The 70,784-nt window shown below is 51.7% G+C and overlaps 1 protein-coding gene across 3 annotated transcripts; it reads left to right on the top strand.

Annotated features, from left to right (window-relative positions):
- Positions 1-22,111: 22,111 nt before the first annotated feature.
- Positions 22,112-51,024, top strand: LOC144274705 (butyrophilin subfamily 1 member A1-like). 3 transcript variants are annotated; one of them, XM_077833746.1, is made up of 8 exons: positions 22,113-22,294; positions 23,677-23,793; positions 29,478-29,825; positions 30,671-30,952; positions 36,539-36,655; positions 42,703-42,723; positions 42,828-42,854; positions 49,272-51,024. In XM_077833746.1, exons 2-8 carry the CDS (start codon positions 23,688-23,690, stop codon positions 49,829-49,831), a joined length of 1,461 nt encoding a protein of 486 aa, XP_077689872.1. In that variant the 5' UTR covers positions 22,113-22,294; positions 23,677-23,687; the 3' UTR covers positions 49,832-51,024. The 3 variants fall into 3 exon arrangements, with proteins under 3 accessions (XP_077689873.1, XP_077689872.1, XP_077689874.1); XM_077833747.1 differs by lacking the exon at positions 36,539-36,655 and having other exon boundaries at positions 22,112-22,294; XM_077833748.1 differs by lacking the exons at positions 22,113-22,294; positions 23,677-23,793 and adding an exon at positions 25,800-26,247.
- The last annotated feature ends 19,760 nt before the right edge of the window (positions 51,025-70,784 follow it).

Raw genomic sequence — 70,784 nt, forward strand, 5'->3', positions numbered from 1 at the left:
CTGGCTGACACGCAGCAGGGGGTCGTGGATGGCCAGCAATGCTGTCTGTACGAAGGATCTTCTCTGCCCAATGGAGAAGAATTTTTCAAAGACCTAAAACCAAGAGGACACGAGGCTCGAGTAGATTGCCCAGAGCCAGCCTCCAAGTCCTGGCGGTACAATGGCGTCTAGTGCCCCAAAGGGCGGGGAAGAGAGCTGCTGTGGCCGAGGCAGTTCATTCCCCAGGAGGCTTTCAGGGTCCCAGGGCTCAGGGAAGCCCCTTTATTAAATGGTCGCAGATGCTTAGGGACCAAAGCCTCCAGTGGCTCTTTCGGGAAGGCAATTTATGGCAGGGGCCAGGATGGGCTGGAAATGGATCTCTAATGCGTGTGAGCAGGCCCACTCTGCTGTGCAGGGCACAGAGACGACAGGGGACTCTGTCTTGCTTCCAGCAGAGAGATCTCCTGCACCTCAGCGGCTAGAGGAGTGTGTGTGTGTTGTTGAGGGGAGGAGGGGGTTGGAGCTGACAGACCAAAGGTCTCTTCCCCCAGCTAAGTGATTTCTCTAGTTGCTGGCTATGGCCTCTGCAGCTCCTTGGTTTCTTCAAGGGGGATCCAACCTGCAGCCTGACAAGGACAAGGAGACTCCTGGCCCAGTCCTAGTGTGGGACCTTTAGCACCAGCGTGTCCCACTGGTTGCTGGATGAGGAACTCTGAGCTGGAAATAAGGAGCGGGCTCTTTTCCTGTCTCCAGGAGGCATCCACTGCAGGGAGCCAGCCAGCCCCACTCCCTGAGCTGTGTCATGCCCTGGCACAGTGCCCTTACCTCCCCCACTCTGGCTGTGTTCTTGTAGCCCAACAGCCTGCTGTCCTGGTGCCAGTCATAGCACCAGAGATCCTCCACGTCATGTATGGTCAGGCCTGGAAGAGAGAGAGAGAGAGAGAGAGACTTTTCTCCTCATTCTGGTTGCAGTTTCTGTGTCCTTCCAGTCCCATTGGTGGCTGCACAGTGGAGTGGAGAAGAACAGAGGCAGAGAGAGACTTGTCCTCCGGCTGGGGTCAGTCTGAGAGAAATGGTCTAGGGTCCCATTTTCAACCTGTGGTCACTCTCAGTCCCCTATTGGGTTCTGTGTCCCAGCTGGGTTCCTTACCCCTCTGTTGGAGCAGCAGTTGGTAGAGCCGGTAAGTCCCCTCCCTGGCCTGCCGGCTGATGTCCTTGTCTGGATCGCTGACAAATAGAGCCAGCTGGGCCACATGGCGACCCATCTGAGGGAACTCGGCTGAGATCTAATGGAAGGGAGAGCAGAGGGGACTCCATCAGCATTTTCCTCTCAGCTCCCTGTCCCCCCTGGGCCAGAGGGCTCCTTCCTCTTAGCCCCTCTGCAGAAGATGCTGGGGGAGAGGAGCTTGACATTGACCCTTCATTTGCTCTGCTGCCAAGGGAGCCTGCAGCTGCTTTGGGATGCCAAGCAGGGGCTGGAGCATGGTCTCCTTAAAGGCCCAGGGACAACACTGAACCAGGACAAGAAGAACTTGACTCAAGCCGAGCTCAGTTCTGCTCTGAATCTGCCTCCCCATGAAGAACCCTCCTAAGCCACAGCCCCGGCAGCAGCAGCAGCAGATCCTGCAGCCCACTGGAGCCAGCCCGCTTGCGCCTGGAGCCAGCAAGCTGGGCTCGGAGCTCACTTACGTCAAACTCAGGGAGGGTGACTGTGTATCTCAGCAGGGCTGTGCTGCTCCTGATAGCCCTGGCTCGCTCCTGCGACACCCTGGACACGACCCAGAGGTTGACATGCTGTGGGGAAAGGAGGCAGGTCAGATTCAGTGGCCAGCTGCTCCTGCTTTGCAAATGAGCCCCATGCCCCCAGCCCCAGGGGCCTGAGACATTCTGCGCAGGGGGGAATAGCGGAGTCATTGATGGCAGAGCTTTAGAAGGGGATTCTTTCCCCCAGGACGCAGCTTGTACCCTGCAGGTCACAACTTCTCAGCGTCTCTCTAGATTGGGACAATGTTCAGGGTCGGGGCTGGTCCCATCCTCCCAGAACTCCTGATTCCTGAACAGTTCACCAGAAAGAAGACCGAACCCTCGGCCCTTCCCTGCTACGCAACTCCTTGGGGGGATGTAGGGAGTGACTGAGAGCACAATCCCCCCAGGAATTTCAGAGCACATCAGAGGGAAGGGCTGATTCCCTGGGCTCCTCCTCTTTCTCTAGGAAGGAGCATGTGCCTCTTCTCTGAGAACCATCTCCCCAATCTCATGGGCTCTGTGTGTTGGAGGGGTGGGGGAAGGGTGGATTTTCAGACTCTCACTCCCCAAGACAGCCAGGAGCCCTGTGCTTCGTGCTCAGCAGAACCAGGCAGAGCTCTGGCTTGAAGTCCCAGCTCCTTCCTCTGGCCCTCAAGAAGGAAGGACCTGACACTACATTGCACTGACCTCCCCAACCAAGGACGGCCCACTGGGGACCCAGCTAGGAGGACAGAGTAGAAAATGCATCTTCCAGTCTCTCCTTACCAGTCTCCCAAAGAGTTCAGGTCAAATGGGGCTCACCTCCAAGATGAAGTGGAGCCTGTCTGTGTCTGGGGACTCTGCCAGCAGGTTCCCCAGCATGGCATCCAGGACCTCTGGGATGACTTTGTGCAGAGCCTGCAAAGCATGGGTCAGAGTTAGGGAATCTGGGCCTACACCTGCCACAGGATGGGAAGAGGGCTCTCTGGGAAGCACTGGGGAGCCTCCAAAACACATCTCCTGGCCTTTCTCCTTCACATCCCACTGCAGGCAATTTGCAAGAATTGATGACCCCTGGACCTTTAATCCATGAGTTTAGCAGGTCTCTGCAGAGGGCCTTGTAGGCAGAAGAGTATGAAACAGCCAAGTTGCTATGGATGGAAGCTGGGCTTCTGGGCAAAACACAGCTTATGAAAGAAAGAAAGAAAGAAAGAAAGAAAGAAAGAAAGAAAGAAAGAAAGAAAGAAAGAAAGAAAGAAAGAAAGAAAGAAAGAAAGAAAGAAAGCAATCCCCCAGGGAGGGGTAATCTCTTCCCTGCTGGAAGGAAGGATCCAACCCTGCAGCTTGTTCCATCTCCGCTACCCCACCCCTAAATCTGGAGCTCCAGCGAATCAAGGGAGCAGGGACCAAGGACTACTCTGGAAGAGGAAGAGGATGGTGGAGGAGGAGGTACCTGGATGCCGGTGGTGTCCTTCTCCGTGCCCAGGGTGAAGACGGAGTGAAGGGCAGCTCGCAAGAGGTGGGTCTCTAGGGCTGGCTCCAGGGCAGGTTTCATGGTGCTGGCAAGAGAGAGGAGCTGGTATTAGACTGTGCAGTACAGGGGTGGGACTGTCGCCAAGACGGACACCAAGCCACAGGGATAGAGGCACAGGCTGGCGAGAACGGAAACTGAGGCACTTAGCTAGGGAATGGCAAGGCCAAGGCGTCACAGACAGACAGTGGCAGGACAGGAATAGCTCCTGTTCCTTGGAGCCAGCTGCCACTCCTGTATCGGAGCCTGGGAGTGAGCCCCTCCCCAGGGCCCCTGTCATGTTATGGGAGTGAAAAGAAGAGCCCCGCCAGGAGAGAGTGACCCTTCCCACCCCACCACTCTTGGGAGGTGACCTGGGAGGGACAGTGACGGTGACTCCCAGCCTTGGGCCTGAGCAGCACTGGGGTGAGGGGAGCCGGTGGGGTGGGGGGTGGGGCTGTCTCGGTACCAGAGGTAGCCCACTGCAGCCAGGGAGTGGGCGAGGACGGCGCTGGGTGACGAGTCATCGGGAAGCTCCTCGATGAGCTCCTGTGAGACACGAAAGAGACAAAGAAGCATGTGAGATTCAGGCCCGACTGACACCTCCCAGTGAGGAGATGACACAGCCTGTGCCCCACATGGCCAGCAGGATCCCCCACCACCTCCCGCTCCTCCCATTCCTTTCTGCCCATCAGACTTGTCCCCCTTCCCAGATTCCTGCCCAGCTCACTCCCAATCCCCTTCTTTCCTCCTCCCTGTCAAAACTGCCCCCATTTAGCCCCATCCCGATGACCGAGCTGGGACCATGTGATTCCTTGGCCCCCACTCTCAGCTGCCCTCCAGCATCACAATTCCCCCCCTGCCCACTACTGACCAATCTCACAATTTCTCCCTTCTCTTCTCCCCAGTCTTCAGCCCCAGCAATCCTTGTCCTCTGCTGCCCCCTCCAACACCACCCAGCCCCCACCCATGAGCCCGGACATACCCCTGCCAATCCCATGTCTCTCTCCTCCCTCCAGCTGCCGTATGGCGTGTCTCACTCACCACAATCCTCTTCACCACAGCCGCCTTGCAGCAGCGCGGCTCCAGCGTGTCCTCCCCTCTCTCCCGTGCAGCCAGACATGCGGGGTAGATGGCCTGAAGGAACAGGAGCTGCTGCCCCTCATCCTGGACCCACCGGGAGTGGGGTATAGCGAGAGAGAACCTGTTAGCTAGGGACCTTCCTGCACCACCCAAACCAGCTCCAGGGCTCAGGCCTCAATGGGGGATTGTGGGGACCCGCCTAGTGTCCAAATCCCCCACCACTCCTACACAAGCAGGATCAGGAACTGGGACAGTGCCTGTGGGGGGAGATGACTTCAGCTGTTGTGGGAAAAACACCCCCATCTTGGGGGTCCACATCATGGATGTAAAAGGGCCCCATTAGGGGTGGTGGATCATGAGGGACAAGACCCTTGGCAGGGGGTGGGGATGCTGGGAAGGGACAGGGCAATCTTGGTTCCAGCCCAGGTGGGGAACATTTGTACCTTATCTCTGCACTGGAGCTGCTCTCGGATGACCGTGAGAGCAGCTTCATCTTTGGCCATGTCCACCCCTTCCTCCTGCTCTGAATCCAGGGGGGTCCCTGCACCAGGGAGGGAAGGACAGGGGCGTGGTGGGCAGAGCAGGATTCAAGACCCCCCTTCCCACCTCAGGCACCCAGGGCAGATCGGGCCCCAAACCTCCCTCTCAGGGATGCCTTCAGCCCCCAACAGCTTCAGAAGCCCAGAGCAGAGCCCCCCTCCACTGACCAGGACTCCAGGGGAGGTGCCGATTCCCCCGGCCCCGGAGCAGCAAGGACCAAAGTGGCAGCAGCTCTTCACACCCCCACCCCCAGTTCCCTGTGCAGAAGGGGCAGCTGTGTGACGGCTGCTGCTGTCAGTGGGGTTCGCGGGGCTCATGCCAGATACTTGGGCTGGGGACCCCCCCACATATCACTGGGAGAGCGTCTGGGCCCAGGGTGTTCACATCCCGTCCTCACCCCTCCCGGAGCCCAGCCTGGCTCCTCACCTGGAACAAAGCAGTGGCCTCCATCGGCCTGGCTGCTGCCAGAGGCCCAGGTGCTGCCGCTGTCCCAGGCTGAGCTGCCGGTGCTGGGACAGGGACCTTCCACCTCCTGGCCTGCGGGGGCTGGAAGGTCCTCAGAGACCGGGCAGGGCGATGCCTCCTGATGGGAAGGAGGGCTGGGCTCCTGGGGCCGCTGCTGCCCACACAACAAGCCCCAGAGCCACCCTGCCCGGCGCCCCTCCTGGGCTGGGTCCTGTCTGCCAAACCGCAGCCTGGGCCAGCTCCACTGGGGCCTGGTCGGGGCCTCTCCCAGCTCGGCGCCTGCGCCGGGAGCCGGGGTCCTTTTCCAGAAGGCCGGGCACTTCCGCCGTCTGGCCTGGACGGGACCTGCTTCCCCGCCAGCAGGGACGCAGGGCTTGCTCTGCCCCTTGGGAAGATGGCAGCTGCTTCCCTCAGGCTCTGGGGCCACCTGCAGAGCCTTCCTCCGCAACATCCGCAGGAGCCTGGCCATCCTGGAACCGAGCGGGGAGCAGGGGTGAGTCTGGGCTCAAGGCAGCCTTTCACTCATGGGCCTTTTCTGTCCCTCCTCCTCCCTGCTCCAACCACAGCCGCCCCCTCTGCCCCCACAGGAGTTCAGGGAATGCCATCTACACACACGAGCAGGAGTTCATTGCATGATCTGCTCCCAACATTCCCCCTCGTAATCCCTGCTGCTGCAATATCCAGGAACTCTCATCCTTTTCCAGCAATGGGGTCAGTCCCAAAGACCATCGGTTCCTCTGGACAAGCAGCCCCCTCCTGTCGTCCCAGGCCACTCTCCCACCCATGCAAGAGAAGGAACAGAACCCAGGAGTCCGGACTTCTCCTGGGAAACCATTCCCCACGTCAAAGTCACAAAGAGCCTAGGCACAGGAAGACCAGGGCCCTCCTTGTTCCCCATTGATTTCCAGACTCAGCAGCTCACAGGGTCTGGCCCAGCTCCGAGACTCTCAGCCTGGGGAACAGTGTCCCACAAGGGAAGGGCTGGGAGCCCCATTACTGGAACCTTTCCAAACACACTGGAGATGGCTCTGGAGAAGCCCCTGCCTGGCCTAAGAGGGAGGGGCTCTTGGGGCTGTTTGCAAAGGAAATCCCCCTTTGGAGACAGTCTCTCCCCGTTTCTGCCTCTCCCCAGACAGACAGAGGAAGCCACCGAGGAACCCGAATGCCACTCACTTGCTCTCAGTGATGGGATGATGGATGGCGGATGTTCAGGGTCAGCAGACGTCCCACGCCCTCCTCCTCACTCTCCAAGCCCAAGGCAGGCTGGAGAGGGTGGTGACCTCAGGAGTTACCCTGCCCAGCCAGCAGGCAGGGTGATGACACGAGGGCGATCGACTGGCTGTGAAAAGAAGAGTCTGTCTTATTGCCAAGGGATGGAGAAACTCAGCCAGCAGCAGGGGGGTGCAGAACACTGCCCTAGGGCGGAGGTGACAACGCCTCCAGGATCCTGACATCCCAGCACTTCACACACCTTCCTGGAGCCTCCCAAACCCACTGGGCTGTAGCCATAGGACCCCAACCCTACTGATGGCAAACGGGCCTCAGCTACAAGCACAGGGTCACACTGAGTGTCAGAGCCATGGATGGACCCCTTCACTAACCACTGCCGCACACTCCCTCCCACAGCTGGCAATTGCAACCAGGCCCTAATGTCTGGTCCCCCTGCCTTTGAGAGAGAGTGTCACTCCTGCTTCCATTGCTGCTTATTGATCTGTGGGACTTTGGGCAAGTTGCTCCCCCTCTCTATGGCTCTCTGGGACTCACATTCCTGAATGGGCTTTAAAAAAAACAATGGTTCAAGTTTGGCTCCAACTAGTTCTTGTTTCTCGAGACTAGCCATTTCAGCAAAGTTTAGAATTCTTGACATTCATCACCTGGAAACATCCCTTTCTCCTTCGCAAACGGCCTTAACATCCGTTATCTCACCCAGGCTCCCTGCTGCCTGGACTTAGAGAATTGACCCTATTCCCATTGGACCTACCCAAGGTGTCACACAGCAAAGCGGTGACGGAGCCAGAAAGAGAAGACAACAGTCCTGACTCCTGTTCTGACTAACAGACAACAACCCCCCGGAGGCAGGGATAAAGCCCAGGAAATAAGGTGTGAACATTTTCATGGAAACCATTTTCTGTCAGAAAATCGATTCAGACAAAACCACTTTGTTTCTTGAAATCATAAGAAGTAGGATGAAAATTCTTTGCAAAAATATTTGTTTGCAAAACAAGAGCATCTGCTGTTTGTCACAGTGCATTCAACTGTCTCGTCGTACACAAAGGGGAGACACTATGATCTAGCAAAAAGTAAAAGGAGTACTTGTGGCACCTTAGAGACTAACGAATTTATTTGAGCATTAGCTTTCGTGAGCTCCAGCTCACTTCATTGGATGCATCTGTAGCTCACGACAGCTGTAGCTCACGAAAGCTTCTGCTCAAATAAATTGGTTAGTCTCTAAGGTGCCACAAGTCCTCCTGTTCTTTTTGCAAATACAGACTAACATGGCTGCTACTCTGAAACCAACTATGATCTAGAAAATTGGATGAGATGCTTCAGTCTGAGCTAAGTAGTTGCTGCTCTTCACAATTTCAAAAGAATAAAATACAAATAAAAGAGAATATTAGGTCATAATCGGATATGGCTCAGTGTGATAGGACACCGCCTAGTCTGCACTGCTCCGAGTGACACTCTTCAGTGGATCCCCAGCATCCACCCATGGTGAGGTAGGTGGGAGAGGATTGTTCTTCGTACTTGACAGAAGGAGAAACGAAGGCTGAGAAAGGAGCAGGGAATTGTCTTAGCTGATGCAGCCAGTCAGTAGCAGAATTGCTCTCAAATGAGCTACAGACCAGCAATTGTTCCTAGTAATTATGCAGCAAGCATTTGAGAAGAATTGGAATGTTCGAGAGGATCATGAACTGCTCCGAGACAATGAATGGAGAGCAGCATCCACATTGGTCAGACATATAACTGGTTGTGACTTATTTGCTTGGTCATAAAAGAGAACAACAAAGACCAGAGTTTCCTCCCTGTCAATAGCCCCCTCCTCAGCCAATCAGGGTTGAGACTTTGAGGGGTGGGAGGCTAAGGGTTCTCATCAAATAGCCCAAAGAATGGCCCTGATCACCACCAAGGCGATCACTCTCGGAGCCCTATTCCAGTCTCCTCTCTGTGAGGGCCTCCCACAACCCCCCGGCCCCCGCTCCACACACAGAGCTCCTGGTGATGTGAGGAGAGCAGAGGAAAAGGACAAAGGAAGCAAGAAGAGAAAGGTAGGAGGGACAGAGGAAAGGGGAAAACAAAAAGGAGAAACCCCAATGTCCCCAGTGATTCTAAGGGACAAAGTCCTAGGTCAGAAATAAAATGCTGCCCCCACAATTGAGTCTTTTCGTTTCCTAAAAATCAGCCTGCAGCTGATAGATCACACTGGTCAGGTTCCAAACCTCTCCGAGGCTCTTACCTTCTATATAGGGACGTCTGTTTTTGAGCAAAACCACTACAAGAAAAGGAGAAAACTCCAAAGAGGGTCCTCCTTGCGCTCACGAATGTGAAAGTGAATGCTCTCTCAGTCCTCCAGGAGAGACCTCGAGAAGGAGACGTGCTGAAGCAAAGCCACAGGGATCTCCGAGGTGGCCCCTGTCCTGCACCCCTGTCCTGCCTGGCTGATGTCAAGATCTCTCTGTGAGGTCATCGCCTCCCCACCACCTTTGTCCAATAGGCTGAGGTCCTGCCAAAGGGCCTTGTGATGTCACTGCCACACCCACCCCTCCCCTGCAGTGCTGATGTCCTACCCCTGTCCAGCCACATTGGATGTTTCAGCTGCTTCCCCTGGATCAGCCCACGCAATGAGCGTTCATTGTGGGCTCAAGTCGAACAAAGTAAAACATCAGAGGCTTCTCCCCGTGCTATGCTCAGTTTTTCATAAATTAGCAGACTTTATGGACAGAAGAGACAATTAGAGCATGTCATCTGAACCCCTGCCTATCACATGCTTTCTGGAGAGCATAGTAGCTAGTTTTTGACTACACACGTTCCAGAAAGGCATCTAGTCTTCATTAGAAGAGATCAAGAGGTGGGGTATTCCCACCACTTCCCTTTCTAGTTTCTTCCTTTGGTGATTCATCCTCACGGTTGAATATGTGTACCCTCTTTCTAATATGAATTGGTCTCTTTTGAGTTTCCAGCCACTGGGTCTTGTTATTCTTTTCTCTGCTAGATTAATGAGCCCTTTCATACCCGATATTTTCTCTCCATGAAGTCACTTCGACACTTCAATGACGTTACCTCCCAATCTTTTTTATCATCTAAACAGGCTGAGCTCTTTCAATAGCTCATGAGCAGGCATTTTTCTCCAGCCCTCAAAATGTTTCATTGCTTTTTGCTGCCCCATCTCCAATATTTCCAAATCTTTTTTCAAAGGTGGACACCAAAACTGGATGCAGGATTCCATGATCAGTCTTCCTCATGGTGTGTCACCCATAACTATTTCACATTTGGGGACAATGTATAGCTTCAAACCAGCGGCACTGCTTTGGGTACCCGCATGGCCTCACAGTATGCCCATATTTTTATGGCTGACTTAGAATAACGCTTCCTCAGTTCTCGTCCCCTAATGCCCCTACTCTACTTGTGCTACATTGATGACACCTTCATCATCTGGACCCATGGAAAAGAAGCCCTTGAGGAATTCCACCATGATTTCAACAATTTCCATCCCACCATCATCCTTAGCCTGGACCAGTCCACACAAGAGATTCACTTCCTGGACACTACGGTGCTAATAAGCGATGGTCACATAAACACCACCCTATACTGGAAACCTATTGACCGCTATACTTACCTACATGCCTCCAGCTTCCATCCAGGACACACCACACGATCCATTGTCTACAGCCAAACTCTACGATACAACCGCATTTGCTCCAACCCCTCAGACAGAGACAAATATCTACAAGATCTCTACCAAGCATTCTTACAACCACAATACACACCTGCTGAAGTGAAGAAACAGACTGACAGAGCCAAAAGAGTACCCAGAAGTTACCTACTACAGGACAGGCCCAACAAAGAAGATAACAAAACGCCACTAGCCATCACCTTCAGTCCCCAACTAAAACCTCTCCAATGCATCATCAAGGATCTACAACCTATCCTGAAGGACACCCCATCACTCTCACAGATCTTGGGAGACAGGCCAGTCCTTGCCTACAGACAGCCCCCCAACCTGAAGCAAATACTCACCAGCAACCACACACCACACAACAGAACCACTAACCCAGGATCCTATCCTTGCAACAAAGCCCGTTGCCAACTGTGTCCACATATCTATTCAGGGGACACCATCACAGGGCCTAATCACATCAGCCACACTATCAGAGGCTCGTTCACCTGCACATCTACCAATGTGATATATGCCATCATGTGCCAGCAATGCCCCTCTGCCATGTACATTGGCCAAACTGGACAGTCTCTACGTAAAAGAATAAATGGACACAAGTATTATAACATTCAAAAAGCAGTCGGAGAACACTTCAATCTCTCTGGTCACTCGAACTCAGACCTAAAAGTGGCAATTCTTCAACAACAATAAACTTCAAAAACAGACTCCAAGGAGAGACTGCTGAATTGGAATTAATTTGCAAACTGGATACAATTAATTTAGGCTTGAATAAAGACTGGGAGGGGATGTGTCATTGCACAAAGTAAATCTATTTCCCCTTATTTCCCCCCCTACTGTTCTTGTCAGCTGCTGGAAATGGCCCACCTTGATTATCACTACAAAAGGTTTTCTTCACCCCTCGCCCCCTCCCCCCCCCAGCCCCCGCTCTCCTGCTGGTAATAGCTCACCTTTCCTGATCACTCTTGTTACAGTCTGTATGGTAACACCCATTTTTTCATGTTCTCTATGTATATAAAATCTCCACGCTGTATTTTCCACTGCATGCATCCGATGAAGTGAGCTGTAGCTCATGAAAGCTTACGCTCAAATAAATTTGTTAGTCTCTAAGGTGCCACAAGTCCTCCTTTTCTTTTTGCAGATACAGACTAACACGGCTGCTACTCTTCCATGCCTCCACCCACTTTAACCCAAAACAAACTCAGGTTTTGGGTCAAAGGGGGTAGAGGCATGGAAGAGAGTATACAGTGAACAAAAGATTGATTTTAAAAGTGTCAGAACAATATTGTGAAACCAGGAAATTCCTACCATCTTGACAATCTTTCCTGAAAAACCCTTGCATTCCAAAAATAGTCACTTTTCTACAGACAATCCTTCCTTTGGAAAAGATTTTCAACCGTGTCTAGAAATCGCTCCCAGGTCAGTGTCTCTCTGAGTGTGGGGTGCACTCATTTGCCCTCCCCTTCCCCTGGGGATGTGTATGAAGCACTAGTTAGAGGGTTACAGAAGAGGTATAAATAAAGATGATTAGGTCTTGACGAATACACATGTGGAGGGTGTGGGGGGAGAGAGACATGACTGATTGTATTGCCCTGAAGCAGTGCACAGCTTCCGAAGGTTTGGTGAATGCTTCTGTGGGGGTCTGATTCTGCAAACCAACTTCCAGGAGCATCAGATGTGCATCTGACAAGGCCCTGCTCCCTCCTCATGTCCAGGCCTCCTGGCCAGTGGCTTGGCATGAGCAACTCTAAGGCTGGACTGCCATTTTCCTACCCCTGCCTCTATGGGCATTGTGAGCAGCTGCACTGCAGCACATCCAAGTGGCTAAAGAACAATCAACAGGCTTCACTCTTCTTCACTCTCTCATGTCTGTAATCGCGTGACCAAAGTTGCAATTTTACAACAGAAAAACTTCAGAAACAGACTCCAACGAGAGACTGCTGAATTGGAATTCATTTGCAAATTGGATACAATTAACTTAGGCTTGAATAGAGACTGGGAGTGGTTGAGTCATTATACAAGGTAACCTATTTCCCCTTGTTTATTCCTCCCCCTGGTTCCTCAGACATTCTTGTTAAACCCTGGATTTGTGCTGGAAATGGCCCACCTTGATTATCATACACAGTGTAAGGAGAGGTTTCAGAGTAACAGCCGTGTTAGTCTGTATTCGCAAAAAGAAAAGGAGGACTTGTGGCACCTTAGAGACTAACCAATTTATTTGAGCATGAGCTTTCGTGAGCTACAGCTCACTTCATCAGATGCATACCGTGGAAACTGCAGCAGACTTTATATATACACAGAGAATATGAAACAATACCTCCTCCCACCCCACTGTCCTGCTGGTAATAGCTTATCTAAAGTAATCATCAGGTTAGGCCATTTCCAGCACAAATCCAGGTTTTCTCACCCTCCACCCCCCCACACAAATTCACTCTCCTGCTGGTGATAGCCCATCCAAAGTGACAACTCCAAAGTGTAAGGAGAGTGATCACTTTAGATAAGCTATTACCAGCAGGAGAGTGGGGTAGGGGGAGAGAAAACCTTTTGAAGTGATAAAACACCCATTTTTTCATGGTCTCTGTGTATAAAAACATCCTCACTGTATTTTCCACGTTATGCATCCGATGAAATGAGCTGTAGCTCATGAAAGCTTATGCTCAAATAAATTGGTTAGTCTCTAGGTGCCACAAGTCCTCCTTTTCTTTTTGCGAATACAGACGAACAAGGCTGCTACTCTGAAACCTGACTACACAGAGTGCTGTCAATTGCACAAAGATAAAATGGAGAAATGTTGTGTGTGTTTAATCTCTTTCAGTCAGTGGGCTCTTAAATGTTGCAAATAATTTCTAGCTCAACCAGAAGTTAGGGGCTTGAGGTAGGAGTCTCCCAGGCATGGTCTTCACTGCAAAAGTGTGTTTATTCATTTCAACAGCGGATGTAGTTAAGGCTCTGGTGCCTTGTCCAATCCAGGATCAGGATGCTAATAGAGTATATGGCCACGCCCCTGTGTGTATTGCAGTCCCCTTGCAGCGGGCTTTTTTCCCGGGTTTTTCCTTGCCCTAGCAATGGGGGAAGACATGATGTGTGTGAAGAGGGGAGTTCGGGCTCCCCCCTCAGCTAATGCACAGAGAGGGGGAGATGGAGCAGGGACCTGACCCGCAAGGAGTGCTGCAGCCATGAAGTCCCTGGACGAGGTAAGCTGTGATCTTCCTACATAGCAGTGGCTTGTGAAACTGACTCCCAACCCCCTGCTCTGCAAAGGGGGACACGGGCTTGGGTGGAGATCAGAGGTTATTTGGGAGACCCTGATATTGCAGCAGCCCTATTGTTGCTTTTACAGCCCCCAAAGGTGGGCTAACGGGCCTCCCAGGACACATGAATGATGTACTATTATTTGCAGATTTAATAATTTTATTAAGATGATGTTGAAGTAAAAAGAAAACGGTACAGAATTTAAGCATAGAAGTTTCTGGTTATCAGGGAATAAGGTACAGATTCTCAAGGGGTGCGAAATTCGGTTTAGGAACAGATGGCGTAAGGAATACATAATCTGCAATCTCCCCGATTGGGGGTAAAAGTTTAACGGGTCAAAGTACAGACATTGAGATATGGGGTCATGTTGTTCATATAATGGCTATGTTCAGGTGTGGAGTATAATGAGTGGATATGATGATGAGGATGGATTTACCCTCATTTGGTGAGATTTAATGTTCAGTGATGTGTGGCTCCCACAGAACAGAATCCCATTGTGCTCGGTGCTGTATCTGTGTGTAGTAAGAGACTGTCTCTGCCCTGAAGAGCTGTGCTAGGTGCTGTAGAGACACTTAGTTAGAACTGCATGGTCTCTATCCTGAAGTTGGTATGATCCAGTTTCACGTGTCACCAGGAAAGGGATGAACAAAATACCTGAAAGGAGGATAGGTGTGTTACTGCCTCAGTTTCCATAGATACAGGTTTTTTAGGTCTACTTCTGAGTCTTCAGCTTGCCTAATCCCTATGGTATATCACAGCCCCAGTGCATGAAATGCAGCCACCTCTGGGTTGGGGCAGCTGGCAATAGCCATGCAGCAAGGTTGCCCAGGGATTGTGTAGGCATATTCTTAATATTTGTGATTCTGTTCATAATAAATTGTAAGCCTGCAATATTGATTTATAGTATTTGTAAATCTGCATTTATAACATTTATAATTCTTCCATTTGACATAATTGTAAATCTGCAATATTGATTTACAATTCTGTATTAAAGCTTGCAAACCGTACCTTGCAAACCGCTCAATTGGCTCTGCTTTCTCTGAAGTGATACTTTCTCTCACTGGTTATTAAGATTCACGCTTGTAAAACTAAACTGCTCAATTGATTCTGCTTTCGATGTATTGTGACAGGTTTCAGAGTAACAGAGTAACGTTAGTCGACGTTAGTCTCTAAGGTGCCACAAGTACTCCTTTTCTTTCTCTGTATTGACACTTTCCCTTGATTGTAATTGAGATTGACGCTTATAAATGTAAACCAATCAAATTAACGTGACTTTCTTAAATGGTTATGTTCAATTGGCTCTACTTTGCAAACCGATACTTTGTGATGGAGATTGGCATGCTTTTTTGTAACGCCTGCGAAGAGCCGAAAATCGGAGAGGCGCTCATAGAAATGTCAGATAGAGACTCCCACCCTCTATAGTTTGGATCAGGAATGTTAAAAAACGGGGAGTCTCAAATAAATAACACCTTTGTATGATAAAAGAAAGTCAATACCGAAGGAATGTTAAGAGACAGGGAATCTCAAATAAAATAACAATGCTCAGTGCAATGAGAAATGTGTTTTTATTAAAGTAAGGAATGTATGTGAATGAATGGTGGGTTTTGAATAATCAGGGAAGTGCCAGCCTAGGAATTTAACATCAATTGGCCGAAGAAGACGCCAGGTGGAGACAACCAGAGAACCCCACCGGAGGGCAAACTGGGATCCATCCGACCAATTCAAAGGATGAAGAAAGCTGATGAGCACCTGACAGCCGTCCTGGAGCCGTCATGACTAACAATATGACAAAGCAAATTCCACGGACTGGCACAGGAAGAAATTCCTATGAAAATGGACACTAAGGACTGAGAACTTTGAGTCTCCAGTTCTGCCACTACCCTTCAGGAGCATCGGATGCGCATCTGACACGGACTCGGCTCCACTCTCGTGTACAGGTTACCTGGCCAGTACTCTGTCACCAGCAACTTCTAGGCTGGTAACTAGAACTCCTATGCAGAACTGGTATGAATGAATGAATGAATGAACGAACGAATATATATATATATAGTTAAGTAAGGAATAAGTAACAATACGACAGTGTGAATTTCTTTTTATTATATTTACAATAAATGTGGCATTTTGCCTTGTCCCTTTAATAAGATCCTGCTGGTTTTTATTTTATTGGTACGACACTTGCCCAGGGGTAGCAGATGGTGGGGGATGGGGGTCATTCACTCCTGTCAAAATTTCGACCCCTGTGAAATCTCAATGTAAACTATGGAGAGGACAAAATAAAAAGAGATCTTGTTCTAATTTAGAAAATGTGATGATCTAAGGTGTAAATATCAGAATATTTTAATTTACATTTTAACAGTATTTCAAAAAAAAGCATCTAGACATACTTTAAGAAGTAGAATTATTTACATTTATTTTGTGATTCTTCCCTGAAATCTCCATTCAAGTTGAACTTCTGTAACTAGCATCATTTATATTTCAACTGCGTCATTTCAAGAAATTCAAAATAGTTATGCTAACAAAATAATTATTAAACTGTCAGACTGGTTTGCTCAGTTACAATGTACAACATGTGTCATAAACATCACAACTACACAACACACATGTGCAGCTGCTCTCTCTCCTCATTGTCTGGGCTGGTTCCCTCTGGAAGGCAGGGCACATGCACCCACCTCCCACAGGACTGGCACTGCACATTTGAAAAGTAACAGGTGAAAAAAAAAATGGTGCCACAGAATTAAGCAAAATATTTCAGTTAACGCTCACCAGGTTCTACAACAACGTTCCTGTTCATTGACGTTATTTTTAACATTCTGGCTACATACAGTCGGTAATCAAGTTATGACCCTCCCTTTCTTCTTCTCACATCAATTAACAAAACAAGGTCCCCAACCCCAAATGCTATTTTCCTATATAGAGAAATCTCTTCTACCATATTGTTTTTTGTTTGATTTTTTTTAGAAATATTATTTGCAACGAACATGCTGTCAATGTCCACTGTTGATTTCAATGTACTGCAGGGCTCTTTGTGTTCTTTGTTATAAAGACACAACAAATTTAGTCTGGTAAAGAAATAGAGAAGGGATTGTGTTCCTTAACTGAATAATTACAAATTAACTTAATTGTATTAAAGACTCTGGTACTTCCAAAGACACTTGCAATTCCGTGAAAGTTCATTGGGAAACCTTTCTTCTCAGCCATACATCAGTCCAAAGGGTGTTATTTCTGTTGTCATGTGAGTTTTAGAGTACAAAAAAACCAAAGTTGTTCCAGGAAATTCATCACAATTCCTCTGGGTTCTGTCCACCACCTTCTGGAATGCTCTGTAAGAATAGTGATTGATTGGTCTAATTCCTTGAAATTAGTGATTTCGCCTAACTTCTTGAAGAGAGAGTTGAGCAAAGTATGAGAGGAGGCACATCACATGGCATTGCCAGGACTACTGTTTGTTTTAAATGTGATGTCATATGAACATTTTCAAAGTAACAATTTAATTTTGAAGATTATTCGTTATATGCAATTTATGGCAGAGCGCCCTCTCCTTACTTTGATTATTTGAAAATAAACACCCTTAAATTATCTTGTGATGGAGTCATTTGGCTTTTCATCCAGTCTGCTGATTTCTAGGTGGCCTGAGCCGGTGAATCTACATATTATCCCCAGTTTTTCACACAGGGAAAGGTTAAAATGAAAATACACGATTTTTCCATAAAAATTCCTTCAGAAATACCTGTGTTCTTTTCCCTATTTCCCACTGAAATTATGGGTAATTACTGGGGTTTTTGATCCAATCGTATTGTGTTATTACATGGGAAAATATGTCTGTAAGCAGGTTAATGTACAAAACAATTGTTAGTATCTGAGGAGCCATAATAATGTGTTGTCACTAACAATTTACAGCACAAACTATCCCGACGACAATGGTGGTCATGTTCATTGGTAAATATCTGACTGTGAATGGGCTCCTCCTTCAGCTCCTGGAGCCCGTGGCTGGCAGGCCTCTTTGGGAATTAAGCAGCCTGCACAGACCACCACCAAGCTACTTGCACCAAGGGTCTTTATTACTGCAGAACTACTAACTGTGGTTTATAACCTATTATTTAAATCAGCTTCTGTACCAAATGACTGGAGCATACCTAACGTGATGCCAATTTTTAAATAGGGCTCCAGAGGTGATCCCAGCAATTACAGGCCAGTAAGCCTGATTTCAGTACCAGGCAAACCATATTAAAAAACAGAATTATCAGACACATAGATAAACATCATTTGTTGGGGAAGAATCAACATGGATTTTGTAAATGGAAATCATGTCTCACCAATTTACCAGAATTCTTTGAGGGGGTGTCACCGTGCCTCCATGGGTCACAATTGAGGATACCAAATTCAGGACAAACTACTGAAAAATAGGGCAGATACACCCAAAAACTGGTGGTTATTCTCCCATAAGATATACCAAACCAGCGACAAAAGCAAACTTCTGTTTCACCACACTGGCTAACAATTCAGAAAAGCAGTTTCCTTAGGTATTCTAGTCCTTGTGTCACCACCCAAAAAAAAAAAAAAAAAAAATAGATTTAAAGATGAGTGGGTCTTTAAAACCAATTTAATCAAATAAAAGGTTCTTCTGGTCCCAAAGAGCCAGCCATACACACAGGTTAATATACAACACATATCTTACCCAATAATCACACTGTTGCCAATTCTTTAGTAACTAAAATCTAAAGGTTTATTTATAAAAAGAAAGAAAGGTGTCAGTTAAAATTGATTAAAGGAATAAAATACACACAATAATTGCAAAGTTCTTGGTTCAGGCTTGTAGCAGTGATGGAATAAACTGCTGGCTTGTTAAGTCTCTGGTTGCTTCCAAATCATGGGAAGGTCCTCAGTCCTTTGGTTAGAATGCTTCCATTCGAATCATAGGACTGGAAGGGACCTCAAGAGGTCATCTAGTCCAGTCCCCTACACTTATGGCAGAACTAAGTATTATCTAGACCATTCCTGACAGGTGTTTGTCTAACCTGCTGTCAAGGTTTCTTCCCCACTCTGAACTCTAGGGTACAGATGTGGGGACCTGCATGAAAACCTCCTAAGCTTACTTTTGCCAGCTTAGGTTAAAACTTCCCCAAGGTACAAACTATTTTACCTTTTGCCCTTGGACTTTATCACTGCCACCACCAAACGTCTAACAGGGATATAATTGGGAAAGAGTCCGTTTGGAAACGTCTTTCCCCCCAAAATCCTCCCAAACATTACACCCCCTTTCCTGGGGAAGGGTTGATAAAAATCCTCACCAATTTGCATAGATGAACACAGACCCAAACCCTGGGATCTTAAGAACAATTAAAAAAGCATTCAGATTCTTAAACGAAGAATTTTAATAGAAGAAAAAGTAAAAAGAATCACCTCTGTAAAATCAGGATGGTAAATACCTTACAGGGTAATTAGATTCAAAACACAGAGAATCCCTCTAGGCAAAACCTTAAGTTACAAGAAGACACAAAAACAGGAATCTCCATTCCATTCAGCACAGCTTCTTTTCTCAGCCATTTAAACAAAACAGAATCTAACGCATATCTAACTAAGTAGATTGCTTATTAGCCCTTTACAGGAGTTCTGACCTGCATTCCTGCTCTGGTCCCGGCAAAAGCAACACACAAACAGAGACCCTTTGTTTTCACCCCCTCCCCGCGCTTTGAAAGTATCTTGTCTCCTCATTGGTCATTTTGGTCAGGTGCCAGCGAGGTTATCCTAGCTTCTTCATCCTTTACAGGTGAAAGGGTTTTTCCTCTGGCCAGGAGGGATTTAAAGGTGGTTTGCCTTCCCTTTCTATTTATGACAGTAGCAGAATAAGGAAAATGGACTCTGAAAGCAGACTTTAACAAACGCAGAGAACTAGCAGCTAAGGTCCCATGCAGGGGTGAAAGTAGGCAGGTACAGGCCGGTACAGGCCGGTATGGCATACCGATAAAAAGTGGCCGTCGGTACCGGCCCATATGCAGCTGACATTAAAGCACAGCTGCTGCAGCGCTTTAAGGAACCTGCTTAAAGCGCTTTAACGTTGTTGCCCCTTTGGCCACCGCCCCCTCCCCCCCCAGCCACCATTGTGTGTGGGGAGGAAGGGGCAGCTGCTCCAGGGCCAGCGATTTAAAAGGGCCCGGAGCTCCCAACCACCACTGCAGTGTCAGTGACCGGAGCTCTGGGCCCTTTAAATCGCTGCCGGAACCCTAGGCAGCACGGGCCAGGCCAGGATGACCCCCCAGTCCTGCCCCTTCTGCCTGAGGCCCCGCCCCTTCCAGGGGCCCAGAACCAGGGCCCTGTACTGCTAAGTGCTTAATGTTACTTTCACCCTGGTCCCATGGGAAGAAAATCTAGAGGAAAAAGGAGCTCAGGAGAGCTGGCAGTTTGTCAAAGAGAGTCTACTAAAGGTGCAACAGCAAGCTATCCTGATGCGAAGGAAAGATTGGAAGAACAGTAAGAGGCCAATCTGGCTCCATCAGGAGCTTTTTAATGACCTGAAAATCAAAAGAGAATCCAGGAAAAAGTGGAAACATGGACAAGTTGCTAAGAATGAGTACAGGAGACTAGCACAGGCATCTAGGGACAAAGTGAGAAAGGCCAAGTCAGAAGCCAAGTCCTACCTAGCTAGCTAGGGACAAAAAAGGCAGTAAGAAGAGGTTCTCTAAATATGTTAGGAGCAAGAGAAAGATGAAGGAAAGTGTAGGCCCCCCTACTTAGCAAAAAAGGAGAGCTAATAACTGACAACCTCAAGACAGCTGAGTATCAGGAATCAGAGCCTGCAGCAGAACCAGTCTCTGGGCAACCTAATAAGTGCAGCTGGTCTGGACTAGGCTGCTTGATAGGCTACAGCACCTGATTGGTTGCAAAATTCAGCAGACCGGCTCTTAAGCCCAGCTGCAGTTCAGAGGCTGCTCAAAGTATAGCCCATGATTGTGATAGCTTCTGCCCTGTCCGTTTTGCTTTGTTCTAGCTAACCCAAGTCTGACCCCTTGACTCAGATTCCTGACGTCTGACCTCAGCTCTAATGCCTAGCTCTGGCATCAAGCCCCTGACTCATGTTTTGACCCTGGGCTCTGACTCCTGGCTACTGACTCCTGCTCTGACCACTAGGCATAATTGCCCATGTCCTAGTCACTGACATTGAGGTGGATCATGCCTATTTTGCTTCATTCTTCACTGAAAAGTTTAACTGTGACCAGATACTCAACATAATTAATATTAACAGCAAGGGGGGAGGAATGCCAGCCCAAATAGGGAAAGAACTGGTTAAAGAATATTTAGATAAGCTAGGTGTATTCAAGTTGGTGGTGCCTGATGAAATTCACCTGTGGGCACTTAAGGAACTGGCTGAAGCAATCTCAGAACTATTAATAAAAAGAAGGAGGAGTACTTGTGGCACCTTCGAGACTAACTAAGATCTGCTGGTCTGTCTCTGAGCAGATGGGCTGAATTGGGCCCCGAAGGGAAGATAAAAGCAGAGGAGCACCTACGTTCCCCAGGTTCATGAGTGTTAGGGAGTGGGTAGGACACAGCTGTGCGGGTGCCTTGTGGGAGGCAACAGGGCAGGTGTCTATAGGCAGTTAGAGGACTGCTACTGCAAACCAAGTGAGTTTAGCTTTTTGCTACTAGTAGCAAATTCCGATGTGAAGCAGTTCCTGACGTGCTGACCAGCTTCAGCTGCCTGGATCTCAGCCCCTTCCCGACCTGGGCTTCAGGGCTGGAGTCTCCCCCTCCCCCAGACCCCCTTCCTGGATCCCTCCTCCTGCTGTATGGAACAGGGAGCAATAATATAGGAGTAAGCCAACAAGGGCCCGATCCTGCAAACGCTCCCCTTTGACCCATCAGGTTGGAGTCACGGGGTGCTGCTGTGACTCAGGGCTGCTGGGGAGATGAGGGGCTGCAGGGGGTGTCAGTGGCTGGAGGCATCTGCGTTGAACAGCAAGGAGACGGCCCCGGATCTGGGCTCTGCTCCCCCTCCCCCCGCTCTTGTTTGGGAAGGGGCGGGGCTGGGGGGAGGGGCACTCCGGTGATTTATGAGAATCCAGCTCGTGGCTCAGAGCCCAGGAAGCCCCCGGGACTCCGCCTCTCCGGGCTGCTGGTGACCGCGGAACAGCGACGGGACCCCCCCGCTGCCTCCTCCCAGCCTCCTCCTTCTGCACCAGCCCCGCCCCCGAGATTTCCCTGGAGCTCAGACTGGCCATTAAAACTCCCTCCAGGGAGGGACCAGCTGCAGCCGGGCAGGTCCCGAGTCCCCTTCAGTCCGATCTGACCCCCCCACGCCCCCCCATTGATCCGCTCCTGCTTCCCACCCCGGTCCCACTCAGTCACTCCGGATTTCAGCTCCCCTCCCCCCGCAGCATCCCCCGTCCTCATTCTGCCTCTACCCAGGGCGGGGGGGGGGTGACCTGGCTGGTGCTTTTTGCTGCTGCTGCTTCGTTTCCACCCCCCCCCCCGACAGGGCTGTGGGGACGGGGCTGGGCGGGGGAATTACTGAGAGCCCAGCGATCCCTGGGGGGCAGGAACAGGAGCCGGGGGGGGGCATTGACACCCCGACACTGGCTCCCCCGGCGAACTGCCCCCGCTAGCCCCAACCCCGCCAGCTCCGAGCCCCTGGGGGGGGTGGGGCTGGGACTTTCAGAGCAATTTGCTCCGCCCCACCCAGCCCGGGCCAGGGACCGTTACTTTAAGTTTCCGCTACTTTGGTACTTTCAGTTTTGAAGCGGGGGCTCGGCCCCGTCAATTCAGCTACAAATTCACACAAATAAGGATGGCGGGGCCGGTCTCCAGCCCTCCGGCTCCGTGACCCCGTGTGCGGAACCGGGGCTGCAGCCTCGGTGAGTGACCTGGGGCCTTATGGCGCAAGCTCCCCGCAGGGAATGGCCGGGTTCCCCCCCCCCCACTTTGTTATTTCCAGACTCGGTGAATCCCTCCCAGCCCCCCCCCAGCCTGCAGGGCCATCGCCCCGGGGGAGGGCAGGTGCTGTTACCGCCGCTGCCCATATTACAGGTGTCTGCCAGGGCAGGGGGAGCTTCTCCGCCCCCCAGAGCTCTGTCAGTGGGCGTCACTGGGGGGAGGCCGCGAGTCTGAGCCCTGGAGCCCTGGTCAGGCCCCTTCCTGGCCAGTGCTGGCCGCTCTGTGGGCAACACTGGCCCCGGCGGCTGTCCCAGCGTAGGGGAAGTTACAGGCACAGCCTGGTTCCCTGGGAGGGTTTTACACCACTGCCCAGCCTGGCCGGGGCCGCACGGCTGGGTGCGGCGTGAGCCTAAAGCTCTTTGTCTCTGAGGGTACGTCCACACTGCGGCTGGGAGGTGCGATTCCCACCATAGACAGACAGACAGACACGTGCTCCCTCTGCTCAAGCTAGTGCAATGAAAGTAGTGGTGTAGCTGAGGGTAGCATGGGCGGGGGCTTGAGCTAGCCACCCAAGTACGTACCTGGGGGGGGTGGTCCAGGCGGGTTTGTTTTCAGGCACGTCACCCGAGCTGCTGGCTCCGCTACCCCAGCTAGTGCTACGTGCTAGTTTAGGTGTGTTAGCACCAGGAGAGCTATCACATGTCTGTCTATCCCCCCGCACCGGGGGAAGCTCGCTCCCAGTTGCAGTGTAAATGTCCCCTGAGACAGGTTTCAATGTTACAGGTCCCAGGGGGCACAAAGCTGGGGTGACCCTGGTCAGAATTCATCCCTGACATTTGCACCCAGGCCGGAGGCAATGAGGGTGGGTCACTGACATGTAAAATCACCAGGGCTGGGGACTGATCTGGGAGATCCCCAGAGAGCCCTGACCTGGGACAGGTGTGGTCAGGCGATGGAGCCCCTTTACCACAGCAATCAGTGGCCATTTATGCCACGCTGGCTTGTTTTCCTTAATATGTCCCATTCCACAGCAGTGTCTGAATGCCCCAACTGAGATGGGGATCCCTTTGTGCTGGGTGCTGGATACACCAATAGTGAGGGACCGTCCCTGCTCTCGAGAGTGTATTACAATCTAAATATGAGGTGCAGCCATGGTGTGAGCTATGGACCGGTTGCTGGCACAGTGACATCTAACCCTGCTCAGAGCCAGGGCAGACAAGGACTGTGGGGGAAATCCCTTCTCTTCGGGTGCATTGTAGGCAGCTGTGAGGCTTGTTACCTCCTCCCCACTGCCCCGTGGCACTGTCCTGTCGCTGCATCACACTCACTCACCATCTGGTTTGTTATTTCTGCTGTTCCCCAGACCAAGGTACGATGACGGGGAAGGTTCCCTCGTTCTCCCCCGGCTCCACAGTGAGCTCCGCTCTGCCGGGCTACGTCGCTCTCTGCCTCGCTCTACAGGTTCACTGGCTGGCGTCAGGTAGGAGCTCCGGCCTCCTCGCTGGGTTTGCTGCTGTTGCTATTGTTGGTCATCGTCCATCTCACATCACTGCCTTGTCTTATAAGCCACGTCTGCTCAACCTGCTCACAACCAGCCACATGGAGAAACCACAGGGGACGTCTGGGTCCCCAGTAGCCATGTTTGCTACCTAGACACAATCTTGTCAGGTCTAGCTACACACACGCTGCTGCAGTGACTGGAGGCTTCTAAGACAAAGAACACGGTGAGCGCCATTACAGGGCTCACAAACTCTTTAAAGGGACACTACCAAATTCCTATCTACCGCACTGACAGACTGACTGAAAGTCACAGATCAGACTCTTCAGGCACAAACAGATCATGAATCCCCGACTCTCTCTGGTTATGAAATGAAAACCCACAAGTCATTCATACTGCACTAGACACATCTGACTCAGGCTGAGAGGGAGACCTCCTCTTACAATGAGGATGGGAGGATATTTGCTGGCTTCTTCATTCTGTACCCTTGGTGAAGGCCTTGTAGGCCTGGTCTACACTGCGGGGGATCGATCTAAGTTACGCAACTTCAGCTACGTGAATAAAAGCTGAAGTCGACGTACTTAGATTGACTTACCGCGGCATCTTCACTGCGGTGAGTCGACTGCTGCCGCTCCCCCGTTGCCTCTCACGGCGCAGGAGTACGGGAGTCGATGGGAGAGCGCTTGGGGACAGATTTATCCCGTCTGGACTAGACGTGATAAATTGATCCCCGCCGATCCGGCGGGTAGTGAAGACATACCCCTAGTGACCCACTCCACCCCTGGGGCTGCCTGCACAGCTTCTTGGGCATTTTGGTTCCCTCCTGCTGGGGTTTCTGTAATGATCTTGGGGCTCATTAAACAACAACTCAGTGAAAGGGAAAGGAATAAACCTTTTAATAAAACAAACTCGACAGCTTTTGTGGTGAAGAGCTGAACACAGCTACACTGAATTCTCAGCCTCAGATTCCAGGGCACATCTCTAAATTCTGATGCTCATAATACTGTCCCTCATGAGGGAGCATCTCGAAGGGCATAGCTACACTTGCAGATGTAGAGCACTTTGAGTTAAACCAGCCTTTGGAGAGTGCACTAGGGAAAGCGCCGCAGTCTGTCCACACTGACAGCTCCAAGCGCACTGGGCATGGCCACATTTGCGGCACTTGCAGCGGCATTGGGAGCGGTGCCTTATGGGCAGCTTTCCCAGCATGCAAGTGACTGCAAGGTGCTTTTCAAATGGGGGGGGGGAGTGTGACCGGGAGTGTGTTGTGTGTATGTGGGGAGAGAGAGAGAGAGAGTGGTTTTTGGGGGAGGCTGAGAGCATGTCAGCAGGCTGTCTTGTAAGTTCAGACAGCAGCAGACCCCCCTTCCCCCCCCCACCTCTCTCTCTCTCACATAGCACTCCACACTGATGTTTGCTTTGTCTCGGAGCAGAGAAGTAGCCGGTTGTCAGAAACGGAGCTTTGAAAGGGCACATCCGCATTCCTGCAGTGATTCAAAAACAATGAGAAGAGTGGCCACGTGACTTAAGGGGATTATGGGACGTTTCCGGAGGCCGATCAGAGCGCAGTAATGCAACACCTCGTCCACACTGACGCCTGGGCCTTGTAGCCAAGGCGCAGCAAACGTTATTCCACTCGCCGAGGTGGAGTACCAGGAGCGCTCTAGCTGCGGAGTCAGAGCGCTTTACATGCCTTGCCAGTGTGGACGGGGAGTGAGCTCGGGCGCCCGGGGCTGCTTTAATGCACGCTAACTCGCAAGTGTAGCCAAGCCTTTAGTTATAATCTTCCACAAACGTATCTCTATATCTTCCCTCTTAAAAAAAACAATTAGCTGTTTCTATATATGTATATAAGAGTTAACAACTACCCAATAGCACATGCATTAAATTCTCAACCCATCTAGTCTATTTCCATAAATCACCTCATAAATTACCTAGAGAGGTGAGGTTACCAGGACATCTCTCTGGAGTGAGTCTTTACCACTCATTTTCCTCAAATTTCTCTTCTCCAGGCAGGTTAGCAAGTCTCTATGGGCCTTTCAGGACATTTAATCTCCCTCTCTGATCTTCTCATTGGAGTCTGAGTTGTTCTCCTTTGCCTGTTGATGATAAAGGGATCAATCAGTTGGGAAATGCCAGAGTCCACGTCGACTGTCAATGTATTGGAACTTTCTGGGATTATACATAGATCCCTTTGATTGCATCAAAATGTGTCCCCTTGATTTGTCTGGACTACAATCCATGGCAAATTGCCTAAAATCTGCAATGGAAAATTGCAGCCCATTATCGCTAAAGACTTCATCTGGAATTCCATGTCTGGAGAGGATTCCCTTCATGTCATCTATCACTGACTTACCACTAGTACTGTGCAGTGTGCAAATTTCTGGATACAGAGAATAATCCTCTGTGACTATGAAATAATCCTTTGATTGCCAGGTAAATACATCAGTACCTGCCTTCTCAGAAGGTCTTTGTGGAACTGGATGAGGTCACAGTGGCTCTGCTTGTTCCCTTGTTGGCTTGTATTTCAAGCATGAACAGCAGTTTCCTACCACTTTAGTGATGATGTGATTGATCCGTGGTCAATACAGCACCTCTCATGCTCGTTGTTTGCACTTCTCAATTCCTTTTTGGCATGTAATGTTCCTCCAATTTAGTCAGTATTTTACTTAACTTCATGCTTTCACCTTCTTCAAACGCAAAGCTGTTCTAAATATCCAATGCTTCCGCCTCAACAACAGGCAAAAAGATTGATCATTTTACTTGATCATTTTTCTCTTCTGCCCCTCTGGCTACTAAATACAAGTCAAATCTCTTTCTGAATTTTTTCCAGTTCTCTGCAACATTGCCTGACAATTGCAGACTGAATGGAAGTTGCGACACATCCATTTTTGGCTTTTTTCCCCATTTTAAGCTATTTGAGCTACTATTTTGCTCACAAAAAAAAAGCCTTTGTTCTTCTCTGTTTGCTGCTGCATGTACTCCCCTTGCCTCCGCTTTCAGTTGCAAACACAGGAGTTAACTTCAAAATGACTGCAGTCTCCTTCTCGTTCAGCACTTCTGACACCATGTAATGATCTTGGGGTTCAATAAACAACAAACCAGTTTGTTAGGAATAAAACTTTTAATAAAACAAAGCAGAAAGTTTCTGTAGTGAATTGCTGAACACGGCTACACTGTGTTCTCAACCACAGCTTCCAGGGCACATCTCTAAATTCTTGAATTTCACAGGTGCCAACTTTCAGCTTTCCCCGGTGGGGTGTTCCACCGTGGCTCTGCCCCTTTCCCCAAGGCCCCACCCTCGCTCCACCTCTTCCAGCCCCTGCTCTGCCCCCTTCCCCAAGGCTACACCCCCACCCTGCCTCTCCCGCCCCAGTTCAGCCCCCTCCCCCAAGCACGCCCTGCCCTTCCTCTGCCTCTTCCTGCCCCTGCTCCTCCCCTCCACCCCAGAACCCCTTGCCTGCCGCTGATCAGCTGCAGGTAGGAGGTGCTGTGGGGGAGGAGCTGATCTGCAGGGCCCTCTGAACACCTGATCGGCGGGTGGCTGGTGGGTGCTGAGCACCCACTATTTTTTTCCGTGGGTGCTCCAGTCTGAAAATTATAATTATACACATCTCTGCATGCCCCAGCTGCAGTCACTGTGTTAGGTGCAGCTGGGTTGACTGGTGGAGACATTGGCTGGAGCAGCTTGGTAGAGCTGTGCTTGTGATTTGAGGAGATCCAGATCTGAGTCCCGTCCCCCCGCCCAGGCATGTGATGAAAGGAGAGAGGTGCAGGTGTACCTTGAGGGATCCTGCATCCCTTAGTTCAGCCCTGTGCTGTGTAGTTGTCAGTAGCAGGGCTCAGGGGCCTGCTTGCCACGGGGATTGTCTGTGTGTTTGACAATGGGGAAGGGGACATATAGTGCTAGATAGAATCCTGGGAGTGTGGGTGGAGGGGCTGTTAAAGGGGGTGAAGGTTTGTAAAATGTAAGAAATGTGGGGCTGTTTCTGGGCAGTCGCTCAATGTTGAGGGCAGAACGGGGTGGGTTGCTCCTGTACAGCGCAGCTCACCTAAAACAAATGTTCCCTTAGCAAGGAGAAGGTGTTTGTGCTGCAGTTGTCATGTGCCCTGATCCCTGAGGGACGTGCTCTATCTGCACAGGCAGGGTGTGGGCCTGTGCCCCAGCGTTTGTTAGGTCATTGCTCAAACAGGGCAGAGTTAAGGTCGCTTCGGCTTGTACCTTAATTCTGCATTTGCTGGTTTTCAGAGGCCTGAGTTTTGCTGAACTCAATTTTCTGGAAGGACGTGAGATACCGCTGGGAACTTTAACTCTGCATTAGCAAAGATTTTGTCAGTGACTTTCCTTCCTAGTTTCTTGAACAGAAAGAGGACTCTTTGTAGTAGACAGTAGTGGCCATTTAGGAGGTTGTAGTTCTCACTTAGGTTTGCAGCTGATACACGACTGTGGCTCGATAATAACAAAAAGCCCTAGCTTTTATATAATGTTTTTCATCAATAGAGCTCAAGGAACTTTATTCATTATTCCCATTTTACAGATGGGGAAACTGAGGCACAGAGCAGTGAAAAGACTTGCTCAAGGTCACCCAGCAGGCCAGTGGCAGAGCCAGAAATAGTCCGAGTTCAGTGGTCTCTCCGCTAGGCCACATGGTTGCTATGCTGTTCCTCAGCACTCCTTGCCCCGTCGACACTTTTTGTTACAGTGCAGTGGGGATAATGGGGTTGTGTTTTGAAGGGTTTACAGTGTGTAGTTGCTAACAGGGCTGGTGAGAGAAATCTGAGACACAGTCTGTATCCCAGTTTCATGACAGTTCTTACAGTGATTGTAAGTGTGAGATAAAACTGCTGAGTCTGTCTCCTTCTCCATCCCCTGCCCCACCATCCCTCACAACATGTAGCTCCCCCTTCCCCCTCCAACATTCCAGCTCTCCCTCCCCTTCCCACACCGTTAAGCCATTAGTTAGCACTGTCGAAGCCTTTAAATATGTAAGATGTTGCTCCTCGCTGTCTCCAGATGGGATAGACATACCTGCGCTAGTTCTGATCAAGCTATCGTGCTATAAATGGCAGAGTAGACACAGTGGCATGAGCAGCCTCCCTGAATATGTACCTAGGGTCCTGGGCAGGATCATACCTGGAGAGCTAACCCATCCGCCCGCTCACACCACCACGGCTACGCTTTCTCACACTAGCTCAATCAGAACTAGTGGGTGCATGTCTGCCCACACTGGAAATTATACCTCCAGCTCAAGGTGGAGACGTCCCCTCAGTGTTACCAGCTCGCAGAATTTTATCACAAGTCTCATGATATTTGATGTGTTTCTTTAAGCCACAAGTCCTGCAGGCCTGTGATTAGGTGAGAATCTCAGCTTTCAGTTTGCTTTAAAGTAAGTGTCTGTCTGTCCCTTGTGGTTGCAGATAAATGCTTGGAAATGTGACCCCAGTCAACTTTAAAGGTTCAGAAATCAGAAGGCCAAGAACAAGCCCAATTTTATGATTTTTAAAAAAATCTCTATTTTTATGCCAATCCCATGATTTTTCAGGGGGTTGACTCCTGATTTTTGAACACTTCAAAGATGGCAATAAGCACCCAGCTGCACTTACATTTCTGCCTGTCTTGGTTCCTCTCCTATTTAATTTTTCTTTCCCCTCGATACATTTCACAGCACAGTTCACAGTGACAGGACCTGACCATCCGATCACTGCCTCCCTAGGCGGGGAGGCCGTCATGCCCTGCCACCTCTCCCCCAGGATGAGCGCTGAGGACATGGAGCTGAGGTGGTTCCGATCCCAGTTCTCTGCAGTTGTGCACCGGTATAAGGATGGACGGGATCAGTATGGAGAGCAGATGCCGGGATATCAGGGAAGGACAGAGCTGCTGAAACATAATATCACCAGTGGGAGTGTTTCCCTGAGAATACGCAATGTCCAACTTTCTGACCATGGACAGTACACGTGTTTCTTTCAGTCCAGTGTCTCGTATGAAGAAGCCTCACTGGAACTGCAGGTGGCAGGTCTGTAGCTTGTTTTACCTCACTAGCAGCATAATAAACGGGGCAGGAGAGCTCATTGTGGGAGGACTCTGGATGCTTCTCATTCACACATTGATACCCAGAATCCCCTTTCAGACTCTAGTTACTGAGCAGCAGCTGCTCTCTGAGAATGAACTGGAGGAATTTCACATCTGTGCTCTGCACTCTGCATATTTTTCTAAACCTGGCTTTGTTTTAACTAGAATGGAATAGAGTTCAAACATTCCTCAGCCATTAAAACAGCCCCACCATTCCCATGTCCCAGGCTCTATTTCTATCAGGTGACTTTCCCAAGTTTGCTTATTTAAATACACCGTGTGTTCTGTACAGCATTCCCAAGATGTTTCCATTTTATGAACCAGAGTTGGGTTGGTGCCGAGTGTCTGAGCTGCTCAGCATTTCTCAGGAGCTGGCCACGTATTTATTTATTAACTTGCAGTTTTCTCTGTTCGCTTTCTATTGGAATTGCCTTATTATTTTCCATCGAGGATACACTCAGGATCTCACGAAAGCTTATGGTCAAATAAATTGGTTAGTCTCTAAGGTGCCACAAGTACTCCTTTTCTTTTTGCGAATACAGACTAACACGACTGCTACTCTGAAACCACTCAGGATCTAATTTCCACAGATAGAAATCAGTATCAGGAAATTATAGAGGAGGGAAAAGATCTCCCAACCCTCAGATAAACACTTGCCGTGTATGCTTACATAGTTTCCAGTGACCCTGGGTTCTGTGCATGCAGAGGGAGAATTAATTCATTCTTCCTCCTCTTGTTCTCTTTGCTAAATGCATAGAATTAACACAGGTTTATTCCATTCGTCTCTAGTTTCAGGCTCTGACCCCCACATATCTGTTGCTGGTCACCAGGACGGAGGGATCCGGGTTGTGTGTCGATCGGCAGGCTGGCACCCAGAACCTGAGGCTCAGTGGAGAGATCACCGTGGGCAGTTGCTACCATCTGCCTCTGAAAAAACATCTAAGGAGGCCAGTGACCTGTTTCAAAGCCAGATTTCTATTGTTATAACAGAACATTCCAACCAGGACTTGTCCTGTTCTGTCAGGAACCCGCTCCTCAATCAAGAGAAAATATCAACAGTTTCCATAGCAGGTCAGTGCCCGCCCACACTGCGCCGGGGATAGAATGGATGTGGCAGATGTCAGTGGGGTGTTGTATGATTGTGTGTTTATATATATTTTTTTCTAGCTATTCTCCTAGGAAGGCTTCATGTAGTACATGCCAAAAAACTAAATCAGTGTAATAGAACCACCAGGGACCCAGGCCTGCAGTCCAGATCCAGGCAACTCTCCCACAGACAGAGCTCTCAGCTAAGCCAGAGTAAAGACCTAGGGACCAGACTATCACTATTATATTTGTGACCCGAGGTGCCTAGGGTAGCCCACACTGAAAATGCTAAGATCAAGGTAGGCTGTAAAAAGGAGAGCAGATTCTCCCAGAGAGCCAGCCACATTACCAGATCAATACAAGTTTGGATCTTACCCAAAATACCACACTGCCAGCCAATCCTTCAGTAACTAAAACTAAAGGTTTGTCATAACAGGAAAAAAACAAGAAGAGAGTTATTAAAAGGTCAAAGCAATCAGACACGTACATATGACTTTGGAGACCATATAACAGGTTCTTAGCAGCACTGGTGATTTTTTCTGGGTTGTAAAGTCCCTCTGGAACACACCAGAGCTTGGATGGGTCTATCAGTCCTTTGTTCAAAGCTTCAGGTTGTAGAGAAGTTACTCCAGAGGTGAGAAGTCGGAATGAAGACAAAACGGAGAAGATGCAGCTGCCTTTCTATATGGCGTGTACACTCTTTGTCCCAAACACAAGCTCACAGCACGTGAGCATTAGAAAAGCTCTTGGAGTCCCCTGTTCACAGGCATGTCCCTACATGTTCTGCTAACTCATAGGTGTAGCCCCTGGCTTCTCTCAGTGGGTTCATTGTACAGCTGATTGCCCTTGATGGGCCATCAAACACGCTAGATAGTGCTGATGCCAGTCCATCTGGGGGTGTCACCCAGATACACAGCACAAGTTTGAGATATCAATATGTCACATATATTTATAACTCATGATACAAAGATGATACATACGTATAAATAAGCTTATCATATTTAGCAAATCATAACTTTTCCACTGATCCCTTACATGGTGTATCTTGTAAGAGCCATTGCAATTTTGTAATATTGGTACCAACAATACTATAAATGTTCACCTACATTCTGTAGAGTGTCACAATATTAAATTTCATAAAAGTGAGGGAATTCAGAGTGAGAATCTGCATGGCCCCATTGACCCTGATCTCCCCTGAGCATGTACTTTCTGATGGTGTGTTACACAATCACACAATGGGCCCAGTTCTTCACACACAAATCAGTGGGAGATCTAGACACAGAAGGGTCAGACCCCAAATCAGCAGATATGAAATATTACGTAGGTGTATCCTGAGTTATAGAGCGGGAAGTGCAGGGAGCCTTTATATTATTCACTGCCAGCTGTCATGATATTTTAGTGAGTCTCCTGATAGTGCCTGTTTCAATTAAAGCCCTGGCCACTAGAATTGAGTGTTTTTATATCAGAATCTCAGCTTTACTTAAAAAAACATTTCTAACCCTCCTGCTTGCAGAGACAAGCTTGAAAACATGGCCCCTGTAGGCTCTCAACCAGAAGGCAAATACAAAGGAACATTCATTATTTTTTAAAATCTCATGATTTGGGGGTTGGATTCATGACTTTTGACACTTGGGACGGCAATGCTGCTATCAAATATTATTGTTAATATAGAATTAATGTTTTAGTCAACACTGAACAATAACAGCACCCACCGTACTGTCAGGGGTATTTGAACGGAGGAGCTGAGACGTCTTAAAAACCAAAGTCCTTTAATGCAGCCAGTGTTCTCCCACAGCAGCACCTGGCTCCCTTACAGTGGGCTACTGATGAGGCCATCATAGAAAAATTTCACCTTCACTTTCCATTACCCCAGCCTCTCTCGCAAACCACCCGCCTACACCCAGCCAGTGGGGAAGGGGAAGCCCATTTCCATATTTAGGATTCTGCTTATCTCAAGAGCTAAGGTCTGCACTGTCCTGTCTGAATTTCCTGACTCATATTTTGTGGCCATTGATTTCAGAGACCACTCTGCATGGACAATCCTCTTGGGGCTTTTACGTGTACTGTAGAAGCTCAGAGTTACGAATACCTCGGGAACGGAGGTTGTTCGTAACTCTGAAATGTTTGTATTCTGAACCAAGCATCATGGTTGTTCTTTCAAACGTTTACAGCTGAACATTGACTTACTAAAGCTTGGAAACTTTCCTATGCAGAAGAAAAATGCAGGTTTCCCTTTATGTTTTTAGCAGTTCACGTTTAACACAGCACTGTCCTGTATTTGCTTTTTTATTTTCTGGTCTCTGCTGCTGCCTGATTGTGTATTTCCAGTTCCACATGGGGTGTGTGGTTGACTTGTCAGTTCATAACTATGGTGTTTGTAACTCTGAGGTTCTACTGTATCTAAAAGAGGTGCTGTCATTCAACCGCAGCGACTGGATTCGAAGCAGGAATTAATTCAGGACATTTCTTTGGCCTGTGTTGTGCAGGAGGACAGACTAGATCAGGGGTTCTCAAACTTCATTGCACTGTGACCCCCTTCTGAAAACAAAATTTACCACACGATCCCCCCTGAATCTGAAGCCCAAGGGCTTAAGCTGTGGGTGGCAGGGCAGTAGCCCAAGCCCTGCAGCCCTGGGCTGAAGCCACACTGAGTCTAACGCTGGCCCTGGCAACCCCATTAAAACGAGGCCGTGACCCACAGTTTGAGAACCACTGGACTAGATGATCACAGTGGTCCCCTCTGGCCTTAACATCTGTGAATCGATGACCTTATATTTTAATAAAAAGAATAAATACCGAGACAGAGGAATGTGAAAGAGTGTAGGAGAGGAGGGGAGGTGCCACTGTTCTACACAGTGGCAAGGAATGACCGGGTCCAGTTTGGCTGCACCTGAGAGATTTAAGAGAGTCAAAGCCCTGGGCAGTGTGGCTTTTAAGACCTCAGGGAGCGAGATAACAGAAACAGGAATCAGCATGAGGTCTCCCTCCTTCCTAACAAGGTCTGCAGAGCGCTGGCCACAGGCCACCAGGAACGTCAAGGGCCAGTGCTCAGCCCAGCCATGACTAGGGCTCTAGTTTTGTACCTATGGTATTTTCCAGGGGAAAACATCTGTGGGGGGCGGTTGAATGTCTAAGCTCCTGCTGGTGCGTGTTTCAAGGACACATCCTTTGGTGAAAGGGCATTTTCACTCAGCTGTACTGGTGCCACCTCAGCTTAGAGTTTATAGTTTTCAGTCTGGGAATCTCTACGTGAGTGAACGTACTTCTGCATGTGGTGATCGATTGGATGATGAGTTTGTAACCAGCGAGGCTCCCCCTTCCCTTGTGTCCTCTGTGTGTGTGGGTCACACTGATGTGTTGTGGGAAAGGGGATCCACACCTCTCCATCCAGCCCTGGCATAGGGTCATGGGTTCAGAGGTAACTCTGGTTTCACTAGTTTTTTCTGTTTCCTGCATGTTGTTTTCTAAAAATTCTGACATTAAGAGTGACATTTTCACAAGCACCTAAGTGAAGTGACTTGAAACTCTCATCCCCATGGTCTCTGCTCCTTCTGGGCCCATCTACACTACAATTACAGCCATGGCAGGGTGTCACCCAGACCCAGCTCCAATCTGTAGTGTAGTTGGGATGTTAGCCATATTCCAGAGCTAAGATAAGACTTGGACTCCCACTGGCTTTGTAATAAAGCATGAGGGCAGGGGCAACAGAAAATCCCTAAAAGTGGGGGGGCCACCAATGCCTGAACCGTGGCCCTGCCCGCACCCCACCCCTTCCACCAAGGCCCTGCCCCTTCTCCCTGAGACCCTGCTCTCATGCCGCCTATTCCTTCCGAGGCCCCACTCCCACGCCGCCTCTTCCCCCCCATGACCCCACCCCCGCTCCTCTCTGGTCCTCCCCCCATTGCTCGCCCTTACGGCCGGTAAAACGTGGGAGGGCTATGCTTTTAAAAGTGATGGGGCCATGCCCCCCAGGCCTCTCCTGTTCCTGCGCCCCTGCATGGAGGAGCCGTATCTCACCAGGACATCCATCGGGAGCTCCCATAGGATTCCTTCAGCCAGTCATGCCGTGTTGTCACTGATCACCAAAATCCAGCATTTCCCCTCAGTGGCCCAGATTCACAAAGAGACAGAGACATTGTGAGACTGAGCATTGCAGTGCTTAGCTTTTAGGGACCTAGAAATCACTGGAGCAACACTGGGATCCACAAAGCCTGACTTAGGCACCCAGGCTCCCTGTACAATGGATGAGGAGGGACCTAAGAACGGGATCCACAAAAGCAAGTACACAAGGCGGGGAGCTGCCTTAGCTAGCCATTGGGAGATTCTGATGAGAAGGGTGTTTCCTAAGCCCTGCCCCTTTCCTAGAGTTCAGTGTCAGATGCAGGGAGGCACCTATCTCGGCTTGTGATCCAAGAACTGGAGCTACTTGAGATGGGTTGCCCCACCCTTTTGTGTCACCTGATGTACTGGGGTTCCACTGGGCCTGCCTGTTCCTGCATCCGATGAAGTGAGCTGTAGCTCACGAAAGCTTATGCTCAAATAAATTGGTTAGTCTCTAAGGTGCCACAAGTCCTCCTGTTCTTTTTGCATATTTAATAAGTCATAACCTTTCCAGTGATATCTCACATGATCCATTTTGCATGAAACATATCTTAGTTATGCACTATTCATATTATAACCATATCTCTATAAAGAATATGGGGCATAGTGCCACACCCCTCACCTGGGGTCAGGCAGCTTAGGCAGCGAAGTTGTTTCTTGTGAGAACGAGCTAGGTGCCTGCTTCACCCTGCACAAAATGGCCAGAGGAGGAAGAACTCTCCTCTTGTCTTTTCACCCAGTGGTTAGAGAAAGAAGGGATTTGAAGAGGGGTTTCCCCCTTGCAGGGGAGTGCTGTAAGCACTGAGCTATGGGGATACTCTGAGGTGGGTCTCTCGGTCTCTCCTGTTAAAGCTGATACACTTTGGATAAATAATTATAGAGACACGGGAGCAGGACACTCGTCTCCCACATGGGCGCCTTAACTACCCGGCTATGGAGTCACTAGTACTGCCTCGGTCTGTCCCAGGGGCTAAGAAGTAGATAGTACCAGCTGGAAGAGTTTTAACCGGAGAGATTGAGGGTACTCCAGACACCAGAATGTGCCTAGCTCAGTGGTTAGCACATGCCCCTCAGCTATGAAAGTTCCCTGTTCAAATCCTGTCTCCCCATGCAGTGCAGGGAGAGAACTGAACCGGGCCCCAACATCCTGGGTGAGTGCTCCAACCACTAGGCTGGAAGGTATAAGATGGGTGACTCTACCTCCTCTGGCTGGATTTTGAATGGAGGCTGATGGAGAGAGGTATCTGGGTTCCTAGAGCGAGGCAGCAGTGAGCAGGCCCAGAGGCATGTGGGGAACTTTTACCCTGAAAGGTTAGGCGCTGAGTGAGTCAAGGTGCCTCAAGGGACAGGTGGAAGTCAAGCAGAGGTTTTCCAGGTTGCAATGGTGCTTAAAACTGGGGTTTAGGTGTCTAAGCGCCATTGTGGATCTGGGCCTCAGTGTTTCCAAACTAATGGTACTTTCCTTTGCAGAGCTGTTTTTCCCAAGGGTCAATCCCTGGATGGTGGCTCTGGGGGTGATCCTGGCTCTCCTGGCTGTTGTCATTCCCCTGTCCAGTTACTGCATCTGGAGGCAACACAGAGCAAAAGGTAAAGTGACAAGAAGGGAGAATTCAATGTGACCAGAGGGACAATGTCATTAAAAACAAACCATGGGACTGAATTGATTCAGGTAATTAATTCAGTGTTCTAAAGAGAGTTTGGAACAATGGGAGATGGACAGAGGCTGTGGGAGAAGGAGGGGTTGAATTAATTATTATTCAGAAACAAAAAAGCTTCATTTAATGTGAGTTACAGTTGCTCTCATCAATAAACCGAACCATAAAAAATGAGGAAATACAATGTAAATGATTAAAAGTCAAGTACAATCTCTAATAAAATAACAAAAAGCATATATGATATCTTTAGAAAATGAAACACCACTCTTCACTCCGACCAGAATACATCCTAATGTATTGGTGTTAATATTTACTTTCAATTTTAATAACTATTGGCTTACACTAATTGTGTTATAATATTTTTTCTTTATTAGTTATTTTAATGGTCCTTAAAATGACCAAAACGTATGGTTAAATAGTGCAATTATTACAGTCATTGTAAAGATGACTCATTTTGGACATATTTCTTATTTATTGTATAAATATGTTTCTTATCTTTATCATCTGTATAGAATGTTTGGTGGTGGTGCTCGGGCTCAGCCTTTGGCCCCAGCAGCCCCAACAAGTCTAATGCCATCCCTGGCAACCCCATTAAAATGGAGTCGCGACCCCCTTTGGGATCCCGACCCACAGTTTGAGAACTGCTGCTGAAGCAGGCTGGGCAGAAACGCTATCCCACAAGGAGTGATTTCGGCTCTCGCCATCACTTAACAAAACAAAAGACTCCTAATGGAGCCTTAACCAGCTTATCTTTGAACAGTGGGGAGGAGCTGGTTAGCCCTGCCTAGGGCTATGTCTACACTACACAGCTTTTAGCTACATGGCTGTATCGCTTCAGCCGTGCCGCTAAAACTTGTGCAGTGTAGCCGCTGTTTGTCGGCTCTCCTACTCACAAAAAATTTCCACCCCCCACGAGCGGCATTTGCACTGTCGACAGGAGAGCGCTCCAGCCCACAACGCACTGTTCACGCTAGCACTTGTCACGGCAAAGCTTTTGTCTTTTGGGGGGCGGCGGCGGCAGGGGCGGGGGTTAACATTTCTGAAAGACAAACGTTTTGTTTTTTAATTGCCAGTGTAGACATAGCCTAGAGACTCTCGGGCAGAGCCCTGCCTCTCAGCAGGGACACCAGTCTTCACCCCCTCTTCCCTTTCACAGGGTTCTGGCATCCCAGCCCCCTGCTTAGCGAGCTCATTTCAATTAAGGGTGAGCCCTTCAATCAGGACAGGCTAAGCAGAGTTCTGCTGCCCTTTACTCATACAATAAGGATAACAACATTTCATTACCACTGCACTCAGTACTAAAGTGATTTGTAACCCAGCACCAGCCAAAGTTGATCACTTTGGGCAAAACAGCTTTGTCTGCTGGCTACCTAGGCAGAGTCGGTGTGTTCATGTAAATACAATCTGGTCCTGAAACCTTTTCCCCTCCCCAACTAGCTGTCAGGGGAGAGCTCATTCAGACCCTGTTTACATCCTCCCCCCAGCTCAGAATGTGTTGTCCCAGCCAGTCACGCTCCGGATTACACCAATAGCATGAGTTTGCCCCAAAAGATCTGAGGAAACCTATATGGCTGCCACAAGCCTGTGAGCTGAGTGTATTGCTTCTTCACTAATCACCCCAGGTGCATCATAAGTTATCCTGTTTACTGGCCTCATAACCCTGTCGCACCTATTGAGAGTGGGTATGGCAGGGGGAACGTCGTCTTGGGCTAGGGATGGTGAGTGTTCCTCTGAGGTACCTCAGCTACTGGCACATCCCCCTGCATCTCTTGTTCTGGTGCTGGAAGGTCTAGGGTACCAGGGACACCTTCCATTTGTATGTCCCTCTGTCCAACAACCTAGGTGTGTTATCACTGGCCTGTTTTTCTTCCAGGAGATCTGGGAATGTTGGTGGGACAAGCTCATTATCCCAGGCTGATCTCATTGTTGGCATGCGTGTGCCAGCAACAGGCCTAAATGCTTCTTCCATGGGGTTCAGAGCACTGTGCCCATGCTGTGACCTGGCTGCAGTAGTTCAGACCCCCATTGTAACCCTGTCAGGGACACGGTGGCTGATGATGTCATTATGCTTCTTGCGACAGTGTCCCTCTGCCCGTTTTCTCTTCTGTGCTGATTGCCTGCCAGTTCCAACCCCCTCCCACCCAGTCCCGTCACCCCAAACTCACCTGCACCCCCATCCTGCTCCCCTCCCTTCCATTACAGTAGAATGTCAGAGTTATGAACACCTTGGGAATGGAGGTTGTTTGTATCTCTGAAATGTTCATAACTGCACAAAACGTTATGGTTCTTTCAAAAGTTTACAACTGAACAATCACTTACTACAGCTTTGAAACTTTACTGAAACTGCCCATCACCCCAACTTCACTCCATCCCCCGTCCTGCTCCACTCCCCCTCCCTTTCCATGTAGCTCATCCCTCCCCCCTGCACAGCGCAATGTGACTGTTAAATCGTGGCACTGACGTGCCATTTGCACCATCACTCTGCTTGTGCGTTCTGCCCCTTCCCCCGCCCTGTGCCTGTCTTGTCTGGTTAGACTGAGCCCTTCGGGGCAGGGACTGGCGGCTACTCTGTGTCTGTGCAGTGCCCAGCACTGGCCTGGGCTGGCCACTAGGCGCTGCCATAACACAGAGAGGGGAACACACTTTGTTACTCATGTAGGCTGAATTGTACACCCAGGTGGGCCCACCGCCCACTACGGACACGTCCTTCAAACCCACACCCCATTCTGGGCAGATCCCTATTGATCTGGATGAAAATTGGAAAACCAAATTCCATTAAATGTGGCTTTTCCATGTTTCTGATTTCCACCAAAATCCATAGGGTTCTGCACAGGGCTGGAGTTGGGGAGGGGTCTTGCTGGACTGGGGACAAGTTACCTGGCTAGGGCAGTGGTTGGAGGGGAATGAGAGGCACCCTGACCCTCACACTAAACCCTAATCCTAACCCTGAGGTCACTGCTTCACCCTGTATCCTGAGATTTTAGTGCAAATCAGGCTTTTACAGATTTCCATTTTTCACCAAAATCCGGAAGGTTCTGCCCATTGATGCCTAAAACATGCCCTGAAACGGAGCTGATGGGACGTGGTTTTCAAAAGTTATCACATTGCAGACAGACAGACAGACAGAAACACCATCAAGTTGAGTGTGGGGCGTCACTTCCCTCAGCCAATAATAAGAAGTTGATTTTCATAAAAGCTTTAACCTCAAAGTAGTTGTTTTATTTGGGGATAATTATCTGAGCAGACCTTTAGTGTGTGTTCACTAGGACCACAATTCAGCAGGGTAGTTAAGCACATGCCGCACTTTAAGCCCATGAGTCAATCCATCCCGGTTCAGCGTGTGCTTAAGTGTTTCACTGAATCAGGCTCTAAAACAGAAGCACTAGCTGCTTCAGGAGAAGGTGCGAAAACCCCCCTAGTGGCTGATGATGGATTAACCTGCCCCCAGGGAAAGTTCCCTGCTGACCCCAGTCCGTTAGCAATTGGCTTGTGCCCTGAAGCAGGAGGGCGTTTCTCTACCTTCCAGAATGCTTGCGTTTTTTGAGAACTGTGATAAGTCTGGAGATTCCCATTTCCATATCAATGCCTGGGCTTTTTTGAATCCTTTGTCCATTTGGGTTTTTTTTCCTTTGTTTGTCTGTTTTGTTTTAATTCTACCCAGTATAAATCTGTATGTTCTCATTATCAGTCTAAATGTCCTTTTGTTTTACTCCTGCTAAACTCCTGGCCTCAATGCTATCTTGTGGCAAGTTGTTCCACAGGCTAAGTATGCACCCTATAAAACAGTATTTCGTAAAATCATACAATCATAGGACTGGAAGGGGCCTTGAGAGGCCATTTCCTCTTACAGTTTGAAATTTGCTGCTTTTCATTTTATTTGAGTATCCTCTTGCTCTTGTATTAGTAGAGAAGGTAGGTCTGAGCACCCAATTTCTCTCTCTCACTCAGTGCTTTGCATTTCTCTGTCATGTCTCCTATCCAAACTAAAATGTGCCACCTTTTAAAATCACTTCTTATACAGATGTGCCTTCAGGGCTCTAATCATTATTGTTGCCCATCTCTGTAATGTCCTTTCTGAGATGGGGTGACCAGTGCTGCGCACAGTGCCCAGGTGAAGGACTAGTTAAGTATATTTTTCTATCTTGTTCTTTCTGCATCCTAACTCTTCATTCTTTACACCATTGCTGACACTGAGCAGAGATCTTCATAGAGCTGTGTACAGTGAAGCCTGGGTCTCTTTCCTGAGTAGTTACAGTTAATTTAGCACCCTGTAACCTTTCTGAATAGCTGTACTTATTCCTTGCCATGTGCCTGACCTTACTTTGATCAATACTGAATTTCATCCGCCCTCATGTGGCCCAGGCTTGATCCCTCTGAAATAACTCAAGATTTCTCTGGCCTCATCTGACCTAAATAGCTCTGTGACATCTGCAAATTTCACCACCTCTCGGCTTATCCCTTTTTCCAAGTCACTGATAACTATACTGAACACCAGTCCTAACCGAAGACCCAGCTTTGAGGCACCCCACTGCGAACTCTGTTTCCATGGTAAATTTTCACCATGTATTGCTGCTCTTTGTTTTCTGTCTTTGAGCTGGTTTCTGATCCAGGACAATACTTTACCCCTCACCCCATGATGACTTAGGCCTGGGCTACACTAGGGGTGGGGTTCGAACTAAGATACACAACTTCAGCTACGCTATTCACGTAGCTGAAGTCGAAGTGTCTTAGTTCGACTTACCTGGCCGTCCTCACGGCGGCGAGTCGACTATGGCGGCTCCCCCGTCGACTCCGCTTCCTCCTCCTGCCGAGGTGGCGTCTAGATGAGACGCGATAAATCGATCCCCGATAGATCGATCACTACCCACCGATCAGGCGGGAGTGAAGACGTACCCTTAGTGTCCTTAATAACCTTTTGTGAGCAACTTTGTTAAAGGCTTTTTGAAAGTCCACATCAATGATGCCAGTGGGTTCTCCTTTGTGCACTATTTTACTGACATACTTAAAGCAATTTAGTAGATTAGTGGGGCACAGGTTTCCTTTCCAGCTCTGCTAGTCAGACCTTATCCTATCATTCTCATATAGCTGTCTTAGAAGTCTGTTTTCATTCTTGTTTCAACCCGTGTAGCAGATAATGACGTAAGGCTCACTTGTCTGTAGTTCTCAGGATTACTCCTACTAAAATTTTAAAGTTGGCTACAACATCCCCAACCCTCCAATTCTCCAGAAGTGTAGCTGATGTTAATGAGATGTATATTATTGTTAGCAGCTCAGCCATATCGTCTGATGTCATTTGAGAGCTCCTGGGATTTGCCATCTGGCAGGGATCTACATTGCTCTTGGTGGCTGCTGGCTCTTCAGTTTGTCAGTTTGTTCCAATATCTCCTCTTCGCTCCGCGATCCCTGATCTTTATTTCCTGAACAGAGCAGCTCCAGGGCAGGTCTCTCCCCAGCAACCTCTGTGGTGGAAACTGATGCAAAGAAACCAGTCAGTCTCTCAGCATTGTCCCTCCCCTCCCCAATTGCTCCCTTTCCCTGCTACTGATCCAGGGGACCCATCGATTCTCTCACAGGCTTCCTGATTCTGCTGGACTGAAATAATTCCCTGGTATTTGCTTTATATCTCTGGCTGTTCACTCTGCTAATTCCATTTTAGCCTCCTAATGCCCATCATGCACTTCACCCGATGCACTGTATGCTCCTTTCTACTGGCTTCACAGGGTTAATATTTCCATTTGCTGAGGGATCCCTGTTTGGCTCTAACAGCCTCCTGCACCTGGCCAGGTGGTCGGGTGGGGTTACTGTATTTCTCCCCTTGCTGATTCCTTTGTTGGTCAGGGGGTGCAGGTGTCTGGCTGCTGATATAGCCTCCAGACTGAGTCTAAGGATTGTAACTTCCCTGCTTTCAGGTCTTTTTGACTCACTTCTCTTCTGCAAGATAAAGTGATATTGACTCATTTCTCCTTGTTTTATTTTTAGGCAAACTCCAGGCTGAGCTCAGTAAGTTCCATTCCCCCAAGTATCACCCTTGTCTGACATTGTCTCCTGCTCAGCGTGTCAGTGTTCAGGGGCGTTCTCACCCCTCTCTCTGTGTTTGGTTTCAGGGTGGAGAAGCGCCCAGATCTACTCAGGTACTGTACATACGGCTGATGTTTTATCCATGGTGAGGCCCCACCTTCCCCTGGGATCTGTCTGCTCCTTTCCCTGCACGAAGCATTTTTCTGTGACATTCAATAGGCTAGAAACAGCAATATGACTGAGGTGGATGGAAAGGGGCAAACAAAACCCAGGTTTATTGCAGAGCAGGGACATGCCCCCTTTGGGAAAGGGCTGATTAGTGATGAAATGCTGCCCCCTGGTGTCACCTTTGCAGGGGGTAGCTGGGGTCTGCAGGAGGGACATTCTTATCTGCCCATAATTGATCTGAACTGCCAACCTCTCTCTTCCCAGCAGCAGGATCAGACCAGGCTTTAGCCCACAATTTCCTTCTGGCGTAACGTGCCCAGACAGGAGCTGTTCAGTGTCCCCTTGGATTTTGGGGGAGGAAGGCCCTGTCCCCACTGCCAGGGCAGACAGGTTTTTATATCCAGCTTGTGACACTCCCCTGACCCAGTTACAACAAATTGTGCTGACACGGCAGCTTTCCTGCCTCACAGCCGCGACTCAGCTGCGTGTGCATTTGCTCCCAGCCTGCTGCCTGACTGTGTGTGAGCCCTGGTGCCTGCTGGGGGAGTCTGGGCAGCTCCCCGGCAGCTCCAGCTCCAGGGGCTGTGTGCACACGTCACAGCACCACTGGCCCAGGGGTCCATGCACTCCGGAGTGTCCTTTCTCACAGAGCTGGGAGGGAGGGGGGCACCCTGGAGAGTTACACAAACATTTTTAGGGGTCCTGTTAGGGTCGCCACCTCTGCTTCACGTACACCACCTGTCCCCCCACCCAGGGCACTGTGTCCCCACCCCCAGGAGAGGGCACCAGCCCCTGCAGACTCCTGTTCGTTTGGCAGCCCCAAGCACCAACCTCACCAAGTAGGACATGGCACTAAATCTACCCCGCTGCCCCCAGCAGTGAGCCCCCCACAGCCGATACCTGTGTGATGGTGAATGGTCCCTGCTGGCCCTGAGCTCCCCATTTCACTGACTGCTCCCAAGCTGTCCCGTCCCCGGGGCTCCCAGACACTCTGGACCCAGGGGTCCCTCTGTGCAGGTACCACCACCCCACAGGTCCCCTGCTACAACCACGAACACACCCGGGACTTGTAATGTCCTGGAGAGACTCACAGATTTCCCAGGACAGTGACCTGAACAAAGGGACGATCCTAGGAAAACCTGGACAGGTGCCAATCCTAGGTCCTGTCCACACAGCACAGAAACACTCAGCTGAGCCGGGTACAGGCAGCCAGCCCCGTGCCAGCCCAGGCCCCTGGCAGGGACACTGAGCTGCCAGCTGCCAGGGTCACTAACAGTGTTAACTCTGCCATGTGCCACACGCCATGCTTAGATCCCTGACGGGTTTGTCCTGTTCTTACAAACCTCCAGTGGCGGGGATCCCGCAGCCTCCCTTGGACCAGGTCCAGAGCTTCACTGCCCTGAGAGTTAGGAAGTGTTTCCTCATCTCCAGCCTCAGTCTCCCTTGCTGCAGCTTGCGCCCATTGCTCCTTGGACAGGCCCTTGCCCTGCCCGCTACGGGCACTGGGGATGTCACCAGGTGTGAGCATCGCTGTTATCGTACTGAATGGCTGGGGGCGCAGGGCTGGCTCCGGGGTCAGTGAGGGCAGCTGGGGCCTTTCACTCCCCAGTCACCGATCCCAGCCCAGGCTCAGAGTCCGGCTCCCAGCAGACAGGAGCTCACATAGTAACTCACGTTAATGGCAACCTCACCGGCCACCTCCGCAGGAGGCCAAGCCCTGAACAGGCCACAGGCACGGTTCCTCCCCAGGGAGAGGCTCCAGCAGGTGTCAGGGCTGAGCCATGTTGGCAGGACAGTTGGGGGCTCACACGGCCACCGTGACATCTTCAAACCCTCGATACCCAGAGCTCCGGCAGCTGGGGTGTAAAACCCCACTCTTACCCCCAGCACTAAACTCACTGGCACTGCCCCAAGGCCCCCTCGCCTCCTGAGGGTGGGGGGGTGAGTAAGGGGCACCAGGAGAGCGGGTGGCAGGGAGCCATGGCCCCATCACTTTTAAAAGTGGCCTCCCACTTTTTACTGGCCACAAGGGTTAGGGTTAGAGAGAAACGACTGGGGGGACAGGGTCGTGGGGGGAAGAGGCGGTGCAGGGAGAAGGGGCGGTGCGGGGGCAGGAGCTTGGGGCAAAGGGTGGAGTAGGGGTGTGGCCTTGGGAGGAAGGGGTGGCACGGGTGGGCAGGGCCACGGTTCGGGCACCAGTAGCCCCTCTACTTTTAGAGAGCTTGCGTCACTCCTGGGGAGAGCACCATCCCGGATCCTGATCCCAGGGGCCACAGGTACCAACTTTCTAATGTACCAGGGGACAGTCGACCCCCACACTGCCCCAGGCCCCACCCCCACTACACCCCTCCTCCAAGGCCCCACCCCCACCCTTCCTCTTCCCGCCCCACTTCACCCCCACCCCACCACTTCCCGCCCTGTTCCGCCTCCTCCCCCTCAGCCCTCCTGCAGGTCACTGAACAGCTGATCACGGCAGGCAGGAGGTGCTTGGAGGGAGGGGCAGGCGCTGATCGTCGGGACCGCTGGCAGGTGGAGGTGCTGGGGCGGGGAGGAGCTGATTGGCAGGGCTGCCGGTGAGTGCTCGGCACCCACCATTTTTTTCTCGTGGGTGCTTCAGCCCCGGAGCACCCACAGATTCGGCGCCTATGCACATCTGTGTATTTGCCGGGTGCACAGAGCTCTCCGGGTGGAGACACTTTCTCACTGACCCAGGAATTGGTGCTGGGAGGCCCCACTGCCCAGAAGGCCAAGGGCTCTCGCTCCCCTGCCCTGGGGGTGAAGGGAGGGGCCTTGGGCTGCTGTTCCCTGTCCCAGGAATGGGGTGAAGGGGACATGGACACAGACACCGCTTGCGCTGAGGGGTAGACCTAGCTCCACGCTGGGCTTCAAAGCCTGAGCTCCAGCCTGAGTGTGAACGTCTAGGCGGCTATTTTTAGTGCCAAAGAGGGAGCCCCCACAAGCCTGAATCTGTCCACCCCGTTCGGAGACTCGCTGCCGCGGGCTGTGTACATGAACCCAGAGTGTGTCCAGAGTCTGGGTCTGAAAGTTCCCAGCGCGTCTGATGCAGGGCTGGTTAATGAGAGCGAGGGGGGTGGCTGGCGCAGTCGTTAGATGGAGACACCGGGGCCCCTGGGGCTCTGGGACGGTCTCTGTGACCATTGTCTGCTCTGGGAGACGCCCAGGTGCAGCTGCAGAGGGTCTGTGCCGCCAGCATCGCCCATGGGACAATCGCTCTGGGCAGAGTTCAGGCTGATTTGTGGGGTCTCCATTTTCAGCCTGATTTATGGGCGAGATCAGGGGCTCAGGGGGAATTTTTTTACCCAGGGCAAATTAAATAGCAGCTTTGGAGTGTTTCACAGCTGATGTCCTGAGTCTGACCTGCCCGTAACTTTGCGTTTCTGGGGATGTTGAGAGTCACTCACTGCAAGTCACTGGGATTTGGGCTCCTCAGTTGCTGGGACACGTTTGAAATGGAGCTGGGTGAAATGTTTTGGACAAATACTTTATTTGCTGCAAAATTATATTTCGGGTCGACAGAAACTATTCGCGAATCCATGTTGAGTTTGCTGACGAGTTTCAATCAACAGAAAGGTGCCGCCGCTTCCCTTCCATCCTTTAGCCCTGTGGCTGGGCCCCCAGCGGGGAGCCTCCGGTTCAATCCCCCCGTGGGACGCCATGAGGGCCTGAGCTGCTGGGCTCTGGGGGTCTGATGTCGTCCCCCTGTGTCTAAACACTGCCCTGGGCACTGGGCCAGAGCCTGGGAGCGAGACTGACTCTGCAGCCCAGGGTGTCGGGCCCCGACCTGGGAGACCCAGAGTCCAGCCCCCCTGCTCCAGTCACCCTGTAATTATTGATCCATAACCCCAGTGACAGGAGGGGTTATGGCCCTTGGCACACCAGTGTCTCAGGCCATGTCTGCCGGGTTTTCCTTGCACCGTTGCAAACCCCCAGGGCAGACTGGCTGTGCGGATGTGAACTGGGACTGGCGCCTGGTGCAGCTTCCCTCAGAGGGAGGGGGCAGTAAGTGGGGAAATGCCCCGTCCCCTCCCCACTGTCCTGGCCTCATTAGCAACAGCCTATTAGTATGCATTTACCCCGCCCCCCCAGAATCCTCCACTGCACAGCCGCCCCAGTGAGCCTAACCCAGACCACTGCCCCATGGCGGACGGACTGGGCCAGGAGAGGGGAGGGGCTGGCTGTGGGGTTTGCCTGGCTGGAAGGTGATCCCCGTGGGGCCCGCCAGCATGGAGAGTCCCAGCTGCGCCCCCTGAGGCAGGGCTGCACCCCCAGTGTGTGTGGGGCCAGCACCAACCTGCTCTTAGCGAGAAACCAACCACACATGACCCCAAAGCAAGAGAGATTCCCTGGGGCCTGCCTCTCCCTCAGCCCTCTGGCTCCTGCCCCTCCCTTACCCTTTTCTCACCCCTGTGCCCACCTGGACCCTGCGTCTATTCTGACCCCTCCTCCTCGCCCCTCCCCTTCTTCCCACCCACTTTCTGCTTCCCTAGGCCCCTCTGTCCCCCACTTTGCCTCCCTAGCATGTGCCCCTGCCTTCCGCCCACCTCTGCCCCACCGGAAACCCCCCTCCCTTCCCCCCCTGCCCTCCTGGCACCTTCCCCTCTCCCCCAAACATCCTCTGCACCCTGGAGTCCACCCATCACTTCACACCCCCGCTATGTCCTGGCATCCAACTCTCTCCTTTCCTTCCTCTGCTGCCAGGTCTCCCACCCCATCCCTCACTCCCATCTGCTTCCCTGGTGCCTGCCACTGCCCTCACGTCCTCTACCCCCGATGGCCGTCCCAGCCCTCACCCTCTTCTGCTGTCCTGGCTTCTGCCCTTCTTACTCCCCTCAGCCCTCCTGGCTCCTGCCTCTCTCCCCACCCTCTCTGACCCCTGGCACACACCCTTCCCTCACCCCCCTGTGCCCACACCTCCTCTAACCCCACTCTGACCCCCCGGCACCTGCCTCTCCCCAATGCTGTCTCCTAACACCTCCCTCTACCCACCTGCCCCTGCCTCTCTCCTTGCCTTTCTCTGCCCCCTGGTGCTTGTCCCTCCCCTCCTCTGCCCTCCCTGTGTCTGCCCTTCTGCTCAACCCCCTCAATCCCCCTGGCACCTACCTTTTCCCTTACCCCACACACCCTTCTGGTGCTGACCCCTTCCCTCCTTCCCCCTGCCCCCCCAACAACTGAATCTCCCCTTGTCTCCTTCCTCCCTGGTGCCCCCCCCACCCTCTGCCCCACTGACCCCACTCTCCTCTCGCCCCTCTGCCACCATCTTCCATGCCACCTTCTCTTTATTTTTCACCTCTGCCCCTCCCCTCGCCCTCTGGCTCCATGACACCTGCACCCCTCACCTCCCCTCTAGTCCCCTGGTGCCAGCTCCTCCTCTGACCCAAGTCCCAGCTCTACCCTTGCCCCATCTGCCTCCCTGGTGCCTGCCATTTCCTTTGCCTCCTCTGCCAACCTGGTGCAAGTCCCTTCCCTCACCCCCCTTTGGACCCCTGGTCTCTGCCCTTCCTCTCACCTCAGCACTGCCCTGCCCCTCCCCTCACCCTCTCCTAATCTCTGGGTCCCACCCCTCCCTTCATCCTCCCTCTGCCCCCCTGGTGCCCACATCTCCCTTCACAATCCTCTGCCCCCCTAGGTCCTACCCTTCTCCACACCCCTCTCTCTGCCCCCCTTCGGCTCACCTGCTCCCTCACCCCCCATTCTGCCCCCCGGCACCAGTGCCTGTCCATTCGCTCCCCCCCCATGGTTCCACCTCCCCACTCCTCATCATCTCACCCCCTGGCAGCTCACCCTCCCCTTGATTTCCCCTTCCCCATTGGAGCTCCCCCATTCCCTCACACCCCTCTGCCCCCTGGTGCCCGCCCCTTCCCTTGCCCACCCCAGCCCCCTGGGGTCCATCCCCTTCTTCTCCCATGGAGCCCACCCCTCCCCCCCCATGCCCTGCAGCCCCCAGGATCCTGCCCTTCACCCCCCTCTGTTCTTATGGTGCCTGCCCCTTCCCTTGTCCCCTCATTGCCCTTCTGCCTGCCCCACCCCTCTACCCCTCCCCCCGCTACTCTTGTCACCTGCCCCTCCCCTCTACCCCTCCCCCCTCTGCTCCTGTCACCTGCCCCTCCCCTTTCCTCTCCCAGCATCAGCCTCCCCCCCCCGCCCCCAGTAACACCTTCCCACCCCTCCCCCGCTCCTCCTGCCCTTTCCCCCCATTGTCTCCTCACAGGCAGAGGGGCCCTGACTCCCCTCAGGCAACAACCCCCCCCCCCCAGCGATTAACGGGGGACGCAGGTTAATTTCCCTTCGATCCCAGTGACCAGCCCCTGCCCCCGGCCCTGACTCTGTGACTCTCTCCCCAGTGGACGTGACTCTGGATCCAGACACGGCTCATCCCGAACTCGTCCTGTCTGAGGATCGGAAACGTGTGAGACACGGAGACAGACGCCAGGATCTGCCTGACAAGCCTGAGAGATTTGATACGTTCCCTGAAGTGCTGGGCGCTGAGGGGTTCGCGGGCGGGAGGCGTTACTGGGAGGTGGGGGTGGGAGACAAGACGAGATGGACTCTGGGGGTTTGTCGGGAATCTGTGAGCAGGAAGGGGTGGGTCACACACACACCTGAGGATGGATTCTGGGCCGTGTGGCTGAGGGACGGGGAATTCGCAGCCCTCACCTCCCCCCCGACCTCCCTCCCCGTGAGCGTCCGGCCCGGCCGGGTGGGGATTTTCCTGGACTATGGGGCGGGCGAGGTCTCGTTTTACAATGTGACTGACGGGTCCCATCTCTTCACGTTCACTGACACCTTCTCCGGGACGCTCCGCCCTTATTTCTATCCCGGTCTCAACACTCGCGGTACAAACGCGGCTCCCCTGATCATCTGCCCGGTCCCGGCTCTGGCCGGGGGGAATCTCGGTCCCTGACAGTGACCCCGCGGCACAGACCGACCCCCCCAGCACTGCTGCTCCTCCCGCTCCCCTGGGCGGGGCAGTTACTGCAGCTACTGGAGTTTTTGTGCTGACCGGACGCTGCCAGTTTCCCTTTTCCACTGGAGGGTCCAGTCGAAAACCGGACACCTGGCAACCCCCACCCCTCACCTTGCCCCGTCCCCTGCCCCAGGGATAGCAGATGGTGGGGGATGGGGTCATTCACTCCTGCCAGAATTTTTAACCCTGTGAAATCTGAATGTAAAATAGGAAAGAAAAAAGATTATTCTAATTTAGAAAATATTATTGTAACAAGGTGTAAATACAAGAATACTTTACTTTAAATTTCACAGTATTTCAAAAAAAGGCATCTAAACATATTTTTAGAAATGGAATTATTTACATTTATTTTTTGATTCTTCCCTCAAATCTATATTGAAGTTTAACTTCTCTAAATATCATCATTTGTATTTTAACTGTGGAATTTCAAGAAATCCAAAATATTTATCTTCACAAAATAAACTATTAAACTGTCAGACGGGGTTGTTCAGTTACAATGTACGTGTGTCATAAACATCACAACTATACACATGTGCAGCTGCTCTCTCTCGCTCGCTCTCTCTTTCTTCCCCCTCTTTATTGTCTTGACTGGTTCTCTCTGGGAGGCAGGGCACATACACCCACCTTCTGCACTACACCTTTGAAAATTAATAGCTTAAAAATGATAGAATGCATTAAGCAATATATTTCAGTTAACTCACACAAGATTATATAGTATTCTTTGAACTTCTGTCAGCATTAATTTGTGTGATTTTAACTTTCTAGCTACATATAATCGGTAATGAAGATATGACCCTTCCTTTCTCTTTCTCACCTCAATTAACAAAATACGGTCCCCAACCTCAAATGCTATCTTCCTATAGATAGAAATAAACCCTGGATTTGTGCTGGAAATGGCCCATCTTGATTATCATACACATTGTAAGGAGAGTGATCACTTTAGATAAGCTATTACCAGCAGGAGAGTGGGGTGGGGGGAGAGAAAATCTTTTGAAGTGATAAACACCCATTTTTTCATGGTCTGTGTGTATAAAAACATTCTCACTGTATTTTCCACTGAATGCATCCGATGAAGTGAGCTGTAGCTCATGAAAGCTTATGCTCAAATAAATTGGTTAGTCTCTAAGGTGCCACAAGTCCTCCTCTTCTTTTTGTGAATACAGACTAACACGGCTGCTACTCTGAAACCTGGTTATGTAGACTCTCTCCTCAGGCCCAAAGCACTCCCAGCTATCACTTCAATCTCTCTGGTTACTCTCCAAGGAACTTCCCACTCCGAGACCCTAGACACTGTGGCCTGTAAATGCAGGTGGGGAATTAATTACTGAGCTCGGTGGCGTTCAGACTATGTCCTGAAGCATGGGATTGGGCCAGAGGGACAGCTAGCGCTGGACACAGTGTCTAGGGTCTCTTGGAGTGGGAAGTTCCTTGGAGAATTCCACTGGGTGGGAGACTCAGCTGTGAAGGGAGGGGGCGGGCAGGAGCATCTCCTAAACCCAAGATTGGAATAACTGAAGTAATGTTCCTTTTACATGGAGACTCTGCTCTTTGGAACCTCTGCAAACGCTTTAGCCACGTGTTTTACTCCATCCGTAGGAGTAGCCTTGGATCGCAGTGGGAGGGCTCAGGTGTGTAAGTGTTTGCAGGATGGGCACTCAGGGCAGTCCCTGACGCTAGGGCAAAGTGGATGTGAAGTGCCACTGTCTGGATTTGGGAGCCTGCCTGCACACTGAACTCACTAGGCGCTGGGTGCATGACTGCAAGGCGCTGGGCCAGGGAAAATCAGCCTTGGGTGGTCATTTTCAGTAGAAAACCAGAGCCACTTCTGGGGTCTTTCAGCTTCTAATGCCCTTTCCCTTCTACAGCTGGATTTCAGCCTATGGTAAAATCCCTCTCAATGCCAAGTCAGTGCCATAAATCATTGGACTGGGTGCAGGAATCAGTAGGCGACATTCTCTGACCTGGGTTATGCCAGGGCTCAGACTAAATTATTGTTCCCAAAACTTTTAAAAGCTCCTCAAGGCAAAGAAACCAATCATGCCCCTCACCCGTCAGCAATGTGTTAGCGACCCCACCCCCCATTTTCATGGATACATCTTCAAACCCCACCCTTCCCACCATGGCTAGCCCTTCCCCACGCTTCAGGAGACTCTGGAGTAGATGATCCTAATTGTCCCCTCTAACTTTGGAGCATCTTAAAAATCAAAGTTCCCAGACTCTGTAACAGGGGCTGCTTTGCCGGGCTCACCTTTCTCCCTCCGTCAGGTTGGCCGATGGGGATAATGAGCCTGGAGATCTCATTCCCGCTGCTCTGAGTGGTGCCCATGTGTACACGACCCAGCTCAGCTCTTACTGTATCCCAGGAATGTCTTCATCTTCTGGGATCGTCATAGCAGCAGTGGGATGATTTAACGGAGTCCCTTAGCCATGGGGCCTTTCTCTCTCTTTGGTTTCAGAGCCAGCATCCTGGAATCGTCTCCTGGTGCGTGGAGTGGTGGCAGTGGTGGGGATGCTAGTCTTACTATACCGATGTGGGTTTTGGAAAGGTAGAGGAAAAGTGTTTGCCTACTCGCAACTCGTCTTCAGGAAGCTGCTGACTCATCCCTCCCAGCAGCCTGGAAGTCGGCAGGATTCCCAGGAATCTGAGCTCCCTGCAGTGTGTGACAGGGGCCCAGGGAACCAGAAACAGGAATCGAGACCCAGCCCTGGAGAAGGGGGAAGGAGACCTGCTAATGGAAGACAGATGCTTCCCCCAGGAACCCAGAGGAAGGGATCCATTAGGTGGGGACACGGGTGTGGTCCAGGAAACTGGAGCAGCATTGCCAATCCTCCAGGGTGATCGGGAGTCTGCAGGAATTAAAGATTAATTTTTAATTAAAGATCATCTCATGTGATAAAACCTTCAGGAATACGTCCAATTAAAATTGGCAACCCTAAACCAGAGTGGGGGGAGGGACCCATTAAAAGGAGACAGACTTGGGCTGGGGAACCAGCTAGAAGAGCTGATCCCTCTTACGATGCCCCTCAACGGTGGGGACTAGACTGGGCGAAACTTTTCATTTAAATCTATTTTAGGTGAAAAATGCAGATTAAGGAGTTTGCGAATTCATATCCGGTCTGCTGAATTGTTCACGTCCAGACCCTCCCCCCGGTTCTTAAAAAGTCGAAGCATTTCGTTTAGACACTTTCTGAACAAACCATTTTGATTTTTCAGTTTGAAACAATTTTTTGTTTAAAAATGTCCTTCAGTTTTATTTTAAAAATTCAAAAAGTTACAACCCTTGAAGTGTTCCTGGGTTGTTTTTTTTTAAAAGCTTTTTGGTTCATCAAAAATTTGGAAAAATGTTACTTTTGTTCAACCTGAAACCAGTTTTTTTCCATCTCTTTTTTGGAATTGCCAGCGACCAAAAAATTCTGTTTGCCCAGCTCTAGGGGCGGGTGAGGATTTTAGTGGTTATATTGTGGGTTTCTGATTCTCCTTGTTGCTCAAAGTTTTCTTACTGTAACAGATTTATTTGGGATGAGGGCAGGATAGGCAAAAGCTTCCTAAAAGTGTGTGTGGGGGGGCTGCTGGGACCCAAACTGTGGCCCAGCCCCTGTGCCACCCCTTCTCCTCGAGGTCCGGCCCCCTCAAACCGCCCCTTTCCGAGGCCGCCCCCCCATGCTGCCTTTCTCCCTGAGCTCCCACTTCACGCCGCCCCTTGCCCCCAAAACACGCCCCCACCCCCTGCTCCCTTCTCTCCCCCTCATCCAGTCGCTCACACTTATGGCCAGTAAAAAGTGGTGGGCCCTGGTCTCCCCTGTTCCGGCACCCCTGGATGAGAGTGGGAGAGGATGAAGAACTCCTTTCAAATATAACTCCCCCCATCTCAAAAAAGCACAATTTGCCAGCAACAGCAAAACATGCACCTCACCAACCCGGGCCAGTCACACTGTGTTGTGTGTGACATTCCCGTCCTGGGGCGGTTTATGTCTTTGAGAATGTGAACCCTGCAGGCCTGGGTGTTTCTCTGCGTAATGTGACCTCAGTGCTCCTCATGAGAGCCATTGTTTGTAAATGTTTCAGTAGCAGACATATTTCTCATTCATGGACAGACAGACATTTATTCATAATTTGAACTGGTCAAAAATAGCGGGGGTGGGGAGGGTCATGAAAATTGAAGAAGAAACCACTCCCCCCCCCCATATTCTTCAAACTTATTTGCAAATGTTTTTAATGATCAAATTTCTGTTTAGTTTTGGTGGGAAAAATGCCACATTCTCTCTCAAGTGGGCAGAGAAATCTAAAATGTTTTTTTTTTCAAACGGGAACTTTTTTCAAATGATCAATGCAATCCAAAGTGGCATTTCTAGTTAAAAGATTGCATTGTGAGTGTAAAACCATTTTGAACCAGCTCTATCACTGTATAACAAGATGAGTTTATTTTTCATGCTGCATTGTTTGGGCCAAGTTCCAAGTGGTATTTCAGGTTTTGCACCGCTCTTCTCTTCTTGCGTCTGCACCTCTCATACGCTGTGGCCTTAATCTCGGCCCTGGAAACATTTACGTGCATGTTTAACTTTAATGACTGCTGTGAATAATTCCATTTCAATGGGACAACTCTGAGGTCGGGTTTACGCTACGGCCCTATATCGGTGTAACTACGTCATTTATTTAATTTTCTTTCTTTTATATATGAAAGTTCTTGAGAGGTTAAAGCAGGTAAAATACATGAAGAGGTTCGGACAGTCCAAGTTTGTCAATGCAAAGTGACAGCAGAGATGTGGTATCTGCTAGTTTTCCATAAGTCTCTCAGGGTTACCCAGGATAACTTTCGGGATCTCTGTCTTGCATCCCCTTGTTTTTTCCTACCCCACCCCCCGCCCCCAGACATTCTTGTTAAACCCTGTATTTGTGCTGGAAATGGCCCACCTTAATTATCATACACATTGTAAGGAGAGTGGTCACTTTAGATAAGCTATTACCAGCAGGAGAGTGGGTTTGTGTGTATGTGGGGGTAGGGGGTGAGAAAACCTGGATTTGTGCTGGAAATGGCCCAACTTGATTATCATACACATCGTAAGGAGAGTGATCACTTTAGATAAGTTATTACCAGCAGGAGAGTGGGGTGGGGGGAGGTATTTTTTCATGCTTTGTGTGTATAAAAAGATCTTCTACACTTTCCATAGTATGCATCCGATGAAGTGAGCTGTAGCTCATGAAAGCTTATACTCAAATAAATTGGTTAGTCTCTAAGGTGCCACAAGTCCTCCTTTTCTGTCTTGCCGTGGGAATGTTCCCTGAAAGTGTCCAAACAGCGCAGAGATACAGAACCATTCCCTGGATCCATTCTTATAGCTGTCTTCCCTGGAAACCAGTCTGACAAGTGTTCCTGTCAGCTCTTTGGTAAGTTATCTGTCAAAACACTAGAGTTTTCAGGTGCCTAAGTAGCCCCTGGAATCAGGGTGAAATTATCCTCCCCGCCACCACCAAAACTGGAAATGGTGCTCCTGAGTGCATGGTACCCTACCGTGCTCCCCCATAGGAGCTGCATTAACAGGCAGCTCTGCAAGTTCTCTGCATGCCTCTGCAAGTCACCCCCATGCCTCTCCATTTCCTTGGCCACATGTATCCTGTCCCCATGCTGGCGGCTAATCCAGAAAAAGAGGGAAAGAGCTCACCACTGCGAACACCTGAGGGAGGTGTTGGGGTGAGATCAGCTGGTCAAAGCAGGCAATAGGGACAGAATCTGAGACTTGAAGCTCCTCGAGTGACCTCTGACCTTTCCAGACCTGCCCTTCAATCAGACACAGCAATTGTAAAGTTGAATGTGATAGTAACTAGACCCATTTTAAACCCTTCACCACACAAGACAAAGCCCGTAGGATTCATCGTGAACTATTTATTTCTCCTCCCCTGGATTCCTGCAGCCACCAGCCACCTTGGAGCTTTCCCTCCTCTCTCCCAGGCTGGGCTCACTTGATTGCAGGAGCTCAGCAGAGGGTCCAGCTTTGCTCTTTCGCTTCCATTCTTCACGTCTTTGGGTGGCTGCATTTGCAACTGAGCAGCCTGATGGAAACACTGAGTCCTCTGTCTCGGCAGGCAGGCCCAGCCGCCAAAGCCAAAGACTCCCTGAGAACAGGGGCAGGTTCGCCTGAACTCTCAGGAGTGGAGGCTGGGCCCATAGGGTAGGGTTACCATATTTGAACTTTCAAAAAAGAGGACACTCCGAGGGTGCGGGAGGGAGTGGTAGCCCTGCCACCTATCTACTCCCTCCCACTTCCTGCCCCCTGACTGCCCTCCACACAACTGCCAACCCATCCAACCCCCCCCTGCTCCTTGTCCCCTGATCGCCCCCTCCCAGGACCCTGCCCTCTATCTAAGCCTTCCTTCCCCCTGTCTCCAACTGCCCCCTCCTTAGACCCCTCCACCCTAACTGCCCCCGTAGAACTCCACCCCCTACCTGTCCCCTGACTGCCCTGCCCCCTATCCGCACCCCCACCCCCTGACAGACCCCCGGCTCTCCCACACCCATCCAACCACTCCCTGTCCCCTGACTGCCCCCGCAGAACCCCCAACCCATCTAATCCCCCCTGTTCCCTGCCCCTGATTCCCCCCCCTCGAACCTCCGCCCCATCCAACCCCCCCCCGCCCCCGGCTCTCTGTCCCTTGACTCCCCCGACCCCTCTTCATATGCCCACCCCCTGACAGGCTCCCCTCAGAACCCCTCACCCATCCAACCCCTCCTGCTCCCTGTCCCCTGACTGTCCCTTGGGACCCCATGCCCCTTCTCCAGCCCTCAGGCCCTCGTACCCTGCTGCTCAGAGCAGTGTGTCTGGGGTGCGGAGCCAGACACAGTGCCGTGCTCCCCCGCAGAGCGTGCAGCTCCCCCCCGGCCCCCAGAGTGCTGCATTGGGAGGGAAATCCCGGCCCTTTGGAGAGTTTTACAAATTCCTCCCGGAGGGCAATTTAACACCCCAAAAGCCGGACATGTCCGGGAAACTCCGGACGCATGGTAACCCGACCACAGGGACTCCAGGATCTGCAGCTGTTGCCACCTGTATGGTGAATCCTCCGACTCATCACCAAACAGCTCTTCCCCATTCTGCCACCCGGCACAACGGTCTGACCGTGCAGGAGAACAGAAACCCTTTGGGACAGCAGGAGAGTCTCCTCAATGCCGCACTCTTCGCATGGCTTCCCGCGGTCACCGGGAAACATGACTACCCTGCCCCAGGAGTCTCTCAAGGAGCTGCCGGCGCAGTCACTGGGCACCCACTCGTAATGGTCTCGGGCAGTGGCATTGCAGAGGGAGCTGAGCAGACCGTCCCTTCTGTGACTTCCTGAATCGCTGCCAGGACGGATTCTCCTCTGCGCTAGGGAGAGTCCCCGAGGACAAGCAGCTGTGGTGGGGGAGGAGGCAAGACAAGCTCTCCCCCTGAGCCCTTGACTAGCAGGCAAGGCAAGGCATCGGAGCCAAGGCATCGGAGTGTCTTCCTGGGAGAGCAGAGCTGGAGAGCAGAAAAGGGCATTGGAGGAATTGTAGAAAAGTCAGTGTCATGGCCGGGTCATGGGCAGCCAGACCTAGTGGTCAGAGGCAGAGTCCACACTCACAAGACAGGAGTCGAGAGTCAGCTGGGTCACGACACGGGAAGAGCAGAAGCAAAAGACCAAATTGTGTTCAGAACCTCAAGTCAGGTGAGTCACCCTGAGTCCGGATGCCAGGAAATCAAGCCTGGGGAGTGGGAGCAGGAACAGCCAACACACAGTCCAGAGCCGGGGAGGAGCTCAGCTGTTCAGACAGCTTCTTCTTCCTGCTGCTGGTTTAAGGAGGTCCCCGGGGCCGATTAGCTGCTCTGGGACTCTGCCAATAGGAGCCTCAAACTGGGTCTGGACTTCGTCAGTCCTAGGTAAGCAGTTTTTCATAGGCTTCCAGGTGGCGTGCTGGAGGGTGGCTGCTCCCAGGAACCCTGCAGACCCGGGTGAATGACCCATGGGTCAGGACAGTGAGTGATCTCTCCCCGCTCAAACCTCCTGCACGAAACAGTCTCCAGGGTCCTGGATGCATCCTCTGAGAAGAAAAAAACACAGTCATGAGGACAAATAGGCTATGGAACAGGAGCCCCCTCTTTCTTGCAACAGCCCCAAGTGTCCAGAAGAGTGGACAGTTCTTACCTCCAGGAGATGCCTGGGATCTTCCATCTAAGACTCAAGGGGACCCCTGTTTCTTGGTCTGACAGGATGAGATCATCTGTCCCCACTGCTCCCTGCGCTGGGCTGGCTGCAGCACACATCTGTGTAAGAGGCTGGGCCAGAGAGATGTTACAATCGGGGTCCAGGCACCCCAGAAGGAGAACAGAGGGTCTGAAACCAGAAGACGAAGCAATCAAATCAGCGGATTCGACAGAGAAGTTTTCTACCCTACAGGGACATCAAAGAAGGTCTCTTAGGAAAGCTGAGATGTTAGTCTGGAAACTGCTAAGGCAAAGATTGTGACTTGTTAAGATTCAGTTTTAGTCACTACAAAGTGTGTTGTGTTTTGTTTCTCTATTTGAAGTGTGTCTCTTTCTCTTGCTTAGTATCACTTAACTCTCTTCTTTGTTACTATGCTTCCCAAACCACCTCAGTGTTGTGTGTTCGAGTGAAGTGTGAGTCTCCAGCCTACCCAACAGGCTGAGCTGTGCCCTGTCTCTGAAGGTAGCGAATAATTTCTGAGCGGTGCTGGGCCTAGAGTCCAAGGGCAGTTCACCAGACATCTCGTGGGAAGCCCAAAGAGACCAAAGGAGCAGGAGAGATTCCGGCCCCACTGACCCATGGGAACTTCCCACAGAAGAGCCTACACAGGGCTCTAGACACAACCACTTTGGGTGTGTACCAGAGTTCACTCACCGCTAGATGCTGGCCAGGCCTCGTGTCATTGCTTTCTCGCTGGGCTAGCAACCCCGCTCATACTCACTCTTGTAGTTTGTTGGCTGGGAACTCAGCCCTCCAACCAGGTGACTGTCCTTTACTCCACTCCTTCCTGGCTCGTGCTCCTTGCAAACAAAGTCCCAAAATGTCTTGAACAGAAACAAGGCCTTCCACCCTCGTGGGGAGTTCTTCCTCAGCCTGATTTCGGTTCGGCCTTCCCTTCTTGGGTTTCTATGGTCTTCTATGTCCCCTTCCTTAGGGACGGTGAGAGAAGCCAGTCCTACCCTGGACTCCAAGGTTTGGCCCAAGGCCATCTACTGAACAGCTGGCTCTGCTTCTGGACTTCTGCTGCTGTTTTCCCTTGTTTCCTCTCAGGTGGGGCTCACTTGGTCATCAATTTGGCCTAGCCCCAGGCTAGGCAGCCATAGGCCAAGCCACCCTGTTAGATACCCTCCTCCTTCCAATCCGCTCCAGCCCAGCTGACAGGTTTGCTGAAGGGATGGTGAAACCCCATTGCTGATCAGAAGGAGGTCAGAGTCCGTTCTCTAGGAGCTGAAGGTCCGTTTGTCCTGCTGCGGGAAGTGGAGCTGGAGAGCGGAGATGTTAGGTGAAAGAGACTGCATGATGGAGTTGGAGACTGAGGGACTGGAGCCTCCTCCCAGAAACGCTCCCAGGAGAACAGGTTTGAGGAGGAGTTCTCTGGGGAGCCTCCTGCTTGGAAAAAAACAAGGGTGGCACATTGATGAAGATGTCTCTGTCCCAGGGATGGGGGAAGCTCCCAGCCAGGCTATGCAGCAGGGATCCCATTTCTCCCCCAAGAAACCCATTTTGCCCAAAGAAGTCAATGGCTTTTACCTCCAAGAGGGAGTGGGCTCTTCCGTCTCAGCCTCTTTGAGAACTACCACTGCTTGGCTTCCTAGGACAAGGGACCTGTCCCCACTGCTCCCTGAGGTGCTTCAGCTTCTGACTGCACCCATCTGGGAGGCTGTCACACATGCCAGGGCCTAGAAGACATGCGGGGAGGAGGCTCCTCTTCATGTCAGACTCTGAGAGCCCAGAGAAGGGCCAAAGGAAGAATAAAGGGCAGAAGATGAAGCTAGACCGGAGCCTAGCTTCAGTTGGGCAGACAGTCTGTAGCCCTGATGCAAAGGTCCTTCTGCGCCATATGGGGCAGGAAGATCTCTGCCTGGGAGCACGGGAAATGGGATGGGGGTGAGATCAAGGAAAGAGGGGAGGGATATGGGTGTGAGGGAAAGAGCTCCTGCCCCAGATGAAGGAATTCGGGGGCCGCGGGAAGGACACAGCTCCACAGAGAGGGGAGAGAGTTCCTGTGAATGCCAGGGGCCTCCATTTCTGCTTCCACTAGCCCCCCATTTACAGTGAGAAAGAGCAGTACCTGCAGCAGGGAGCGGGACTTGCTGAACAGGGAGGGGAACCTTGAAGAGCATCAGACGAGCCACAGCCCTTGCAGTGCCTCGGGCATCTGGTGCAAGTGCCGGATCATGCGAAGCTGGCCCATGACCTTGGCTGTGACATCCTCATGCTGCAGGGGAAAGAAAACATGTCAGAGACTGAGACACTCCCCAGGAATCAGGGAGGATTAAGGGCACCTGGAACCTGCACCATCATCTCCACCCAGCAGCTGCTCATTTCTGAGTGGTAGATTCACCCTCCTGACCCCCAGGATGGAGGCTTGCTGTCCTCTCTAGTGACCTTCAGTGCCAACCCCCCTCCTTGTCGGGTGAGCTCCTGCCACCTCCCCATCCGTGCCCCTGAAAGCTGTTCCACCTCCAACCCACCTGGGGACACCGCTCAAGTTCGGAGAACCCTCTCCTCCACCCCTACCTCCATCCCCACCCAGGTAGGGCAGGGAGGGGGCTCTAGAAGGGTGGAGGGGGGAGGGAGGGATTCTGGCAGCAGTGAAGTGGGATAGGGAGAGCTTGAGACCTTTCCCCAAGACACCCCAGTGACAAAAGCTGAAACCACAGGATGGCAGCCCTGGTGAATGGGGCAGGTCAGCAGCCCCTGACGACTGAATCCTCCCAATCTCTCGAGAGCGGGTCCAGCCCTACCAGCAGCAAGACCAGCTTTCCACACCCATGTGCCTCAGTCAGTCACCATCACCAGTCAGTCCTTGGCCTCCCAGGATGCCAGGGATGGGAGCAACTCTCGATGGTGGCTCGGGTGACATGGACACTAGGCCATGGGGAAATGGGTGCAGCTCCGTGGGGCAGGAAAGGTTCCCAGAGGGCACTTAGGGGACTCTCCTGTCCTTCCCAGGAGTGATAGCAGAGCACCACATCCTAAGAACAGAAGTCCATGAAGGCCAGAAGTCCCCACTAGGCTCCTTGCTACCAGGCCAGCAAATGGCGAGAGGATGGGAAGGAGGCCCTGGGCCCCACCCCAAGCTTCTGAGTCGATTGCAGCTGCTTACCGTGTCCCCCATCAGTTGCTGGGCTTCCCCCAGGAGGGAGTAGACCAGCACCAGCCCAGCCTGGCTGACACGCAGCAGGGGGTCGTGGATGGCCAGCAATGCTGTCTGTACGAAGGATCTTCTCTGCCCGACGGAGAAGAATTTTTCAAAGACCTAAAACCAAGAGGACATGGGGCTCGAGTAGATTGCCCAGAGCCAGTTTCCAAGTCATGGCGGTACAATGGCGTCTCGTGCCCCAAAGGGCGGGGAAGAGAGCTGCTGTGGCCAAGGCAGTTCATTCCCCAGGAGGCTTTCAGGGTCCCAGGGCTCAGGGAAGCCCCTTTATTAAAAGGTGGCAGATGCTGAGGGACCAAAGCCTCCAGTGGCTCTTTCGGGAAGGCAATTTATGGCAGGGGCCAGGATGGGCTGGAAATGGATCTCTAATGTGTGTGAGCAGGCCCACTCTGCTGTGCAGGGCACAGAGATGACAGGGGACCCTGTCTTGCTTCCAGCAGAGAGATCTCCTGCACCTCAGCGGCTAGAGGAGTGTGCGTGTGTTGTTGAGGGGAGGAGGGGGTTGGAGCTGACAGACCAAAGGTCTCTTCCCCCAGCTAAGTGATTTCTCTAGTTGCTGGCTATGGCATCTGCAGCTCCTTGGTTTCTTCAAGGGGAATCCAACCTGCAGCCTGACAAGAACAAAGAGACTCCTGGCCCAGTCCCAGTGTGGGACCTTTAGCACCAGCCTGTCCCACTGGTTGCTGGATGAGGAACTGTGAGCTGGAAATAAGGAGCGGGCTCTTTTCCTGTCTCCAGGAGGCATCCACTGCAGGGAGCCCAGCCAGCCCCACTCCCTGAGCTGTGTCATGCCCTGGCACAGTGCCCTTACCTCCCCCACTCTGGCTGTGTTCTTGTAGCCCAAGAGCCTGCTGTCCTGGTGCCAGTCATAGCACCAGAGATCCTCCACGTCATGTATGGTCAGGCCTGGAAGAGAGAGAGAGAGAGAGAGACTTTTCTCCTCATTCTGGTTGCAGTTTCTGTGTCCTTCCAGTCCCATTGGTGGCTGCACAGTGGAGTGGAGAAGAACAGAGGCAGAGAGAGACTTGTCCTCCGGCTGGGGTCAGTCTGAGAGAAATGGTCTAGGGTCCCATTTTCAACCTGTGGTCACTCTCAGTCCCCTATTGGGTTCCGTGTCCCAGCTGGGTTCCTTACCCCTCTGTTGGAGCAGCAGTTGGTAGAGCCGGTAAGTCCCCTCCCTGGCCTGCCGGCTGATGTCCTTGTCTGGATCGCTGACAAATAGAGCCAGCTGGGCCACATGGCGACCCATCTGAGGGAACTCGGCTGAGATCTAATGGAAGGGAGAGCAGAGGGGACTCCATCAGCATTTTCCTCTCAGCTCCCTGTCCTCCCTGGGCCAGAGGGCTCCTTCCTCTTAGCCCCTCTGCAGGAGATGCTGGGGGAGAGGAGCTTGAGATCGACCCTTCATTTGCTCTGCTGCCAAGGGAGCTTGCAGCTGCTTTGGGATGCCAAGCAGGGGCTGGAGCATGGTCCCCTTAAAGGCCCAGGGACAACACTGAACCAGGACAAGAAGAACTTGACTCAAGCCGAGCTCAGTTCTGCTCTGACTCTGCCTCCCCATGAAGAACCCTCCTAAGCCACAGCCCCGGCAGCAGCAGCAGCAGATCCTGCAGCCCACTGGAGCCAGCCCGCTTCCGCCTGGAGCCAGCAAGCTGGGCTCGGAGCTCACTTACGTCAAACTCAGGGAGGGTGACTGTGTATCTCAGCAGGGCTGTGCTGCTCCTGATAGCCCTGGCTCGCTCCTGCGACACCCTGGACACGACCCAGAGGTTGACATGCTGTGGGGAAAGGAGGCAGGTCAGATTCAGTGGCCAGCTGCTCCTGCTTTGCAAATGAGCCCCATGCCCCCAGCCCCAGGGGCCTGAGACATTCTGCGCAGGGGGGAATAGCGGAGTCATTGATGGCAGAGCTTTAGAAGGGGATTCTTTCCCCCAGGACGCAGCTTGTACCCTGCAGGTCACAACTTCTCAGCGTCTCTCTAGATTGGGACAATGTTCAGGGTCGGGGCTGGTCCCATCCTCCCAGAACTCCTGATTCCTGAACAGTTCACCAGAAAGAAGACCGAACCCTCGGCCCTTCCCTGCTACGCAAATCCTTGTGGGGATGTAGGGAGTGACTGAGAGCACAATCCCCCCAGGAATTTCAGAGCACATCAGAGGGAAGGGCTGATTCCCTGGGCTCCTCCTCTTTCTCTAGGAAGGAGCATGTGCCTCTTCTCTGAGAACCATCTCCCCAATCTCATGGGCTCTGTGTGTTGGAGGGGTGGGGGAAGGGTGGATTTTCAGACTCTCACTCCCCAAGACAGCCAGGAGCCCTGTGCTTCGTGCTCAGCAGAACCAGGCAGAGCTCTGGCTTGGAGTCCCAGCTCCTTCCTCTGGCCCTCAAGAAGGAAGGACCTGACACTACATTGCACTGACCTCCCCAACCAAGGACGGCCCACTGGGGACCCAGCTAGGAGGACAGAGTAGAAAATGCATCTTCCAGTCTCCCCTTACCAGTCTCCCAAAGAGTTCAGGTCAAATGGGGCTCACCTCCAAGATGAAGTGGAGCCTGTCTGTGTCTGGGGACTCTGCCAGCAGGTTCCCCAGCATGGCATCCAGGACCTCTGGGATGACTTTGTGCAGAGCCTGCAAAGCATGGGTCAGAGTTAGGGAATCTGGGCCTACACCTGCCACAGGATGGGAAGAGGGGGTCTCTGGGAAGCACTGGGGAGACTCCCAAACACATCTCCTGGCCTCTCTCCTTCACATGCCACTGCAGGCAATTCGCAAGAATTGATGACCCCTGGACCTTTGATCCATGAGCTTAGCAGGTCTCTGCAGAGGGCCTTGTAGGCAGAAGAGTATGAAACAGCCAAGTTGCTATGGATGGAAGCTGGGTTTCTGGGCAAAACACAGCTTATGAAAGAAAGAAAGAAAGAAAGAAAGAAAGAAAGAAAGAAAGAAAGAAAGAAAGAAAGAAAGAAAGAAAGAAAGAAAGAAAGAAAGCAAGCAATCCCCCAGGGAGGGGTAATCTCTTCCCTGCTGGAGGGAAGGATCCAACCCTGCAGCTTGTTCCATCTCTGCTACCCCACCCCTAAATCTGGAGCTCCAGCAAATCAAGGGAGCAGGGACCAAGGACTACTCTGGAAGAGGAAGAGGATGGTGGAGGAGGAGGTACCTGGATGCCGGTGGTGTCCTTCTCCGTGCCCAGGGTGAAGACGGAGTGAAGGGCAGCTCGCAAGAGGTGGGTCTCTAGGGCTGGCTCCAGGGCAGGTTTCATGGTGCTGGCAAGAGAGAGGAGCTGGTATTAGACTGTGCAGTACAGGGGTGGGACTGTCGCCAACACGGACACCAAGCCACAGGGATAGAGGCACAGGCTGGCGAGAATGGAAACTGAGGCACTTAGCTAGGGAATGGCAAGGCCAAGGCGTCACAGACAGACAGTGGCAGGACAGGAATAGCTCCTGTTCCTTGGAGCCAGCTGCCACTCCTGTATCGGAGCCCGGGAGTGAGCCCCTCCCCAGGGCCCCTGTCATGTTATGGGAGTGAAAAGAAGAGCCCCGCCAGGAGAGAGTGACCCTTCCCACCCCACCATCTCTGCCAGAGGCACCACTCTTGGGAGGTGACCTGGGCGGGACAGTGACGGTGACTCCCAGCCTTGGGCCTGAGCAGCACTGGGGTGAGGGGAGCCGGTGGGGTGGGGGGGTGGGGCTGTCTCGGTACCAGAGGTAGCCCACTGCAGCCAGGGAGTGGGCGAGGACGGCGCTGGGTGACGAGTCATCGGGAAGCTCCTCGATGAGCTCCTGTGAGACGCGAAGGAGACAAAGGAGCGTGTGAGATTCAGGCCCGACTGACACCTCCCAGTGAGGAGATGACACAGCCAGTGCCCCACATGGCCAGCAGGATCCCCCACCACCTCCCGCTCCTCCCATTCCTTTCTGCCCATCAGACTTGTCCCCCTTCCCAGATTCCTGCCCAGCTCACTCCCAATCCCCTTCTTTCCTCCTCCCTGTCAAAACTGCCCCCATTTAGCCCCATCCCGATGACCGAGCTGGGACCATGTGATTCCTTGGCCCCCACTCTCAGCTGCCCTCCAGCATCACAATTCCCCCCCTGCCCACTACTGACCAATCTCACAATTTCTCCCTTCTCTTCTCCCCAGTCTTCAGCCCCAGCAATCCTTGTCCTCTGCTGCCCCCTCCAACACCACCCAGCCCCCACCCATGAGCCCGGACATACCCCTGCCAATCCCATGTCTCTCTCCTCCCTCCAGCTGCCGTATGGCGTGTCTCACTCACCACAATCCTCTTCACCACAGCCGCCTTGCAGCAGCGCGGCTCCAGCGTGTCCTCCCCTCTCTCCTGTGCAGCCAGACATGCGGGGTAGATGGCCTGAAGGAACAGGAGCTGCTGCCCCTCATCCTGGACCCACCGGGAGTGGGGTATAGCGAGAGAGAACCTGTTAGCTAGGGACCTTCCTGCACCACCCAAACCAGCTCCAGGGCTCAGGCCTCAATGGGGGATTGTGGGGACCCGCCTAGTGTCCAAATCCCCCACCACTCCTACACAAGCAGGATCAGGAACTGGGACAGTGCCTGTGGGGGGAGATGACTTCGGCTGTTGTGGGACAAACACCCCCATCTTGGGGGTCCACATCATGGATGTAAAAGGGCCCCATTAGGGGTGGTGGATCATGAGGGACAAGACCCTTGGCAGGGGGTGGGGATGCTGGGAAGGGACAGGGCAATCTTGGTTCCAGCCCAGGTGGGGAACATTTGTACCTTATCTCTGCACTGGAGCTGCTCTCGGATGACCGTGAGAGCAGCTTCATCTTTGGCCATGTCCACCCCTTCCTCCTGCTCCGAATCCAGGGGGGTCCCTGCACCAGGGAGGGAAGGACAGGGGCGTGGTGGGCAGAGCAGGATTCAAGACCCCCCTTCCCACCTCAGGCACCCAGGGCAGATCGGGCCCCAAACCTCCCTCTCAGGGATGCCTTCAGCCCCCAACAGCTTCAGAAGCCCAGAGCAGAGCCCCCCCTCCACTGGCCAGGACTCCAGGGGAGGTGCCGATTCCCCCGGCCCCGGAGCAGCAAGGACCAAAGTGGCAGAAGCTCTTCATGCCCCCACCCCCAGTTCCCTGTGCAGAAGGGGCAGCTATGTGACGGCTGCTGCTGTCAGTGGGGTTCGCGGGGCTCACGCCAGATACCTGGGCTGGGGACCCCCCCACATATCACTGGGAGAGCGTCTGGGCCCAGGGTGTTCACATCCCGTCCTCACCCCTCCCGGAGCCCAGCCCAGCTCCTCACCTGGAACAAAGCAGTGGCCTCCATCGGCCTGGCTGCTGCCAGAGGCCCAGGTGCTGCCGCTGTCCCCTGCTGAGCTGCCGGTGCTGGGACAGGGACCTTCCCCCTCCTGGCCGGCGGGGGCTGGAAGGTCCTCAGAGACCGGGCAGGGCGATGCCTCCTGATGGGAAGGAGGGCTGGGCTCCTGGGGCCGCTGCTGCCCACACAACAAGCCCCAGAGCCACCCTGCCCGGCGCCCCTCCTGGGCTGGGTCCTGTCTGCCAAACCGCAGCCTGGGCCAGCTCCACTGGGGCCTGGTCGGGGCCTCTCCCAGCTCGGCGCCTGCGCCGGGAGCCGGGGTCCTTTTCCAGAAGGCCGGGAACTTCCGCCGTCTGGCCTGGACGGGACCTGCTTCCCCGCCAGCGGGGACGCAGGGCTTGCTCTGCCCCTTGGGAAGACGGCAGCTGCTTCCCTCAGGCTCTGGGGCCACCTGCAGAGCCTTCCTCCTGAACATCCGCAGGAGCCTGGCCATCCTGGAACCGAGCGGGGAGCAGGGGTGAATCTGGGCTCAAGGCAGCCTTTCACTCATGGGCCTTTTCTGTCCCTCCTCCTCCCTGCTCCAACCACAGCCGCCCCCTCTGCCCCTACAGGAGTGCAGGGAGTGCCATCTACACACACGGGCAGGAGTTCATTGCATGATCTGCTCCCAACGTTCCCCCTCGTAATCCCTGCTGCTGCAATATCCAGGAACTCTGATCCTTTTCCAGCAATGGGGTCAGTCCCAAAGACCATCGGTTCCTCTGGACAAGCAGCCCCCTCCTGTCGTCCCAGGCCACTCTCCCACCCAGGCTAGAGAAGGAACAGAACCCAGGAGTCCGGACTTCTCCTGGGAAACCATTCCCCACAAAAAGACACAAAGATCCTAGGCACAGGAAGACCAGGGCTCTCCTTGTTCCCCATTGATTTCCAGACTCAGCAGCTCACAGGGTCTGGCCCAGCTCCGAGACTCTCAGCCTGGGGAACAGTGTCCCACAAGGGAAGGGCTGGGAGCCCCATTGCTGGAACCTTTCCAAACACACTGGAGACGGCTCTGGAGAAGCCCCTGCCTGGCCTAAGAGGGAGGGGCTCTTGGGGCTGTTTGCAAAGGAAATCCCCCTTTGGAGACAGTCTCTCCCTGTTTCTGCCTCTCCCCAGACAGACAGAGGAAGCCACCGAGGAACCCGAATGCCACTCACTTGCTCTAAGTGATGGGATGATGGATGGCGGATGTTCAGGGTCTGCAGACGTCCCACGCCCTCCTCCTCACTCTCCAAGCCCAAGGCAGGCTGGAGAGGGTGGTGACCTCAGGAGTTACCCTGCCCAGCCAGCAGGCAGGGTGATGACACGAGGGCGATCGACTGGCTGTGAAAAGAAGAGTCTGTCTTATTGCCAAGGGATGGAGAAACTCAGCCAGCAGCAGGGGGGTGCAGAACACTGCCCTAGGGCGGAGGTGACAACGCCTCCAGGATCCTGACATCCCAGCACTTCACACACCTTCCTGGAGCCTCCCAAACCCACTGGGCTGTAGCCATGGGACCCCAACCCTACTGATGGCAAACGGGCCTCAGCTACCGGCTCAGGGTCACACTGAGTGTCAGAGCCATGGATGGACCCCTTCACTAACCACTGCCGCACACTCCCTCCCACAGATGGCAATTGCAACCAGGCCCTAATGTCTGCTCCCCCTGCCTTTGAGAGACAGTGTCACTCCTGCTTCCATTGCTGCCTATTGATCTGTGGGACTTTGGGCAAGTTGCTTCCCCTCTCTATGGCTCTCTGGGACTCACATTCCTGAATGGGCTTTAAAAAAGACAATGGTTAAAGTTTGGCCCCAACTAGTTCTTGTTTCTCAAGACTAGCCATTTTAGCAAAGTTTAGAGTTCTTGACATTCAACATCTGGAAACATCCCTTTCTCCTTCGCAGACGGCCTTAACATCCGTTATCTCACCCAGGCTCCCTGCTGCCTGGAGTTAGAGAATTGACCCTGTTCCCATTGGACCTACCCAAGGTGTCACACAGTGAAGCGGTGACGGAGCCAGAAAGAGAAGACAACTGTCCTGATTCCTGTTCTAACTAACAGACAACAACCCCCCAGAGGCAGGATAAAGCCCAGGAAATCAGGTGTGAACATTTTCATGGAAACCTTTTTCTGTCAGAAAATCCATTCAGACAAAACCACTTTGTTTCTTGAAATCCTAACAAGTAGGATGAAAATTCTTTGCAAAAATATTTGTTTGCAAAACAAGAGCATCTCCTGTCCGTCACAGTGCATTCAACTGTCTCATCGTACAGAAAGGGGAGACACTATGATCTCCAAAATTAGATGAGATGCTTAAGTCTGAGCTAAGTAGTTGCTGCTTTTCACAATTTCAAAACAATAAAATGCAAATCAAATCCAATATTAGGTCATAATCTGGTATGGCTCAGTGTGATAGGTCACACTCTAGTCTGCACTGCTCCGAGTGACACTCTTCAGTGGATCCCCAGCATCCACCCATGGCGAGGTAGGTGGGAGAGGATTGTTATTCCTACTTGACAGAAGGAGAAATGAAGGCTGAGAAAGGAGCAGGGACTTGTCTTAGCTGATGCAGCCAGTCAGTAGCAGAATTGCTCTCAAATGAGCTACAGACCAACAATTGTTCATAGTAATTATTCAGCAATTATTTCAGAAGAACTGGAATGTTCGAGAGGATCATGAACTGCTCCGAGACAATGAATGCAGAGCAGCATCCACATTGGTCAAACATATAACTGATTGTGACTTATTTGCTTGGTCATAAAAGAGAACAACAAAGACCAGAGTTTCCTCCCTGTCAATAGCCCCCTCCTCAGCCAATCAAGGTTGAGACTTTGAGGGGTGGGAGGCTAAGGGTTCTCATCAAATAGCCCAAAGAATGGCCCTGGTCACCACCGAGGCAATCACTCTCAGAGCACTAGTCCAGTCTCACCTCTCTGTGAGGGCCTCCCACAACCCCCCCGGCCCTCGTTCCACACACAGAGCTCCTGGTGGTAGGAGGAGAGCAGAGGAAAAGGACAAAGCAAGCAAGAAGAGAAAGGTAGGAGGGACAGAGGAAAAGGGAAAACAAAAAGGAGAAACCCCAATGTCCCCAGTAATTCTAAGGGACAAAGTCCTAGGTCAGAAATAAAATACTGCCCCCACAATCTAATGTTTTCCTTCCCTAAAAGTCAGCCGGCACCTGATGGATCAGACTGAACAGGTTCCAAACCTCTCCGAGGCTCTTACCTTCTATACAGGGACGTCTGTTTTCGAGCAAATCCACTAAAAGAAAAGGAGAAAACTCCGAAGAGGGTCCTCCTTGCGCTCACGAATGTGAAAGGGAATGCTCTCTCAGTCCTCCAGGAGAGACCTCGAGAAGGAGACGTGCTGAAGCAAAGCCACAGGGATCTCCGAGGTTGCCCCTGTCCTGCACCCCTGTCCTGCCTGGCTGATGTCAAGATCTCTCTGTGAGATCATCGCCTCCCCACCACCTTTGTCCAATAGGCTGAGGTCCTGCCAAAGGCCCTTGTGATGTCACTGCCACACCCACCCCTCGCCTGCAGTGCTGATGTCCTGCCCCTGTCCAGCCACATTGGATGTTTGAGCTGCTTCCCCTGGATCACCCCACGCAATGAGCGTTCATTGTGGGCTCAAGCCGTACACAGTAAAACATCAGAGGCTTCTCCCCATGCTACGCTCATTTTTTCATAAATTAGCAGACTTTATGGTCAGAAGAGACAATTAGAGCGTGTCATCTGACCCCCTGCATATCACATGCTTTCTGTAGAGCATAGGAGCTAGTTTTTGACTACACACGTTCCAGAAAGGCATCTAGTCTTCATTAGAAGACATCAAGCGGTGGGGAATTCCCACCACTTCCCTTTCTAGTTTCTTCCTTTGGTGATTCGTCCTCACTGTTGAATATGTGTGCCCTCTTTCTAATACAAATTGGTCTCTTTTGAGTTTCCAGCCACTGGGTCTTGTTATGCTTTTCTCTGATAGATTAATGAGCCCTTTAATACCCAATATTTTCTCTCCGTGAAGTCACTTCAACACTTCAATGATGTCACCTCCCGATCTTTTTTATAATCTAAACAGGCTGAGCTCTTTCAATAGCTCACTAGCATCTGCCAGGAAGGGAGTCCCCATAGAGGGACACCATAATCTCCCAGGGAGGGAAAAGGCTCTCACTGCCATTTCTTAACCTCATGGG

Source organism: Eretmochelys imbricata, chromosome 14 (genome assembly GCF_965152235.1).
Source record: "Eretmochelys imbricata isolate rEreImb1 chromosome 14, rEreImb1.hap1, whole genome shotgun sequence".
Lineage (NCBI taxonomy): Eukaryota > Metazoa > Chordata > Testudines > Cheloniidae > Eretmochelys > Eretmochelys imbricata.

Coding starts and splice junctions, on each gene's coding strand:
- LOC144274705 (XM_077833746.1), top strand. CDS start 23,688: ATGACGGGGAAGGTTCCCTCGTTCTCCCCCGGCTCCACAGTGAGCTCC. Junction 36,656..42,702: donor GAGGCAACACAGAGCAAAAG/GTAAAGTGACAA, acceptor TTTTATTTTTAG/GCAAACTCCAGGCTGAGCTC. Junction 42,855..49,271: donor AAGCGCCCAGATCTACTCAG/GTACTGTACATA, acceptor CTCTCTCCCCAG/TGGACGTGACTCTGGATCCA.